Source organism: Panicum hallii, chromosome 4, assembly GCF_002211085.1.
Source record: "Panicum hallii strain FIL2 chromosome 4, PHallii_v3.1, whole genome shotgun sequence".
NCBI classification, from domain to species: domain Eukaryota; kingdom Viridiplantae; phylum Streptophyta; class Magnoliopsida; order Poales; family Poaceae; genus Panicum; species Panicum hallii.
Window position 1 is genome coordinate 45,518,647 of NC_038045.1, and position 70,461 is coordinate 45,589,107.

At 50.7% G+C, this 70,461-nt stretch overlaps 5 protein-coding genes and 2 pseudogenes across 5 annotated transcripts; 5 read left to right on the top strand and 2 right to left on the bottom strand.

The window, feature by feature from the left end:
• Nucleotides 1-4,394: 4,394 nt before the first annotated feature.
• On the top strand, nt 4,395-5,882 carry LOC112889540 (protein EXORDIUM-like 1). The gene has a single exon (XM_025956238.1). The coding sequence runs from the start codon at nt 4,580-4,582 to the stop codon at nt 5,606-5,608; it is 1,029 nt and encodes a 342-aa protein (XP_025812023.1). The 5' UTR covers nt 4,395-4,579; the 3' UTR covers nt 5,609-5,882.
• Nucleotides 5,883-10,302: 4,420 nt separating this feature from the next.
• Nucleotides 10,303-11,616, top strand: LOC112890543 (annotated as a pseudogene).
• Nucleotides 11,617-14,502: 2,886 nt separating this feature from the next.
• LOC112890848 lies at nt 14,503-15,178 on the top strand. The gene has a single exon (XM_025957714.1). The coding sequence runs from the start codon at nt 14,518-14,520 to the stop codon at nt 14,842-14,844; it is 327 nt and encodes a 108-aa protein (XP_025813499.1). The 5' UTR covers nt 14,503-14,517; the 3' UTR covers nt 14,845-15,178.
• A 3,758-nt stretch (nt 15,179-18,936) lies between these two features.
• LOC112890271 (protein EXORDIUM-like) lies at nt 18,937-20,087 on the top strand. The gene has a single exon (XM_025957175.1). It carries the CDS (start codon nt 19,005-19,007, stop codon nt 19,971-19,973), a length of 969 nt encoding a protein of 322 aa, XP_025812960.1. The 5' UTR covers nt 18,937-19,004; the 3' UTR covers nt 19,974-20,087.
• Nucleotides 20,088-25,959: 5,872 nt separating this feature from the next.
• Nucleotides 25,960-28,686, bottom strand: LOC112888532 (UDP-glycosyltransferase 85A2-like). Its single transcript, XM_025954757.1, has 2 exons — nt 27,344-28,686; nt 25,960-27,213 (listed from the first exon to the last, which is right to left on the bottom strand). The coding sequence occupies exons 1-2, from the start codon at nt 27,837-27,839 to the stop codon at nt 26,228-26,230; spliced, it is 1,482 nt and encodes a 493-aa protein (XP_025810542.1). The 5' UTR covers nt 27,840-28,686; the 3' UTR covers nt 25,960-26,227.
• Nucleotides 28,687-30,962: 2,276 nt separating this feature from the next.
• Nucleotides 30,963-35,027, bottom strand: LOC112888533 (annotated as a pseudogene).
• Nucleotides 35,028-60,893: 25,866 nt separating this feature from the next.
• On the top strand, nt 60,894-61,593 carry LOC112889818. The gene has a single exon (XM_025956591.1). It carries the CDS (start codon nt 61,057-61,059, stop codon nt 61,288-61,290), a length of 234 nt encoding a protein of 77 aa, XP_025812376.1. The 5' UTR covers nt 60,894-61,056; the 3' UTR covers nt 61,291-61,593.
• The last annotated feature ends 8,868 nt before the right edge of the window (nt 61,594-70,461 follow it).

Sequence of the window (70,461 nt, forward strand, 5' to 3'; positions counted from 1 at the left end):
GGAGCACTTTGGAGACCTGCCGCCGCCGCCGCCGCTCTAGATTAGTAGTAGGAGTACGTGTCCTCTAGCTTGGCGCTACAACTTCATGATTGATGGGCCCATCCCCTACGACAAGTCACCAATGCGAAGTGTTGTGGAAGTAGTATACTAGCACCATGCGTGCGCCGCTCCGCTCCATGAGTGACCAAACCAAACCTACTAACCAAAGGCAAAGGTTACCGGCAAAGCAAGGGTTTAGTGCCTTGTAAACTCGAGAGGCCATCAATCATCATCATCATGCAAACCCAGAACAGCTGGCGCCCATGCACCCGAACGCGCGCGGAGACGTGTCGGCGCGGGGCGCCACCTGCACCGGGAGGTGGGCAGGGCGGCAGGCGGCAGCTAGCTGCAGTGTCGGGGCGGCAATAATGGAGGCGGCGGGTACAGCAGGCCGCGCCGTGGACCTGTTCTCTGAAAGGATGCAGGGCGCCTGTGGCCACTGAATTCCTGCGCCGCATGCAGCCCGGGGTCGGGCGGGCAGTCACGCGTCGAGGTGACAGCCGGCCGCCGCCGCCGCCGCCGCCGCCGCCGCCGTGGGCACGGCGAGGAATCGGCTGGGCGGCCTGCCCGGAATGATTCCGTTCAGCGATCGGCAGTCAGCGTCGCTGACTGTTCCGTCGAGCAGTTTGTGTGCACTGTTGGATTCAGCATGCAGCAGCAGGTCTGTAGCGTCCCTGACTGTTCCGTTTAGAATCGAGTTTCATTGCTGACAGTTTTACTAAAAATTACTAATGATAATAAATAGCCGACGAAAAAAATACACAATAGCCTGAATTTTATGCCATTGTTACACAAAAAAAAATACCGTAAAAAATACTGCTATAGGAGTAGCTCGGACAGCGTAAATTAAAGTTAGGTTCACTAGCCACTGCTTATGGCACGAGTACAACAGCTAGCAGCAGGCGTCGATCTCATCGCTCCGGTGCAGAGCCCACATAGGCATCGATAGCACGGCTGCACGGACACCCATCGCACGCGGCTCGGAGGGTGAGCGGTCTATTACCAACAGCTGCCGCGGCTGTAGATGGCGACGGCCGAGGACGGGCCCGGCGGGCCGGCGCTACCTGCCGACGGCGCGCGCGCGCCGGCGACGGGGCCGTCGACGGCCGCATGGTTCACGTGTGGGTGTGGCCACGCGCAAACCGCCAGCGGCGCGTCAAAAAGGTCGCCGGCCTCCTCATCATGAGGCTGGCCGGCCGGACTCCCCGCGCCTGGGCCGCCGCCACCCGTGTCTTGCCGCCATTGATCTCGGCAGGCAGGCAGCTGCGTGCGTTCCGGCGTGTAGCGCACGCGCGCACCCGTGGGCCGTGGGCGTACGTAGCGTAGCTTCACGGCCGTTGGAGGCGGACGGCCCCGGCCGCCGTCGTTCTCAGCCTAGCAACGGGGCCACACAATCATTGGCAGAGGGCAGAGGATGGTGCCGCCATGCAGGAGGGATAAGCCGATAAGGTTGGGTGACCGACCGACCGAACGAGTGCAGCAGGGCGCCCATCCTTGGCTCTACCCGATCAGCGATCACCCTGGTCCGCGGTTAGCTCTACTGCGAGACGCTGGGTTTCGGCCAAGACGAAGCACATTGCTACCAGTACAGTTGATAGCCTGCAACACGGTCTTCGTAAAGCACTGCTGGCTCATCACTCAACAACTTCAATGAGACTGACTCACAGCTATAGAGAGAGAGAAGCGATGCAAACTACCTGGAGAAAGGCTCCCTCCAACCCCCCGAGTAAGTGCACCGCCCGCTGTCAATGCCCATACAGGAGGCACGCGCATTCGCGAGTGACCGGACTGGAGCCACCGCATCCGACGGGTACCGGACGTCACGGCGCTGCCGCCATGCCATGGAGTATGAGGACAAGCCCGGGGTCAGTGAACCTAGCTAGAAGCTGTCCGCGCCTTCCACTAATGCTCGATTTCAACGGCTTCGAGGATCACAGTGAGCCGGGACAGCTCTGCCGGAATCCACTGTTCGGATTACTATCATACCTGACGAGTGGCGACGATGTCGCCGCCTGAGATAGGATCAAGCCAACAACCAAGCGTCAGCTTTCCCTCTTTAAAACACGCCAATCATACGCGCCCTGCAACCTGCACGAGTGCCATCGCATCGCATCACGGATCCAAGATTCTCTCACGGATTAGGTCAACTTATTGTTTAATCAAGGCTGCCGTACTGCCAAGAGTTGAATCGCAGAGGAGGCAGCAGGCAGCGCCGCTGCTGGTCCGCTACAGGCAGCTGAGCAATTATTCGGGACGGTTTGGGGTAGCGCCAAAAATTCGGCCGGAAAGGAGGTGCCGTGGACAAATTATAAATTTTATCGTTACGGACGTAACGATACTGATAATCTTAAATTTCGATTCAAAATTTAAAATTTTAAAAATATTTATAAAAATCAGGGGATAAAATTCTATAAAAAAACTAGACATTCTCCACAGTCTAAAATGATATCTGTTGATGAAATTAACCACCATTTACTAAGGCAAAAAAATAATTATCAATCAAAACCCATTAGAAACCCTATAACCCGTTAACCCGTGCAGAAAGCACAGTTGAGCCTAGTGACTTTGATCCTGTTAGTAGAATGATGGACCTCTCATTCTATTATTGTCGAAATGCGATTCAAGATTGGATGGAGCATGGCAGGTCTAATGCACCTCCTGTAATGGATGAGGATTCTGATTGCAGTGACACTCCACTTCCTAGCCAGATATTTATAGTAGAGGAGGATGTAAATTTAGATCGGTGGACAACTAAGAATGTTGGTGACACACATCTTGGCAAAAGAAAGACCGAAGTCCCTCAATCTCAGGGACCACAAAAAAGGAGCAAAAAGACCATTGAACCTGAAGATGAAGACTTTTCTAGTGGCAACACAACTCCTGATCCTAGCGATGATGATGATGCTGATGATGGAGGGAGTGGTGCTCCCGATGCTGGAGGGACTGATCGTGTTGAATGTAGTGGTGTTGGCGGAAGTAGTAGTTATGTGTCTCCTATTAGATTTACTGGGGAGACAGATTTCACCCATGCAACCTAAGATCAAGATCATGGTCAACCTACTTCTCAACGGACGACGAGAAGCAACCGACATCGATCCACTCTTCAAGAAGATGATAGCTCAAGCTCAGTGTGCACAACCTTTTCGTATTATGAGGCACCTAACTTTGGATATGAAATCCCAGAGCCAATGTGCAATTTTTTTGGCCTGCCCCCATCTCCACCCCCAGGCTACACTCCAGGACCACCGGTACCATGGTGGTATGGGTATACCCCGAACCCTAACCTCCCACAGACCTTACCTATGGATCAAATGCCAGAAGGGCTAATACATTGCTCTTTTCCTTATGTGTCCGTTGGGATCCAGGTGTGTATTATTTTATAATTATTCATTAATTTTGTGTTCCTCTCTTATTTAATTTTATCTCAACATGTAGGACCTAAACTATGGGTATCATGCACATCAAGAGGAGACTGAAGAATAAAGCATTATATTTATGTGTTGAACATATTTCTGTACGGAGTTTAGTAGAATTTTATCGTTATCGGTGACCATCGATTCTTAACGTATCAACGGTAATGTAAACCTTGGCCGTGGAAGGGGTAACTAAACCGGAGGAACGCAGACTCTCTAACAAAAAGAAATCCATCAATCATCTGTTTTACGGATGCCTGGTACTCCCTCTGTTCTAAACTGTAGGTCGTTTTGTTCCAAACTGTAGGTCGTTTTGTCAAATCTTGATATATAGATTTTGCTATACACCTAGATATACATTGTTATCTAAATACATAGTAAAATTTATATATCTAAGTTTGCCAAAACGACCTACAATTTGGAGCGGATGGAGCAGCTGAGAAAAATCTGGAGAAATGTGACGATGTAGAGGTCTATGCTAAGGAATGGTGTGGACCAGGACGTCGGCCAATGGTGCAACTACTTGGAGGGAGTCCTCAAGACCCCTTTGGCGATCGAGCATCTATGAAGCGTATCAAGATGGGGGCAGCCTGGCTGAAGATCTGAAGACAGCTTAGTTGGCTTTGCTGTTTGTTCTGTTCTCTCTGTTATCTCTGGCTGTAGGCGTTTTCCTGCTCTGAATGCTTAAACGTTGTCTACACCTTGTTTTCATAATGAAAATGGGGCAGGGCTTTTTAGCCTGTTCCTCTAAAAAACAAAGGAGGTGCCGCAGATGTCTAATTGGTGGAGCGCGCGAGCGAGCGAACCGCGATGCATCGCGCTCGTTCATCCTCAGAAGAGTCGCCGCGGCCCATGCCCATCCAGCTGTCCCCAATTCCAGTTGAGCGCCTCGAACAAGTGCAGCCCGGCGGACGCGTACACGCAGCTGCTTCTGCCCATCAGGCCGATCTCATCCTGAATTCCTGAGCAGTGACCACTAAACAATGGCGGCGGCAGGCCCTATAAAAGGCCAGCTCCTCGCCATTTCAGAGCCACACCACCACCGAGCCTTCCTCCGGTCAACACTAGTAGGCTAGTGCCCTTGCTCCACTACCACTTGGTACTTTGCTCCTCTCCCAGCGGAGGCCATGGCCTCGGCAGCTTCCAGTAGCTTCCGTCGCAGAGGCCACGCTCTGCTCTCGCTCCTGGCGCTGGCGCTCTGCATGAGCTCGGCGCGGCGCTCCGTGGCCGCGGGGGCAGCCAGCCCAGCCAGCAGGAGGCTCATGGAGCTGTACAGGCCGCCGGCCGGCGACATGTTGCGGTACCACGACGGCGCCGTGCTGAGCGGCGACATCCCCGTCTCCGTCCTCTGGTACGGCCGCTTCACGCCCGCGCAGAAGGCCGTCGTCACCGACTTTCTCCTCTCCCTCTCCACCGCGCCGTCGTCGTCCCCCGCCCCGTCGGTCGCACAGTGGTGGGGCAGCATCAACCGGCTCTACCTCTCCAAGGCTGCCGCGGCGGCCGTCGGCAAGAACGGCGCCCGCGGCGGGGGCGGCGCCGGGAACGCGCGGGTGGTCCTGGCCGGGCAGGTATCCGACGAGGCGTGCTCGCTGGGGAAGAGCCTGAAGATGTCCCAGCTCCCGGCGCTCGCGGCGGCGGCGCGCCCCGCGAAGGCGGGCGGCATCGCGCTGGTGCTCACGGCGCAGGACGTGGCGGTGGAGGGCTTCTGCATGAGCCGGTGCGGGCACCACGGGTCGTACGGCGGCGGCTCCCGCGCGGCGTACGCGTGGGTGGGCAATCCCGCGGACCAGTGCCCCGGGCAGTGCGCGTGGCCGTTCCACCAGCCGGCGTACGGGCCCCAGGCGCCGCCGCTGGTGCCGCCGAGCGGGGACGCCGGCATGGACGGCGCGGTGATCAGCGTGGCCAGCATGGTGGCCGGCGCGGTGACCAACCCGTTCGGGGACGGGTTCTACCAGGGCGAGCGCGCCGCGCCGCTGGAGGCCGCCACGGCGTGCTCGGGCGTCTTCGGCAGGGGCGCCTACCCCGGGTACGCGGGGCAGCTGCTGGTGGACGCGGCGACGGGCGCCAGCTACAACGCGCACGGCGCGCGCGGGAGGAAGTACCTGCTCCCGGCGCTGTTCGACCCCGGCACGGGGGAGTGCGCCACCTTGGTGTGAGAGGAGCGCGCGCGCGGCGCCGTGGCTCGGCAGGCATCCGTCTCGGCGGATGTTACGGTGATGGCGTGCTCGTGTGCCAGGGTGTGTATACTAGTTTGCGACGGTCGAAATGATGGCGTGTTGTTAAGTACTCAAGTCTGAAAACCAACAGGATGGTAAACTGTGTAAAATGTGAAGTACTCTGTTCCAGGAAGTGCTTGTGTGTCATCGTGACGTCGTTTTTTTGGGGAATGGAAACATGCACCGTGTAGCGGAAGCAGACCAGTTTAACAAACTCTGCCGTGTCCACGCAAAAGCTACCACTCAGTTCTCATTTTCCTCTCGCTTTTTGAGAGGGCCTCGGTTCCTTCTTCATCGCATGCGGAGGAATTTTTAAAAAAAGATAAAAATTAAATTCGAAAAAGGGTGCCGTTTTGAAAATTTTCGAAAAATAGGTACCTCCCGCCCGATCAACGGGCGGGAGGCATGGGGCCGGACACCTCCCACTCATCCAACAGGCGGGAGGTGCCAAATCTTTTCCCGAATAAGAAACTTTTCTTATTCGCGAAGAAACCCCTGACGCGGGCGCGGGGGCATTGCGCCCACCCAACGGGTGGAAGGTCTGGGGCCCGTAGACTGCGGAGGGGCATTCCGCCCGTTGGGCGGGCGGGAGGTTCCGCAACCCCTGTATAAGCCCCCACCTGCCCCCAAATTGCCATTTTATTCATCAAAAATCAGTAAAAAAAAAGAAAGGGAGGAGAGGAAGTGGCGAAGCCCTGTTCACACGTCGGTTTGGAGGTATATTCTCGTTCTAGTCGTATAATTACTTGAAAATAACTATAATCTAGGAAATATTTGTTAGGGTAGTTATATTTTGAATAGTTTGTAGTATTTTCAATTGTTTTTAGAAATATTTCTTAGATTAGTTATATTTTGAATAGTTTTTAGTATTTTTAATTATTTTTAGAAATATTTCTTAGGGTAGTTATATTTTGAATAGTTTTTAGTATTTTTAATTATTTTTAGTATAATTTATGTTCTGAATAGTTTAGAATCTGGAAAATATAATCTGAGAATCGCTGAAACTTAGTGTCGTTGTGTATTAATATGTAGTATAACTAGTTTATTAATAATTGACGGATATGTGTTCCAAGAAGGGTATTTTTAGTATATATTACGGAGAAGGAAATGTGATTTATGGGCCGAATAGGGTAGATTTAAGTGAATTCAACTGTGCGGTCAAAGAGATTACCAGACCGCACGAGAGGACATTTGAATCTCTATGCAACTGGTTAATGATTTGATTAAGGATTAATCAGGAACACACACTGTAAGTATTCAGTGCGTCATAAATCGTACCACTCACGGTTTGATCTGGGAGCTGATGCCACTTGCAAGCAACGATGACTGGTTAAGTTATCTGCAAAATGCAAGTCATTGGCAATGGCCACTGGTACTCCTTATCAGTGTGTACCAGAAGCCTTTGATAAATATCGAAGCTGCTGCGGGGGATGAAAATGTTAATGAAGAAGTTGAGGAGCTAAATATTAAGGCAGGTGGCACCGCAGCACCTCAATGCGTGGCTGATGAGGGAGAGAACATACTCCGTATTGTTGAACAGCTGCGAGACGAAGATCGTGAGTTCGATGAAGCAATAAATGCGGATTCGTCTGATGATGATGAGGATGTGCCTGAAGAATGGGTGAGCAGCGACTTCAGTCATCTTGTCATAGATGAGGGACCCAGTGTGTCTTGGGAATGCAGGGAGAACGAAGTTGTCCAGAGTGCGAGGTACCAGTCAATTGATGAGGTGAAGGAAGCTGTTAAGTGTTGGTCTTTCTCTTATGCGAGAGTTCAAAACAGTCAAGTGTAAGTCTCGTAAGTACGATATAGTATGTGTGAAGGAGGGAGCCGTACTGCGTCGAGCGAGTCATGAGACAGTTCGAGCGACGACAGTACTTCCCTCTCCTACCCTGACCGTTCCAGGCCGTGCCGCGCAGCGTACACGAGTAAGTTTCTAATAACTCGTTTTCTATTAATTATATAACCGTTATCATGAAATAATATTGTCTTTCAAATGTTTGCAATAGATATTCGCGCAGAGGATATCATGCCAACGAAGTCAACTGGGTTGTCAAGCTGCAAGAGTACGTAGGAGGGTGGCTAGACGCACCTGACGATGTGCGGGATGAGCCGCAGCCACATACATAGGCGTCTTACGGCGCATACCTCCGCTGGTACCTCACTCACACGCGTCCGTACGTCACTCTTTCACATATTGATGACGCGGAGCATCAGCACCCGCCGACCATCTCAGACATGTATCCCTTATACCGTGATCAGGGGCAGCGTGGCGCGGTACGTCTTTTGCAACTTCAATTATTATTTTTTTAAAAAAAATTGATAACAATATTACTCTGCTTCCCATTACTTATGCAGATCGATCTGATCCACTGCGCGGAGGTCGAAGCTGCATCTCAGATCACGTTGTTTGACTGAGGCGTATGTGTACCGGAGGCACAGTACAAAGAGAGCTTTCGTCGGATTCATGACAACTTGACGCGAGCGTTACATGCACTGACGTGTTGCAGCATAGACGACGTGGGGACCTCCAGTTCATCTCAAGCGTCCGCCCACGTGTACACAGCTGGCCCATCGACCTCTGCAGCACCGCAAGCAGCGTCCAGCGGTACTGCCACCGGTTCGAGCTATAAGTCCTTTATAATTGCCATTTCGATCAACTTTAATTTACACGACTAATTTCGTTTGTTTTTATAGTCATGCACTCGACAGCAATGGGGCCTCCTCCTGCAAGAATGGAGCCTCAAACGTTTGGCGCCCATGCTCCAGGTACGTTTCTCCCGTCGGGTTCGACGCCAGCTGCTCCGTATTCTCAGGGCTATAGTCAGCATGTGTGGTTGATGGGAGCTCCTGCACACGGTGGTCTGTTCGGTGTGCCGGACTAGGACGGCGGCTCCGTCAGTTTGTCAGAGTTGGAGGGCGGCGGCGCCGGGCCAGACATCATTGGCCCTTCCCAGACGTATGATGCTCCACCTCCACAGTCCCAAGATGACCCGTTCACGCCGGCACCTCCTCCGCCTCGTCCTCACGTGCTCCAGATGCACTCACGTACTCGGAGGGGCACATACACCGACGGTCTAGGACCAGAGGGGAGGACCAAGAGAGCGCGAGGACCGGGACAGGCAGAGTAGATACTCCTGATTCGATGGACTATGTATATTTAAACTGTTTTTTGTATCATACTATTTTATTTTTAATGGCTTGATGTATCGTACTATCGTAATATTTGGATTCTACGTTGCAAAACATTATCGCTTAACCATCTTCATACGAGTTTTAGATACCGTAATCTTCTTCGTAAAATTGAACTAAAATTTTTTATGTATACAAAAGAGTATGGCAAATAAATCTTGTATTTCAAAAAAGTATGAATTTTAAATAGTTTATAAAATATAAATTCGAACAAACAATAACAAAAAATAAGGAGGGGGCACCTCCCGCCCGTTGGGCGGGCGGGATGCCTTAGGGGCCTCTTCGCGAATAAGAAGAGTTTCTTATTCGCGAAGAGACCCTCCCAAGGGCCTCGAGAAAAGATTTGGCACCTCCCGCCTGTTGGATGGGCGGGAGGTGTCCGGCCCCACGCCTCCCGCCTGAACGGGCGGGAGGTACCCATTTTTCAAAAATTTCCTAAATGGCACCTTTTTCCAAATTTAATTTTTTATCCTTTTTTCAAAAAAATATTCGCATGCGGAGCGTGCTATGTGGGCCTAGAATTTGTGACGTTATTGGATGGACTCGTTGCCAGCGGGCACGTACTGGTATGGGCCCTCTTGTATTGTTTGCATGCATGGTAAGGCCCAGACCAGGCCTAACTGTTACCACTTCGATGAGCCAAGCCTAGCCCAATACAACATGCTAGGTGTGAATTCAGACTCCCGCTGCACTACGGTAATGCAGGTGCCCTTGCACTGCACGTTTCAGGAAAGCCGAGACCAGCTCAGGTGAACGGCTAGCCGAAGTTTATGGAGCGACACCTTCCCGTAGTCTCAAGCACCAGGCTTCTCTTTGATTCATTCGGCACCAAACATTACAGTTGATCTGATCCTTACCCACGCTAGTGGTGCAGGGCCTAGTCGCGTCCATGGGCAAAGGCGAGGTTTTTCCTCGCGCCGCACTCGCCAGGTTCCCGGGAACGCGCGCCTTGCACTGCTCCGTCGCTTCCGTGTACGTACCTTCGACGCTGGAGCTGCGGCCGCCTAGTACTGCACGAAAGTACTGCGCTTACGTGACAAACTGACAATGCAATCTCCGTTGGTCAAAGTCCCGTGCCTACGATACTGTCACGAGCACCGAGCGCTTTAACGTGTCTCAGCTCACCAGCGCCCACGTCGTGCCTTGCATCGGCAGATACAAACTACGCTGCCGACCAGTCCACCACCGTTTGTAAGTGCAAGCACAGCACAGTTCAAATTGCAAATCTTCGATGCCTGCAGCAGGGATGCAAAACACGTAGCGTGACATGAAGCTAATTTGAACATGGGTGCGTGCCAAGATCAGATCGCAGAGCCCCCGCAATGGCCTATAAATTCCTTGTCAACGGAGCTCTCCTCGTAATCAGCAGGTGGCTGCGTTTGTCATCTCCCGGTCTCTTCCGGGTGCAAGCTCTGCGATCGCACCCAGACTACTAATTCCCAATGGCTTCTCGCAGCTTGATCTCTACGAAGGCGCTGCAGATGGCGGCAGCGCTGATCGGTCCTGAGCCTGGCGCGGCCGTCGCTGTGCCAGCAGCGCCGGGAGCTCGAGCTGGTGGACACCCCGACAGGCGACCAGCTCACGTGCCACGGCGGCGCCGTCCTCACGGGCGACATCCCCGTCTCCATCGTCTGGTACGGGAGCTTCTCGCCCGAGAAGAAGGCCATCGTCGTCGACTTCGTCGAGTCGCTCACGTCCAAGCCCGCCCTCGCGACGCCCTCGGTCGCGCAGTGGTGGAGCACCATCCACAAGGTGTACCTGTCCAACGCCAACGCGGCCGGCGGCGGCGGCGGGGACACGAGCGTCCTGCTCGCCAGCCAGGCCGCCGACGAGCAGTACTCCCTCGGCAGGTCCCTGACGCTGGGCCAGGTGTCCCAGCTCGCGGCGGGCGCGGCGCCCGGAAAGGGCGCGCTCGTGCTGGTGCTCACGGGCGCGGACGTCGTCGTCGAGGGCTTCGGCAGCGTGCGGTGCGGCCTCCACGGCGCCGACGCGGGCGCCGGCTACGCGTACGCGTGGGCGGGCGACGCCGAGCGGCAGTGCCCCGGGCAGTGCGCGTGGCAGTTCGCGAGGCCGTCCTACGGGCCGCAGGACAAGCCGCTGGCCGCGCCCAACGGCGACGTCGGCGTCGACGGCATGATGGTCACGCTCGCCAGCATGGTGGCCGGCGCGGTGACCAACCCGTTCCGCGACGCCTACTACCAGGGCGAGAAGGACGCCGCGCTGGAGGCCTGCACGGCGTGCGCCGGGGTGTACGGCAGCGGCTCGTACCCCGGGTACGCCGGCGACGTGCTCGTCGACAAGGCCACCGGAGGCAGCTACAACGCCATTGGCGCCGGCGGCCACAAGTACCTGCTCCCCGCCGTCTACGACGCGGCCAAGCCCGGGTGCTCTACTTTGGTGTAAATAATATACATAATTATTTCTTGGATTTGTTGCTCTTATTTCAACAAGCTCATGGATGTTAACGCTTCTTGGATCGTTGGAGGATCAAAAGCATCTCAAGAAATGGAGAAAACAGAAGGAAGCGAAATATGTAAGCAAGAAATTGTCTATCAGAGACCACCATAAATCAAGATCAGTTTTTCGAAAAGGAAAAGAAAAGAAATTGGGGGATTATATCCATGCTGTCTGGTGACCTTTAGGCCTCCTTCGGCAGCCGGTGGATTGGTTCCTGTCCAGAAATAGATCAGGACAAGATCTAGTGGATCCTCTTCCTCCGCTCATTCCTCCTCTCCTTCAAATCCTGTCCACTTCCATTCCGGGTCAACCTGTTTGACTGCTGGGTGGTCTGGAATGCATCCCGGGCGTATCCTCCTCGCACTGCCGCCGCGCTGTCTCTCGCTTTCGCTCGCGTCGGGCAGGAACTGATCCAGAGGGTGGGAGGTCCGGCTGCGTTCCTGACCGTGGGGGTGGGGGGGGGGGGGGGGGGGGGGAGGCAGATTTGCAAGCCAGGCCGGTTTCCATTTCGGGCCAGGCTGAACCGAACAGGCCAAATGAGTCCACCTGGCTTCGATACGCGGACGGCAGCATTCCAGGTGGAATGGGCCTGGTTCCCGGCCATTCCGGGTGCTGCCGAACGAGGCTTTACTAAATTTATATGTACCTGCTTGGTTGGTTCAATATTATAAATGAAACAGACATGCGATACCATCTCTTAAAAACCCCACGTATGACTATAGTACCTAAAGTTAGATCAACGATGACCTTTGAAATTGCACAGCTGGGTGGTGTTGATTTTTCATTGAAGATTTTACGAGGCACGAGGCATCAGAGGTTCTAAACTCCCAATCGATCACACTCTAACAACTCTTGCGTGAGTGCCCCAACGAGCACTACTACAGATCGCTAAAAGTTTCTGGTATCTTGGAGTTGCCTAAACCTTCTATTATACTCCATTTGAAATATTTTTTCCCTAACATTTCAAATGCCCACACACATTTGTAGAAATAATCTTTCAATCCGTGCTCCTACACGGGTTAGCAATTTTAAGAGTAATAAAAAAGGATATAAGCACTAGAAGTTCATGGATCAATTTGAAACCTATAACTAATCAAAATTAATTACTTTTATTCTCTTTATTAATTCATTTTTAAACAAATATCCATATAGTAATGGATTACTCTTGATTTTATATCAGTACATCACCTGCCGCTAAAAGAATAGCACCCCAATAATATCTAGAATGATTCTAGGAAAATGTAAGTACCCGATTGAGCCTAAGAATCGAACCTCAGAGGATAGATTTTACTATAAGGAATCTAACCAACTGACCTTAGTTTGCAGCTAGATAAACATCAGTAATATATGAAGAAACTAAATAAAAAATATTGAAATTAGGAAGTAAAATTTGAACCAATAAAGTTAAAACTTGACTCTAGGGGAGGAACCTCCTCCGAGGTATTGCAGTAAGAAGATATTTTCTTAAGCTGCAAATCGAGAAAAAAGCCTTGACAACTCGCTTGGTTGGCGGAAATTGATGAGAGGGAATGGAAGTTTAAGGGGAGGAGACTTAGAGTTTTTTTTTATTTCATGGGATAGAGAATTAACTTGGGATGGGGAAAGAGGCTTGATGGAATGAATTCCCACCTATCTCTTCCCATGGAATGACCTTGTTGGGGAGTTTAAAGTGCAATGACCAGAATACCCCTAGCTTAATCACATATGGCAGAAGTCTATATTCATTTTTATGAGGGGGTATTCTGGTCATTGCCCAACTCCCACCTCTAATTTCCATATCTCATCCCATCATTTACCAAACGTACCGTGAAGGCTAGCTACCCAGGACATGTGTGCAACAGATATAACTTTGAAAATATATTGATGCAAATATATATAACATTCGAGAGGGTCCATTTTTGTGAGATCCAGGTATCGAATTCTGTTTGATCACATCCACAGCTGGGTGTCAATGTACCGCAATAACAAGTAATGGCATAAGTCAGGGTAAGATTTCAACTATAACTATGTGTTAGGCACATAAAGAAGTATGTTGCAAAAGGGTAGAATCTATGATATATCGGCCGGCCTCTCGGATAGGCTCCTAGGGGTACGATGTACGCGTGTGTTTTCATAACGGCGAATGTTCATGCATATATGCGTGTACGTGTTTGTTCCATATCTCAATGATAAAATGATGTTTATGTGGTATACAAGCCACATGTCATTCATGCATAGTTTGGGTTAGTTTATCAATATATTGGCTGAAATAGGAAATTTAGAAGTATTGGTAGGAAGTACTTTGGATGTTCTTTTTGGTGGCTTGGATGATAATTTAGTTGTAAACTTAAGGGTCGGAAGGTGAAAATGTCCCTTCTTCTTATTCACTTCCCACTCAGAGTCACTTTACACATAATTACACATAAAAGTTGACCTAGAGATTTATGGAGAATCAATTTTAGTTATATAGAATCAATTCTCTCAGAATCACCGAGCAGCGGGCTGCCGCGCGGCGCGGGGTGGCCAAGCAGCGCGGGGCGGGTGGCGCCAAGTTCCAGCGGTGCGGGGCGGGTTGCACGGGTGCGAGGCCGGCGGCGACGAGATCGGGTGCACGCCAAGCTCGATGGGGAAGAATGGATGGAGGAAAAAAAAGATGACATGTGGGATCCACGGATGACTGTATTAGCGGTGTGAATATTGGCATCCACCCTATCCCTGCAAATAACCTAACAAAAAATAGAGGTGAACCTAAGTACATCCTCAAACCAAACACATGCTTAGTTGCTCCTCCGCCTTCGCTGTCTATCTGCCAAAAGGTGGCCCGTCTTTAGCTTAGCAAGTACTCCATCCGTTCTAAATTATTAGTCGTTTTGATTTTTCTACGTAAATAAATTTTGCTATACATTTAGATATAATGTATATCTAAATGTATAGTAAAAATTATATATTTAGAACTGACTAATAATTTGGTACGGTGAGCCCTTACTATTTCTGAGGCCCAATATCTTCCACCTCGGCCTGGCCCAGTACTTTCATCGGTGCTCGGCACAAACCGTCCTAGACTTGGACGCCAAGTTGCTGACTCTGACACGAACCCGTGACCGCCAAGGAACCGGCCGGCCGAGCACTTCGACTCCCCGTCTCCCGGCATATAAATCTCACAGGCAGCCCCCAATGCCGCCACACACAATCCTCCCGCAGCAACCAAGCAAACGAGCACGATGCTTCGCGAGGGCCGCCAGCACGGGTGGGTGTTCGCCGTCGACCGCAGCCTGGTCGACCCGGAGGGCAAGCTCCGCACGCGCGCCGTGCAGGTCGACGGCGCGGCGGCGGCGGCCAACGGCGGGTTCGTCAGGGCGCCGCGCAAGCCCACCAACCACTCCAAGCCCGCCGTGGGGCGCGCGTACAAGGCCCTGGTCGGCAAGGGGGAGGCCGGGTCCGGCAGGGGCAGGCGCAAGTTCAAGCACGACGAGGTCAAGATGTACTACCTCGAGGACCAGGGCGCCGAGGATGCCTTCGTCGACGCGATGGAGTTGTGCTACTACTGACGCGGGTCGCGTGGCCTCATGCATCGCCAGGAAGTGTAGGGATCGATGCAGGCTTTTGCGTCTGGAGTCTGAATCTGTGTTTCGGGATGTGAATCTTTGTTGTTTCAGTGGATAAACTAGACTCGTTGTCAGGAGGGTATGCTTGGGATCTCGATTGCGACTAGAAACATAGGCGCGGCAATCGTGGAGCTGACCAAGAGTGTATACCTTATGATCCAAATGGATTACAAACCCCGTTATGCTATTATTTGTCGTTAATAAGTAGATTCGCTATTATTGATAGTAGATTTATGTATGCAACAATAGTAGTTCTTTATTCATATTAATAATGCTAGCACACATTTCATCTTTTCCATACTTTTTATGCTACCTATTTTAGGTTTTACAGGGGAGAACAACAAGCATCTCTCTGTATCCCCTGTTTCGATTTGTCTTTGAAATCTGATAACAAACGCGAGAACTATCTAACAACCAATGTTCCCTAATAATCTTTCCTTACTATCTGCATGCTTTCCTTGGATGTGCTTTCCAATTCTAAAAATAAAAAAAAGTGAAAAGAAAATGAAGACAGTAAACGTTGGCTGAAACGTCATAGCTCCTAGGCGATGTTGCCGTGATACAATTTATGTAGCATAATACAAAATCTAAAGAAATAGCATGCCACCAAGCAGATATATAAACTTTCTAAAAATTTGAATATACTCAGACTGAGAGAACATTGAGGTGCTTTATTTATCACAAAATAGCTGATGAGTATATGGATTTGGCAAGCACATTTCACTATACAAGATCTAAAGAAGTAGCATGCCACCAAGCAGATAGATAAACTTTTCTGAAAATTTGAATCTATTCAGACTGAGAACATTAAGGTGCTTTATTTATCAGAAGATAGCTGATGAGTATATGGATTTGGCAAGCACAGTTCATTAGAGCATCTTCAAGAGTCTTTCTAAAATTTACTCTTTAAATCATCACTTAGAGAGTCATTTGAGTAAAAATCGTTTTCTATATTTTGTACTCTCCAACAGCTTTTCTATATCTTGCGTGTAGTCTAAAGAGCAATTCTCGGTCTCCATCTTTGGTTAGCGAGAAATCCGGAATAGAAGAGATCTATATTTAGATATCCAATTGAAGATGCTGTTGGAGGGTAATTTTTAACCAAAATTTTTATTTTTGAAGATATAAAGAGTCTCTTGGAGATGCTCGTCATTACAGGATCTAAAGAAGTTGGATGCCACCCAGCAGGGAAGGTAAACTTTTTTGAAAATTCTAGTGACGAGTAACATAATATTTCTGACCTATAATAAGAAAAGAAAAGTTCAGTCTCATTAATGCTAGTTTGTCTACGTATCAATCAAGCCTACTTGACAGCACAACGAAATTAAACAATCGTACAGGACATAGTCACATAGAGCTGCAGAAGAATCATTGCCTAATTTATGGTGCCAGGATGAATTGATGTAACATATATTGTGATAATGGTAATGATACTCAAATCACTCAAGCGTGGTTCTTCTTACTTTGTATTGAGCAGCTTGTGCACAGCAGTTTGCTTTCACCAACCAGAACTGAGCAAGCATGGTGAAGCTTAACTTGCATGCATACTAATAGAGGAAAAACGTGGGTAATTTTGGACTCAAGAAGAGGGCGAGGAGAGTAAGCAACAGGAGGCGATGCGAGTTCGTGCAGATTCTTCATGTGCCTGCTGTTCCAGTGGAGATTGCCGACTGGACGAACCGTGGCTCTGTTGGAATATTTGGATCCAATAGTGCAAAGGCCCACTACGTAAATCTAAATAATTCCAATAAAATCTTAAAGACCCATTAGTCCCATTTTGCTAGTGGAGGTGGAGGAAAATCCAACTTAAATAGTTGGATGCTCTCCAAGCTCTTGCAAGTGTGGGTGAGAGTAATAAGGAAAAATACGTGAGGCTTGCCTCGCCGGGCGAACGCGGCTTTCTTTTGCAGATTTGTTTTGCCATCCTTTTGCAGATTTGTTTTGCCATTTTGAATCTGTTATGGATTTCACGCGCGGAATTTTTGGGACTCGTAACCGACTTGGTTTTTAGGACGCCAAAAACTCTAGTGGTTCCTTCCTATAAATACGCACGGGTGCCGGTTAGAAACAGAACACAACAGAAGACGCACAACACGCCTCGACCCGCCTGCTGCGTCGCCGCGTACGCTACTTCATCCCGTTCGTCGGCGTGCACCGGCGATCGGGAGAGCAGGTCTCCGGAACCTCGTCCTCAGCGATCCTGCACCGGGAGAGGGCGAATAAGGTTTCTAGGAAGCGCTCTGCGAGACTGCTCGAACGCTTCCACATCGCCGTCCTCTACGTCCTCGTTGCCACGGCTCGTCTTCCTCCTCCTCAGTGGGGCACGACTCGGCGTTATCAAACGCGCGGAGGTGCTGATCGTCGCCGTCGTCTTCTTTACCCGGTTATTCCGGTCAGCCTAGATTCGTACGGTTTTCTATCCCTAACTATGTCTTTCATACCTAGTATGATCTGGTTAGGGTTGATCTTACTGCTGCAATATTTTATCTTAAATCACTTGTTCAGCATGTTTACATATGTTCGTTTTCAGTACGCAATTTTCATCATGGTCATGATTTATCTTCGGATTAATTTAAAACTAAAACTCTTATTTTTTTCATCAGAGGGTGGCCTGGTGGAGGAGGACGCGGCAGTAGTGATGGAGGAATGGGGGCGCCTGGGGGAACGCGGAGCAAGAGCCCATGGAGCTGGTTTCGTCAGGTAGAGATGGTTAATAAATATGGGGTAAATAAGATCATCGTACCTTGTTGTTAATCCGTGCAAGATAGAATGGATTTTTGTTGGACGAAGTGAGTAGTCGATATGTATGCGACTGGATGGCACACCAGTCTAATACTCTAGTGTCATAATCACCAAAACAACTGGATGCTGAGCAATATGGAAAATCAGAAATAAATCTTGTTTTTGAGGGCAAGTTGATAAAGGAGTCCGGTTGAGATTGTGTGCTACGCACTGACGAACTATTGGGCAGGTCTGTACCCAGCGGAAACGAAGGATGCCGTGAGAGAAGGTTGCAGGTGGCTAGGACGATGGCTGAAGCACGTCACGGACGACCAAGGCTAGGCCTGCTGTGCGTTGAAAAGACCCAAGAGGAGAACGTTTGCGATTGAACAAGTGGAGGAGCTACGATCCTTAAGAAAAAGAATGAGGATTTCTATATTTTGATGCGAGCTAATAAAACTTCATCTACCGGGCGCCTTTTAGTGCGCGTCTCTTCTGTTTGACAATTGATACTGTGTCATTTAAACTTCTAGTTATGCTAGAGAGCTTGTATCCACTGCTGGGAGGATCCTACATTCTGTAATGCTGCTTCTGTCCCTGAAGTTGGGTGCAGAGATATATCCTAACTACAATTTGTATTGCCGGCGGCGCGTATATTACACCTCCGGGCGGTACGCCAACGAGCTGGCGCTTCCCGTGGCGCGGCTTTCCTCACGCCAGGCGTTACACGGACACCGGCGGCCGTCGCCCGCTGGTGTGCTCCGGGCCGGGGTAGCACAGCACCGACGAACGCTGATGGTTGCGTCGCGTCTTCTTCCTCCCGTGGGAGTTTCGCGAGGCCGCGGAGGGCCCTCGCCCTCGGAACTCAAATCGGCTCGACCTCGCCGTACGTTTCGGGGGAACTGAAATAGGGACGCGAACTGCAGGCATGGATTGCCATGCCGGCATCAAGGATAGAACGAGTACGTTGACGTTGACCTCACAAGCCTCGATCTTTACGGCACGATCACGAGCCCGCGCCACCGGGATTCCACGTGCCAAGCAACGCGGAACCCCGCGTAGCAAATGCATGCAAATCCCACTTTGCTGCAGGTGCCATTGGCTTCACCTGGCAAAAAGTCTTCGTTTCATGCAGATTTTGGCTTCGCGGACAGGCAACTGGTGGACATGCGTAGCATGGTCAGATCGAGAGCTTGCTCTGCGGAGCAGGGAGCGTCACGTGCACTGTCGTCTGAATATCCTTTGCATCCCGATGGCCCTATAAATCAGGTGCTCGTCACGCAGCTGCTCACCAGTCATTTCGTGCCAGTCTCATGTCCCGTAATCTTTAGTGGCGTTGATTACTGATCACTGATCAAATCCTCTCGAGTTGCATCGATCGAATGGCTTCTCGCAACCTGTTCGACGCAATGACGCTGCTGACGGTGGCGCTGGTCCTGGCAAGCCTGTCCAGGCTCTCTCTCGCCGCGCGGCGGCTGCCGGGTCAGCTGGCGGAGACCGCCCCGCTCCGCGACGCGATGTCGTACCACGGCGGCGCCGTGCTCCGCGGCGAGATTCCGGTCTCCATCGTCTGGTACGGGCAGTTCAAGCCGGCGCAGAAGGCCGTCGTCGTCGACTTCCTCCTCTCCCTCACGTCCGTCCCCGTCAACGCGACGCCCTCGGCCGCGCAGTGGTGGGGCGCTATCGACAGGGCGTACCTGTCCAACGCCACGACGGGCGGCGGCTCTAACGCGACGGCGACGCGCGTCGTCCTCGCCGACCAGGTCGCCGACGAGCAGTACTCGCTCGGCAAGTCGCTGACGCTGGTCGAGGTCTTCCAGCTCGCGGCCGCCCTGGTCCCCGGCGACGGCGCGCTCGTGCTTGTGCTCACGGACCCGGGCGTGGTGGTCGAGGGCTTCTGCAGCGTGCGGTGCGGCCTCCACGGCTCCGACGACGCGGGCGCGCGGTACGCCTACGTCTGGGTGGGCAACGCCGAGTCTCAGTGCCCCGGGCAGTGCGCGTGGCCGTTCGCGGAGCCCGCGTACGGGCCGCGGGGCCAGCCGCCGCTCGCCCCGCCCAACGGCGACGCCGGCGTGGACGGCATGGTGGTGACGCTCGCCAGCATGGTGGCCGGCGCGGTGACCAACCCGCAGGGCGACGGCTACTACGAGGGCGCCAGGGACGCCGCGCTCGAGGCCTGCACGGCGTGCGCCGGCAAGTTCGGGAGCGGCGCGTACCCCGGGTACCCCGGGAAGGTGCTCGTCGACGAGACGACCGGCGGTAGCTACAACGCCGTCGGCGCCAACGGCCGGAAGTACCTGCTCCCGGCCGTCTTCGACCCGGCGACGTCCGCTTGCTCTACCTTGGTGTAGAACGCACGTTGAGCGGTATTTCCTGAAGGTGTACATAGCTAAATACACGGACAGGTTTGTAGTAGCAGTGAGAACCGACAGGTTCATGTTCAAAAAAAATTTCGATCTCGTAAATGCGGCACTCCAATAAGTACATTATACAATGTTTTTCGAAATTTATTTATTTATGACAATATTTATTGATCATCTTGTCGCAATCTACATGAGTTTGTTCCATTCTATCGTACAAGTTTATCTGTCTAAAATCTTTTGGAAGTTCGCTAAGTCTGAGTTATCTTTTCATAAAATACATTACCAGGGTTAAATTGATTAGAAACAGTAAAAAAGACTTTGGATACGTTACAACAAGACCAATGGTCTTTCTCAAAGGGTTTTTCTTTTTTTATTTTTTCGTAAGTAATTCATTTCAAATCCAAAATTTACGAAATGAGTATCAAAAATTTTCTAAAAATGTAACCTATCTATTGGCACTATACTTGTCAGTTATTTGGATCCAATTTTTTTATGTTCATAGTATTTGGCTGCTTATAGTTATGCCTATTATTTGTTAATAAATAAGATTCAAATAGAGCAATAATAGATAGGTTACAGTTTTAGAAAAATTTTGGTACTAGTTTCATATTTTTCTAATTTAAAATAAATTAGTTTTCAATTTTTAGATCTAATTAGAATTTTTTAATTTTTTTTTTAAAATACAAAACTACCTTCGAAACCATCCTAAGGGCCAAATTTGCCCGGTTTAGACAGTTGGATGGCCTCTCTTATCCGGTTTTGTAGTTTAAGGTTGAAAATCGGACTTTGCTATATTTCAAGAGTATAAACCGGACTTTTTCCTTCTTACTAATACACGTTGGATACGGTTTAACAAGAACAGTGCTTCTAGCAAACTCATGGGTCAGGCCCACGAGAAACTCCCCCAAAAAAGAAAAAGAAAGGTAAATCATGAAAGGATTCATTTGGAATTGCAGAGGCATAAAAAAAAAGATGTCTCTTCCTTTCTAAGAAATCTTAATCTGGAGCACAGATTTGCTTTCATTGGCCTGCAGAAAACCATGCAGGCTGATGTGGAGTATAATGTCCCGAGGAGATTTGATCCTGGTTTGAGTTACTTATGGAAATGGATACCTTCTAGAGGTAAATATGGTGGGCTACTTTGTGGCATTGATACTAATGCCTTAGATGTTGGATCCTTTAAGGAGGGGAAATATGGGACAAAATAAAAAAAAGTGAAGTGGAATTTCTTGAATGTGTATGGGGCTGCTCAGGAGGAAAATAAAAATGTATTCCTTGCTGAATTGGCTTTGTTCCGTAGTGATATGAAGGAACCTTATGTGGTGGGTGGTGACTTTAACATAGTTAGATTAGCCTCCGAGAAGAACAAAGGAGGGGGTGTGCATAGACTCACCGACCTTTTCAATTCCATTATAAATTCTCAAGATTTGGTGGAAATCCACATGAATGGGGGAGATTCACATGGTCTAATAACTAATCTGACCCAACTTTGGAGAAATTGGATAGAATCTTAATGAGCAAAGATTGGGAGGATATTTTTCCTAGAACTGTGGTATACAAATTGTCTAGAGAGGTGTCTGATCACAATTCTTGGATTCTCAACGACAACATTCCTCAATCTTTGAAGGAGTTGGAGTTCAGGTTTGAATTAACTTGGTTGAAACAACCTGAGTTCCTTCCTTTGGTGGCAAAAATATGGAAAGCTCCGGGGCATTATGAGTCTACTTTTGATAAAATTCAGAAGAAGCTGAAATACTTCAAGCAGTACTTTATGGGATGGGGTTTCAATTTGCAAGGGGAAATGAGAAAAAAAGAAAAGAGAAATGCAAAAGGAACTACTTTGTCTAGAACTGCTAGAAGAAGACAATTTCATTAACTCTAATCAGATTCACAAGAAAATAATTTTTGCAGTGTGACCTTTTAAAGATATTAGAAGAGGAGGAACTCTACTAATTTAAAAGAAGTCATAGAAAATAGCTGCTACAGGGTGACAGTAATACTGAATACTTCCATAGGCTAGTCAATAGAAGAAAAAGGACGAACACAATTGTGACTTTGTTGGATGACGAGGACTCAGTCATTGAGGGTGATGAGAATCTTTTGAAACATGCTGCCAGTTACTATAAGGATTTTTTTTGGACCTGCCCCTGGAAAGCTGATTCCTATGGATGAAAATCTTTGGGGGGCAGAGGAGAAAGTGACTAGAAGTGAAAATAAGAAGTTGACCAAATCTTTTTCTGAGCCTGAAATTAGAGAAGCCTGATTTTTAATGGAGCATAACAAGGCAGCAAAGGCTGATGGCATGCCTATTGAATTCTATCAAACTTGTTGGGACATATTAAGGATGATATTGTGGAGCTTTTTTATGATTTACATTAGGGGAAATTGGCTGTCAGCAGACTGAATTATGGAATCATCACTTTACTGTGAAAGAAAGTGGATGCTAACAGGATTCAACAGTTTCGACCGTTTTATCTGCTCAATTATCTCTACAAATGGATAACAAAGACCCTCGTACTGAGGTTAGACCTCCTGAGGGATAAATTAATTCTGAAAACCCAAACTGCTTTTATGAAGAAAAGAAACATAATGACTGGAGTAATGGCTCTCCATGAGGTTTTACATGAGACCAAAAGAAATGGTGAGACTGGAGTGGTCCTTAAGTAGGACTTTGAGAAAGCGTACGATAAGGTCAATTGAGGCTTTCTCTTTAATTGCCTTCAGATCAGGGTTTTTATTGAAAAATGGTGTGGTTTTATTAAAGGAGTGGTGACAGGAGGAACAGTTAGTGCCAAATTGAATGATAAAGTTGGACCTTATTTTGTAAGTCACAAAGGAGTTAGACAAGGTGATCCCTTGTCTCCAATTCTTTTTAATTTTGTGAGTGACTATCTTGCAAGAATGGTGAGGAAAACTCAACAGGATAACATGATTATTGGTCCGGCCTACAATCTTATTCCAAAAGGAGTGGCTATATTACAATACGCTGATGACACCATAATTTGCTTGAAAGATGAATTGGAGATCGCCAGGGATATGAAGTTGTTGCTTTACCTTTATAAGCTAATGTCTGGGCTTAAAATCAACTTTTTCAAGAGTGAGGTGATCCTGATTAATGGTGATGATGGAAAAAATCTGTTGTTGGAAAATCTTTTCAACTGTCAAATTGAAGAATTCCCAATAAAATATTTGGGGGTGCCAGTCAGTCCTTGCAGGCTACATGTTAAAGATTGGTCGCCTTGGATTGAAAAAAATGGAAAGAAGTTGGCTGTTTGGAAAGGAAACACCATGTCAATTGCTGGGAGGACTGTTTTGATTAACTCTACTCTAACTGGTTCCTTTATATGCCATATATCCATCTACATGTTCCTAAAACTATCACTGAGAGTTTGGACAAACAAAGAAGAACTTTTCTTTGGCAAGGAGGGGGGCAGAAAAGAAAATACAATTTAATCAAGTGGAAAAATATTTGCAAGAGTAAAAAGAAAGGAGGTCTGGGAATCAAAAACATTGATAAGATGAACAAGAGCTTGTTGTGTAAGTGGTGGTGGAGGTTAGATAATGAGAATGGTATTTGGCAAGACTTGGTGAGAGCCAAGTACAAGGGGAACTAATCAGTTCTGTCATCCACAAACTGAATGACTCAGCAGTGTGGGGGGATCTTTTGAAAGTAAGGCACATTTACCTTAGTGGGAGAAAATTGGAAGTGAAGAATGGAAAATCTGTTCTTTTTTGAAAGAAAACTGGCTGATGGACGGACCTTTATGCCTGGTATACCTAGTTCTTTATGATTTATGCAATGAGATAGATTTATGCAATGAGAAAGATATCTCAGTGAATTCCTTATGTGACCTTTAGAAGGTGGCTGCCTGCATACTTTTTAATTAATGGTTAGAGCTTGTGGATCGATGCCTTCTCTTTTGACAATACACGTGATAGGATATTTTGGAAATGGTCCAAAGGTGGACACTTCACTTCTAAATCAGTATGAGCACCTGACCAAAAATGATTTGGATTACAGTTACAAACATATCTAGAAAGCGAAGCTGCCAAATAAAATAAAAATCTTTCGTTGGTTGTTGGAACAGAATGCCGTGTTGATAAAAGATAACATGACTAGAAGAAAATAGGTAGGGGATCCAAAATGTTATTTTTTCACAGGATAAGTATGTGGACCATCTCTTCTTTCAATGTCCCGTTACAAAAATCGTAGGGGTGCCATTGGGATGTGTTTTGGGTCTACAAACACTCCAAATACCATTCGACAGTACAGAAAATGGATTGAGATCTGCCTCCCGGAGGACAACAGATTTATACTTTTGGGCTTGCTGCCATGTGTTGGGCAACATGGAAGTGCAGGAATAGAGCAAGTGCAGAAATAGAGCGTGCTTCGACAAAAAGCTTTTGAAAACCCTTATTTTAATTTTAACACATGCCTGCTCTTTTATGTCTTATTGGTCAGGTCTGTATGGTGCTGAACTTCAAGACAAGCTGCTGGAAGGGATCAAAGTCATGATGGGATTGCTTGCAGGATGATGTCCCAGCAGCCTGCACCAAGTATCCTTCCCCTTCCAGCTCCTGAGGACGACCAAACTGAGGTACCTGGTGAGGAAGTGGAAGACTGAACGAGTGCAGTTTGGGGGTGCTTTTCTGCTGAAGATCTCTTTTGTGTTGTTTCATTGTTCCTTTGTTCTCCTTGTGGGAGTGATGTTGTGTAGTTATCAGTCTTTTGTAGGGTTTGTGTTGCTCCTTTCGTGAACTTGTCAGCCACTGTAATACCTAGAAAGTCTGGGTATTGCTGCAGAGCGTTTTACCTTAAATCAGGGAAAGATGCTCTGTTAGGTCTCCTCTTTTCTTCTCGCTACTCTAGCCTCAGGCTGAACATCTGTATTTCCGTTTTTAAGTAATGGAAAAATGGGACATGCCTTGTGTAAAAAACAAAAGGCCCACGAGATACCTATCCATCAGCAAAGCCCGCCAGCAAACAAAATAGCACGGCCTCTTCGCTCTCGCTCAAGCCCTTCCGAACTTGCTGCCCATCCGCCGAAGCGAGTGGGCCCCACAAACCCAAAGACCCCCGCGTGGACTGGATTGACCGCCCAATACATGTTGGTCGGCTGACTTGGTGGTGGGCTGGTGGTGGTGGTGGGAGCCGCCTCGCGCTGACCAACCCGGCCTGGCACAGGCTGACGGCCGCGCGATCACACGTCGGCGGCGGTGGGCCGGGATGTCGCCGAGAACCTCGGCCGGCGCAGCGGCCCCCAGCTTCCGTCCAAATGCCACTCGCGATTCTTGGCTTGCGAGCGGCGGGCGGCAGAACCAGCCGAGGTCTTGCCGTGAGGCGGCGACGCGCGCCACTTGGACGCCGCCCCCGAGGGGCTCCTGCGCGAGGCGGCAGCGGCGGCCGACGCACCCCTGCCTTTCCGCCTCCGGCCATGACTACGCTTCGGTTAAAGAAGCACCCCGCCCGGCCGTCGCTGTCGCTACCGGCCGGCCACCGTGACGCGGCCTCGGAGCGCGACGCGTGGGGACGCGGTCGGCGGCGGGGGGAGAGTCAGAGCCCCGGAGCGTATTTTACGCGGTAGATTCGCTCCGGCGCCGATGATTGATGGTTGCCCCGGCGACCGGAACTTCGTGGTTTGGAGCGTACTCCATGATTCTTTACTCCGGGCAACACGTGTAGGGGCACTCTTCCGTGACAAGGCTTTTTCCGTTGCTTTTTCCCCGGCGAAGTACGAGCCCCTGACTAGGACGTCCGACCAGATGACCCGACCAAGCTCAGGCCGTCAGGCTCTGCTAATATGAGTTTTCGTGATGTAGCACGTGTCACACCGGCCACTAATCGGTTTCAGACTGGTTTGATCAGGCAATAATGCAAGTACCATGCTGACCAGCTGACAGGAACGAGTCGCCTGCGAACAAGCCAGCGACATACCGTACTCCCTGCGCAATGGACACATGGTTTTGGAAGAAGTGAGCGCAAGCAAAAGCATCCTGAGTTCCTGACGAATTCGTCCACTAAAAATGTTGACATCGAGACATGCAGTCATCATCTACTAGTAGGATACAAACGCTAGAGTTCTTTCTGGGTCTGAAACGAAACACTGCGTGTACGAAACCAGGTACTGCGGCTTCCGTCACCCAGAGCTGACGAGAGGCGGCGGCGTCCAAAAGCGAGGTCGTGCGCGTGCTCATCCAACGCTCACGACGGCAGCGGGGCTGGGAATGGCGTCACGACGGGGTCACCGGCCGTCCTGCGCGGCCGCCGCGGCGAGCGCGTCGTCGTCGCCCAGCCGCAGCTCCTCGACCAGCCTGCCGAGGCTCTCGTACGACGAGCCGCCGGGCGCCGTGGCGGCCTCGGCGGCGGCCTTCCACCTGGCCGCGTTGCGCCTCATCTCCCGGGCCCGGCCGGTGTCCCCCATCAGCTCCTCGACGTGCGCCGCGACCTGCTCCCGCCGCAGCGCCTCGTCCAGGCGGAGCCCGACGCCCCACTCCCCGCACGTGTACCGGGAGTTGATGTACTGGTCGGCGAACCCGGGCCAGCACACCATGGGCACGCCCGCCCAGATGCTCTCCGCCGTGGAGTTCCACCCGCTGTGCGTCAGGAAGCCGCCCACGGCGCGGTGCCGGAGCACCTGCTCCTGCGCGCACCACGCGGCGATGAAGCACCGGCCCCGGGTCGCCGCGAGGAAGCCCTCCGGCAGCGCGTCGGCGCCGCGGTCCCCCGCGACGAGGCCCGGCCGGACGACCCAGAGGAAGGGGCGGTTGCTGGCGGCGAGGCCCCACGCGAGCTCCGCGAGCTGCTCCGGCGACAGCACGGCCAGGGACCCGAAGCTGATATACAGCACGGACCCGGGCGCCTGCGCGTCCAGCCACGCCATGCACGCCGCGTCCTCCTCCCACAGGCTCAGCCCGGCCGGGCCGGCGCCTCCGTGGCCGCTCCCCTGCGCAGCGTGCATGGCGGCGGCCAGGGGCCCGATGGTGTACACCCGCGGGAACTCGCCCCGGAGCGCGTCCAGGACGTCGGGCTCCAGGTCCTCGAACGTGTTGAGGATGAGGCCCCGTGCCCTGGCGCAGCTGTTCGCCTCGTCCTCCTCCACGCGCAGCGCGAAGCATTGCGGGTCCAGCGTCCGGACGAAGCTGGAGACGTCGCCCAGCCGCACCGGCGGGATCCCGGCGATCCAGTCGATGGCCGTGTCCAGGTACCCGTTCGTCAGGTAGCTCTCGTCTGCCATTGCAACGACAAGGCGCACGCGAATCAGGATCGTGACCTCGATCACTCCAGGCAAAACAAAAAAACGACATGCATGCATCGATCATGCAATCACGCGAGCAGTAAATCATCAAGCACGACGGACCTTTGAGCGGCGTGTAGCCCCGCTGGCGGAGCTCCCGCAGCCGGAGCGTGCAGACGAAGCCGCAGGCGCTGGTGCCCCAGAGCACGAACGCCGGCACGCCGATCTCCTCCGCGGCGTCGAGCGCGAAGCTGACGAGGCCGCTGAGCACGACGCAGGTGACGGGCGGGGCGCCCTCGCGCTCCGCGAGCCGGCGCGCCAGCGCCACCAGCGGCGCGCCGCAGCTCCTCCGCAGCGACAGGTACAGCCTCACCGTCCGGTCGGGGCTCCGCCGGTCCTCCTCCGACAGCCCGTCCGGGACCGCCTCGAACCGGAACCCCTCCCGCCCCCGCAGCCCGGCAGCCGCCGCCCCCCGCCGCAGCCGCTCGTGGTTGTGCTCCGTGTTGACGAAGGTCACGTGCACCCCGCGCGCGTGCAGCAGCTCCGCCAGCTTCAGCGTCGGGTTGATGTGGCCCGAGCACGGGAACGGGAACAGCATCGCGTGCGCCCTCCTCTCCATGGCTCGGCGGCGGCGGCGCGAGCGCGCACAGCTCCTTGCTCGCTTCGCTTCGCTACCTAGCAGTGGTGGTGAGGTGAAAATGGGCGGGGTCGGAGCCTGGCCGGAGCGTCTAAATAGGCTAGCCGAGCCGAGCACCCCGTCCCGGTCCGGTGCGGTCGCCGTCGTGCGCGGCCGCCGCGGATACCGAAGCGGATATATCTGCGGCGGGATGGGCCCTAGATTTGGTCGTCGCGACCGATATATTCACACGGTCTACTAGACAAGATCGTGTCGTCCGGAATCATATCTGTTCTCTCCCTGGGCACAAAATCTTGCCCCGCCCGCCCGCCGCACGTGACCAAAATAAAGTGCGTGCCCAAGCAGCGACCTCCTCTGCTGGCTGCTCTCCCGCATGCTCTCCCTTTGCAGAAGCTAGTAGCTCCTAGTACAATGCAAGGCGAGAGCTCGTTTCATTTCACTTGGGAGTCTGTGGTCGTGGACGCACGTGATCGTCTGACCCGGGCGGGCAGCCAATCCAGGCGTGACCTCACCTGAGATCGCCGGAATAAGAAACGTTTCCCTCGCCCGTTTTTCCGCCGCCGAGATTCGCCGGATCCGGCCGCCGGCTGACCGGCCCCGCTGCGTGCGTGCGTGGGCAAACGATTTGTTTTTCCGGGCTGCCGCATCCGCCCACGGCAGACGAAGATCTCGGGGCACGCAGGCAGGGGCCGGGACGCCACCGGGTGCCGCTGCGAGCGACGACCCTCTGCGGCGGCAGGGCAGACGCTGACCGCGCTCGCCGAGGATTGGCTCCGGCCTCCGGTTCCCTTGACCCTGAGCGCCTGTCGGCTCCGGGCGGGGCGGCAGCGGACGGGACGGGTCGCCTCCCGGTTTCCTTTTTTAAGCCCCGGATCGGAGCTAGGCCGGGGTGGCCGCGATCCCGTGCGGATCTTGGCCGGATCGGAGGTCTTGGTCGCTTCTGGGGCGGCGCACGGCACCGTCTACAGCTGTGCTGCTGCTGCGCCCATCGGATCGTATCCTGTGGGGATGGATGTGGCACCGGTCGATACGCAATTGTGTACGCGTCCCTTTCCTGGTCTACAGTCTAGAGCCTGCTGCATGCTGCTGCTGCTGAAGTGTGCAGGATCAATGGAAAGATACGCCATGAAACCGTCGTCGTCGTACTGGACTGCTCGTCGACGGCATGAGGGACGGGGAGAGAGACGCCGGAGATCTCGACCGATGGAGCAGCGATAAAGCCTAGACAAGGCAGGAGTGAGAGCAAAAGCGTTCGTGGAAAAGTCACCGGTCGCCACGCGCCACTGGCCAAGTCGCCGCCCGGCTCGATCGCCTGCGCCTCGAAGGAAGCGGGTCGCGCTCGCACCGCTGCTGCTGATGCCAGTGAGGAGGATAAAGCCGCTCTCGGGTCGAGGTCAAAGGTGGGTGTGTGTGTGTGTGTGTGTGTGTGTGTGGGTCTGCCGCTCGATGGTCACACGGCCGGGAACTCGATCCGGCGAATCGTACCGCGCGCCGTCACTTGCGATCGAGATGCCCGCGGACGGCCACAGCGATACTCGGTGGCTTGTTCCTGAGCCCTTTTTGACCCTTTTTCCATCTGTGCCGTCACGAGTCGCAGCAAGCATATGCACGAGCGCATTTCGACGGCGGTGATGCCCCGTTAGTTTAGCCTCCTTTTCGACGTGGCACCGCCGCGCCGGCGCCGGAGGAGCTGACTACGTTCAGCGCGGCCGCAAAAGCGCCGGTGCTTGCTCTCCACGACACGAGGAGGCCGCCGCCGGCGAGCTTCGCGGACACGTCCAGCGCGAGGCCCGCACGAGCTCGATCGGGCGCCACGGCGCGCTCGGCCACCAGCCCACCACCCACCCTTCGGTCGTCACCGCTGCTCGGGCACAGGATGCGCTACGGTGGGCGGGCGTACGTTTTGCTAAGATGAGCCGCGAGTGCCTGCCCTTTGGAGCCAACGGAAGCCATTATGCTGGGCGGGACAAAAATGTTGGGCGTTTGATTCTATTTTTGTTTCCAGTTTTTGGACCCAACACGTCACGGAACATTCCAGCCATCCAAATAGTTGATAATTCTGCCGTGAATAGATGCGCCATCTAGCTGATGACATCTGCAGCCCGTACGTCGCGAGTAGCTGCCCTTTGAAGCTAACAGAAGCCATGATCCTAACCTCCATGCTCCCCAACCACCACTAATGACCAAAAAGTTAAGGCACAAAGGTGAAGGAAAGAAAAAAGTTATCTAGCCAGGTTTATGTTTAACAACCTTTTACATTACGGACCTGTATTAAATCTATATTTTGCTGAGCACTTAAGTTAACTCCCCTATAAATCTTCCGTCCCACTTTGTTCCCTTGAACTACTACCGGAGGGGTCACTTCGCTTGCTAACAACATTATTTTTTTCTTCTTCTTTAGAACCTTGTTTTAAGAACAATCCAACCCACGGTCATTAATTTAACTGCAGTGGTTGAGAAACGCATGCATAAAAAATCCATGTAAACAATCTCCGGAGCTTTGGTTGGGGGCGATCATTGGAGAGCAAACCCTCTTTACTTGCTCGGCTTCACTTGCCCGCTTGGCGTCAAGCTAAACGCGCCGGCGTTTTTTTCCCCCTTTTTTTGATCAATCACGCCGGCCTTTTCACTTGCTCGCCAGTTTTCACCTAATGCTCTTGTACCTGTCGCCACTAGCTACCGTTCGGAGGAGGGCCGTGTCGGCTACCGGACTACGAATCTCCTGCGTATCCGTTTTAGCATACAAAATCGGCTGGTAACTGGATCGTTTAGCCTTAGAAAAATGTGAACTTTGACCCTATTATTTCTTTTTTGAAAAGGCAGGACTCTGCCTAATCGACACATGAGTCATTAAGTAAGTTTTTTTTTTTTGGCATTGTGCCTTGCGGCCGCCGGATGGGCCCGCGGGGCTGGAGCCTTGGAGCACGTCGTCGCCGGGAGAGCGAAGCGGCCCACTCAGTAGCCGTATAAATGGGCTAGGCTGTACCGCATGGACTGGCTCGGAGACTAGTGTTGGGCTTCTCACGCCATTTGCTCTTCTTTGTGGCACTTTCCCTTGCAAACCCTAGATGAATGAAACATCTAGAAAAGAAGAGACAATAAAACTTCCGGGATCAAAATTATTATACTGGAGACCGCACCAATAACAGCGAAATAACCCGAACCTTGCCTAACCGAAATCCTGAGGTGTTGATATGAAACCCAGTTTGGCTTTACAACGGATTCACCAAGGGAGCAGCTTTGCCGAAACTCATAAAAGAATGAGGAACGATGAGGGGGAAAAAAAACGAAATGTCTGTCGTTTGTTTCTGGAGTCAACATCCTGAGCGACTGTTACAGACCATCAATAACTTCGTCCGCAGCAGATCGATGGAGATGGAGAGAGACTTGTTTTTCTTGGGCCCAAAAAAAAGTCGGTTAATTTGAAGGTTTATTGCTGAATCCAATGTTTTATCTCCAGCTGGCCTTGAGCCCTTGGTCAGGCACCCGGAGTACTGCTCGCGTTTGTCGCTCGAGCTGCAGAGGCAGGGGCCTGATCAGCTGGCTGCGATTCTGTCACATTTCAGTAAAAAAAATTCAGCTACCACTGTCTTGTAGTAAAACTTTCTAGGAAAATTGTAGTATCAAGAACGCAAGAGATGCAAACATTCGTACCTGTTGTGTTTGGAGGCATTACTGACAGAGCTTGAGGCGGCGGCAGCTGGAGCCTGAAGTTGTGCGGAAGCGAAGGAGCGGGGAAGAAAGAGCCCTGAATCTGCGGCGTCGGGTGCTGCAGCAGCGCTTGCACCGCCACCTGCTGCGCCGGCGGCGGATGCTGCACCAGCGGCTGCACGGCGACCTGCTGCGCCGGCGGCGGTGGGAGCAGCGCCCTCGGCGTCGGAGCCTGAGGCGCCATGTACCCGACGTACTGGTGGAAGGGTGACGCCGTCGGCGAGGTCATGCCGTACAGCTGGGGATAGTAGCTCTGCAGCACTTGCGGATTGGCCAAGGCCTGCTTTTTCATCAGTTAGCAAACATGTGAAATTAGCCTCGAGGTGATCAGTACAACAGAGTGAAGCGATATCAGAGTTGCGGCAGCTCCTGTTCTTCAGAAAGCAGATCGTCAACGCAAAATATGACCGGGATCAGTAACAGCGACATTTATTATATTTATATATATCACCGCACTATATGCGGGGTGGAGCGATCCCTAGCTAGTAAGGCATGTGCGCTGACAGGTGGCACCGGCAAACTTGCATGTGAGAAAAGGTAAAAACAAGGGGCACGGGGGAGCATGCTTACCTGTGGGTATTGAAAGTCAGGTGGGTACCAGTACCTGCAAAAGTTTTTGCAGCTTCTTCAGTGGCTGATTTTAGACTGGAAAAAGGAAGGGTTTGCCCACACCTGGCCCAACTTATCCGCTACCAGCACGGTACATGCAAAGGCTGTAAAGGCCAGAATCTAGATCATTGACCTACATTCCTACCCCAGAACTAGGACTATATCATGAGAAGAAAACAGCTGCTGCGGCTATGTTCCATTTCACAATTAAGGTCAGGAACGGAGCATAGAGGATGAACTCACTCAAGAGAACAAACAGGAGCATGAAGCGCTGCATTTCGAAATCCCAATCTTAAGAGACCCAAACAGAAGGGTGCTGTGTGCTCTTCTAGCATGTAATTGTGAACGAGCCGGAGTGGTGTTAATGCCGCTCATACAGGAGCCATTAAACCCCGCTGCACAGCAACAAGTGCAGAGAGTGTTGTTTTGTTGGCAGTGGAGGCAGACACCCTTGCCTGCAGTGCATGCCACATGCATACGGTGAAAGAGACCTACAGCAGTGGCGTGTGGGGGGACCGAGCTCCTTTTCTAAGGATCCAGAGTTGAATGCCTAGATGCTGCCGTGTCGCCCCCATGGACGACGACGACCGGCGGAGCTCGATCATCACCAAGGCACCAGCTGAATTTGAACGGCATTTCTAGAGCTATAATCCTTTGAGAGCTCGACTAGTAGTCAAACATCATACACCGGCAATGTACCGTCGTCATGTCATGTGTTACCTGAATCCGTACGAGTTTGAGCAGTTTGGCACTTGGCAAGCGAGGAAGTGGATGGACAGACTGACAGACAGGGCACTCACCCGAACGGAGACGGGTAGATCGCAGCCGCCGGGGCACCGCCGTGCTGGGGCATCATCTGCGGAGAGCCCGGCGCCCTGCTGGGGACGAAGTGCGGGCCCTGGGCCGCCGGCTGCGGGACCTGCTGAAAGTGGGGCCCGGCGGCGTAGGGTCCCCTCCCTGCAACAGCAATTTACCTGCCATGTTATTGGCTGCAGGCAGAGAGAGAGAGAGAGAAGCTGGGAAAGCAACAACACGAAACAAATAAATGAGCCGCGCGCGCAGGGAAATTCAGGCCGCGAGCGCGCGGAGCCGGTGGGCAAGCGAAACCGACAGCACTGTTGCTCCCACCTGCGCGTGCAGGCCGCGGCCATGTGCGCCCGCGCCGCCTCGCCGGCCGCCGCCTCGTCGTCGCCTACTGCTTTCGCGCTCGCTCCTTTTCAGTTTCCACGAGCCGGCAGGCAGGGCTCCGAGCCTACGGCGAGTCTCCAACGGCACACTCAAAGGCGCGGTGAAAACCAGGCCCACGGGGGCAGGAGCCACCGGTTCCCCCCCATCAAGATTCAAGGCACGCCGCGTGCGCGTCTTCACTTCAGGGTCGCTTTGCTCCTGCCGCCGGACGGTGCGATGATACGGACCTGCAGCGGTGCGGGGCGACGGCTGCCATGCGGCGCGGTGGTACTACGGAGGAACAGGGAATTAGTTGGTCAAGGACGGCGCCCGCAGCGAATCCAATCTTGGATGGGCGTTGTTGGCTTCGAAACCCTCCAAACCAAAAACAGTCGTCGGGGGCTCAGGCAGGCCTCCCCAAAACCGGTCCGGTCAAAGAGGATACACGCGGCCGAGTATTCTAATCCGACCTGGTTTCCTTTTTTCCTAAGGCCGGGCGTTGTTCACTAGGGATCGTTCCCGATTCCCCCCTCCACTAGACCATGGGCAGTGGCCACCGTCCCGTCCCGGCCGCCCATGGCCTTTACACCTCGTCACCGCTGGCACCCATGGGGGTGAAGTGAACTGGCCGCAACCGGCCGCGGCCTCCCCCAACACGTTCGGTCAAAGCGAGAATCCTCCGCCAAAAGAAACCGAAAAGAAATCGGGAGGGAGCTGCGGATGGGGGCGAGCCCATAACTGCCGTTCTAACTGCCAGTTGGTCGTCTGCGGCGACAGGGGGGAAAAAAGAGAAAGAATGGCGATCGATCGAACGGCCGGCCACGCGGGGTGGGGCACGAACCCAATTGAACTGACAGGCCAGCCTGGGCAAGCTCACCCATACGACTCCGGAGCGAGCTCGCTGCTGCTGCTACCGCCGTGTGCTGGCACGCCGGGCGTGGCTTTACTCGCGGCGGGCCCGCGCGTCAGCCTCGGCTGCATGCCGTCGGCTACCACCTCCCGGCTCGTGTGAGCGGAAGGGGAGGGGAAAGGCATGTCCGGTACGGTGGCAATGGCGAGGCGCTGGATTGACCAGGGAATCTGCGCGAGCTGCTGGTGGGTGGGGTAGTCGTGTTGCCGATGAGCAGGAGACGGGATGGGATGGGGGTCGAGCCGGGATCGAGGAGCGGATGAGATCAATGCGCGCGTGTGTAGATGAGGAGTTTGTTTTTCCTTGGGGTTGTCACTCACCTCGAGGCTGGGCGGGGCGCGGCGGCCCCAGCGAGGCAATGTTGCAGTTGGCGCGCCGCCCGGCGATCGTCGGGTTCGGGTCCTGCACCGCGCGCCGCGCCGCCTCCGGCTCCCGGAACGTCACCTGCGCGCGCACGCGTAGAGACACACACGGCCACCTCAGGAACACACACACGGGAAGAAAAAGAAGGGGATAGGGGAGGCGGGGGGCGGGCTTACGAATCCGTAGCCCTTGGAGCGACCGGTGAGGCGGTCGGTGATGACGACGGCCTCCAGGATGTCGCCGTACCGCTCGAAGTGCTGCCGGAGCCCCTCCGAGGGCGTCTCCCACGCCAGCCCGCCCACGAACACCTTCGTCAGCGTCGTGTCGCCGAACCGCGACCGGTACGGCCGCGGCCCGCCGCCGGCGGCCGGCGACGCGGACGCGGACGAAGACGGCGCGGCGGCGGCCATCACGCGCGCGCGGGGGATGCCGCGGCTCGCGGCGCGGCCGAGGGCTCGGCGGTGGTCTCGCAGGCAGCGGAGAGCGGGAGCTAGCAGGCACGCGGCGGGAGGGGCTGGGCCGGGCTACTGCGCCTCGCGTTGCTGTTGCGCCGCGGCTCGCCGCCGTGCGCTCCCTCTCTGTGCGCGGCTCGTTTTGGAAGCGGACGAGTCGGCTTCCATATAAAACCTCGCTGTGATCGAGGTGGCTTAATGATCGTTGGAGAGGGGGAATCTGATGATCAGGTGGGTTGGGGTTGGGGGAGGGGAGAGAGACAGACAGGCAGGTTGCAAGGGGTTTTGCGCTGGAGGGGACGGTTTTGCAAGGAGGTGACAGCTATGCTGAGCCTTTTATACCGTTTCTTTTCTTCCTTTTTTCTTCTTTTCTTTCCATTGTGTTTCCTCTTGTGTTTTGGTAGTAGTTTGTGAGAATCTGATGTGACATTCAGGCAATATTGTAAAGATTTTTTTATATTTTCACAAATTCTTGATGTTTTCTTGTGTTTCTTATGTCTATTTTGTTGAGAATTGATATAGCTTCTTGGCATGTTTTTGAATTGGTTTTCATATTTTTCACTATCATTTGAGATATTTTGTCCAGAAAAAGAAGACGAAAGTTTTTGGCGTTTTGCTTGCCTTTTCCCCTTTCATTTTGAAAACCACATATTTTTATTGGAAACAGCTAATAAACAAGTATTGTGATTTACTCTGCCAGTTGGTAGGCCTATTAGCCGTTGAATTTTGCTTATGAGTGTGATGCAAGTAGTATTTTCGAAATGTCATTTGTGAGAAAATAAACTATCCATCCTAATATGAGAAATCTTCCTAATACTAGTACCCCTCATGGCACATTCTCAACTATTTTGGCACCCCAAGCACCAATCCTTATCTTTCTTTTGCTTATTAACTTCTCCTCCTTCTCCGATGTTCATTCCCTAATTATGCTTGCCACATTTTACCGTGCTACATTTTATCAGCGCAACCATCTCTATGATGTTTCATTTTATCAGCCATGCATCTCCATGAGCCTCACAAGCAGGGGCGGATCTAGCGGTGGGTTTGGAGGGGCTCCAGCCCCCCTACATTTTTTTGCCATGGATGCACTGCGAGGAGAGGCTTAAGTTGTCTAGAGGTGGAAGAAAGCCTCCCTAACAATCATCCTGGATCCGCCACTGTTCAAGCAGACACAACCATTACATACACCTAACGCTAGCTGTTGAGCATATATCAATGACTTATCATGGTGGTTGCCAAGCATTTTGTTTGTTCAATTTAACATAACAGGTGCTTTCACTGGAAACAGCTATTAAGATGATATCAGCGACTTACTCTGGCAACTGCCTGGATTTTTGGCAATTGAATGTCACGTATGGGAGTTAAAATATTACACAACAAAATGAGCTCTACGTTCTAATTTAAATACCAATTTGGTGCACTCATATTCCATTGGAATCCATCGTGATCAGTATTGGCAATGGCACCCTAACCATTAACCTAACTTTCTCTACTATGTTTTCCCTCTATTTCTTCTATGAAGTTCATCTCCAATCCACCCATCCATATTTTGTCATTCTCTCTTGTTGGCCACTCTCTTATACAATATTTTTCTAGAGTTATATTCATTGAGATAATATTAGTGACTTACTTTGGCAGTTGGTAGGAGTTTCGTATTTCAGATTTTGCAAAACATATAATTTCATTGGAAACAACTAATAGCTAATATGATCAACTTCTATTGGTAGTTGGTACGATTGTAGGCCACTGGATTCCAAACATAAATGTGATGAGGATCTTGAATTTTAGACGAGGAAACTAAATTTTCTTTCTAGATTTGAAACACCAAACTGGAGCCCCTCATCTTCCATCCTCAACTGCATGGGCACCCCGAAGCTCCAACCTATCTTTCATGACTAATCATATTTTCTCTCGTCTACAATTTTCTTCTCTAAAGTTCATCCCCAGTCTCTTTCATATTTTTACTTCCTGGTCCACGTAGTCTACAATTTCTCTAAAGGATGAGTAATTCACGTGATTTTTCATATCACCCAAGCATAAGTAGTGTGTTTGCATGGATATTTCATATAGTGCAGAAGTATTTATCCGCTGGACAAAAACATACATTGGAAACAAGTTTATTTTGCTGATTATTACTCCCTCCGTCCTAGGAAAAGTACAATTCTAGTTATTTTTAGTCAAATTAGTGGTCGCGTGAAAAGTCTCCAATGCCCTCATTTGTTTGCTACATGTGGTTAGTTTTAGCATGTAAATTAAATCTGAGCACTTAATTAGGTAGGTAGTTGAGATCCAATCTTTAGAATTGCACTGGAAACTTTTCAAAAGCGGGATTGCAATTTTTATGGGCCGGAGGGAGATGCAATATATATGGGGGCAACGACAAAAAAGGAAGAAAAGTAGTCAAGGTTGTAATAAACCTGTCTAGAAATAGTTTGGCGATAGGACAACTAGTAATTAATAATCGTTTACTTCGGGAACAAGGTAAACAGGACGGTGAACTCCATGGAAGATACCGGAGGAAGCAGATTAGCTTTGAGCATAGAAAAACACCACGGTCTTATCGTTAATTTCGTTAATTCTATTGGTGGTGAATCTTAGCTGGCAACTGCTACGAAAGAATAACGAACCTTACGATAACTTAGGGACTGTTCAGATCAGTTTGCGTTTTTGCAAAATTTTACTGTTGCAAAGGAATCTTACCAATTTGAAGTACTAAATGAAGTCTATTTGCAAAACTTTTTGCATGGATGGGTTGTAAATCACGAGATGAATCTAATGATGCTAATTAATCCATGATTAAGAAATAATTAGCGGATGGTTACTGTAGCATCACTGTTGCAAAACATGGATTAAGTAGGCTCATTAGATTCGTCTCGCGATTTACAACCCATCCATGCAAAAAGTTCTGCAAATAGATTTCATTTAGTATTTCAAATTAGCAAGATTTCTTTGGCATCTTTACGTTTACAGCTTTTTTGCGTTTTTGCAAACTGAACTAAACAGGCCCTTAGTTCAGAAGCCTAGCTACCATTTGGATTTTGCGTAACCGCCACATCCTTAAATTCAGTGCAACTCTGTCAACTCATGAAACAAAAAATATGTGTATATACAGTGCTACTGCAATCCTCACCGGCACGGAATTGACTCGTTGAAACCAGTGACGTCCAACTCGTTAGCCTTGTACGTACGTATCTAGGGAGGAACATGTAGATATGTACGCATGGCCTCTCACGTTATGATGGCCGGTCCCACCTGTCAAGGAGATGTGTATGGTAAACTTCTAAGAAGCCTGCTCTTGACATGTCTACATCATCCCACCTGTTAATGACATAAACATATTCGTCCCGTCTGTCAATGACTAACTGTGCATATCTGAGGCAAGGGACCCCCTCCCCACCGCCCCCCCCCGGTCCTCCTTGGCGACTCGGGTGGCGACGCCACACCCCACCCACCCTCTCCCCTAGGCGAGCCGAAGCCAGCACGATTTGCCTCCTCCCTCCTTCAATCCTCTCTTTCCCCCAGCCTCCAAACCTAGACGTCGTCTTACCTCTTCGCCGCCAGTTGCTGGGGTCGAGATCCAGCCATCCATTCGCCGGATCTGGGCGCCCCCTGGCAGGATCCGGGCGCGGCGCCGGGGGCCGCCTCTCCTAGCTCCCCGTTTCCCTCTGGCACCCATGAAACACCCTTCGTAGTGGCTGCCACCCTCGCCGCGGTGGCCGTCGTCCTCGCTGCGGTGGCTGGGGGTCGCAGTCGCCCTTGGTGGCTGCGCGTCTTGTGTTCACAGGCGTCGCCCTCCTCTGCGGGGCGCGTCTTGCGTTTGAGGGCGGGCCGGCCTCCGCTGCATCGTGCGCGCGCCAGCAGCCACCTTCCACCAGGGGGCGCGCTGGTTTCCGGCCTCGCCGCTGCGCCCCCGCCGTTGGCGGGGTGCCTGGCTGTGGTGCCTTGCCATGGGTCATTGCTGGCCGTGGTTCCTGGCTCGAGCCACCCGCCGGCCGATATTTCCGGTGCATTCTGTCTGTCGCTGGTGGCGCCGCCCTGTCGGGGCCCATGGCCTATGGCCGGCCGGCGGTCTCGGTCTATGTTGTGGCGGCGCTTGTCGCCTGCATGACGATGCTCTGGCGGTTCCGTTGGCTCTGGAGAGGGAGCGGGGTGTAGGTGAAAGCCTAGGGCCTGCCTACGTGCCAGTGATGGCGATGCTTTTGGACGCTGTTTACCTTCTTGAAGGCGTCATTTTATCCCCTCATTCTTCTCTTCGGTGTGCTTTCCGGGTGAAAACCTTGACCACGTTGGTTGCACGATGACGGCGCCTTTGGCATCGCTCCCTTTGAGGCGTCGTTTTGGAAGCTTCACTAGTCGTCGACAGGATTGTGGCCGGTCGACGCCCTCTTTCACCTAGTCCTGGCGGTGGTCGTCGGCTCTTCTCCGGGTGTTCCTGCTTTTGCGCCTGCCTTCGCTTTATTTTATCCACCTCGTCTAGGTTGCATTGGTCATTGTCTGGTGGATGCTTTGCCGCCGTTTCTTTGCTTGCTCTGGCGGATGCTTGGCCGTCGCCCTCGCATTCGTTGGTAATCGCTTTGGGTGGATGCTTGACCGTCTTGGTTGGGTGGATGCTTTGCCACCTTTCATGAGTTACAGTCCTTTTGCACTCTCGAGGTTGGTGATGGCTTTGTCGTGCTACGCACAGGGAGGGTAATAGATCATGGTCCTAATGCTCTCTTCATAATCCAACTTAGTCGTTAATATTTCTAGCTTAAAATTATATAAAATGAGAGTCCGACCCTTTTAGAACCCGACTCTTAGATTATCTGGATTAAAATTTGAGATACTTTACCATCCAAGCTCGGTACCCTCTGCCCCAGCTTCGTACCCTCTGACCTCTGATCATTTGCGTGCGCACCTTTTCTTTTCCAGACGCCAATCTGGACGTCCTATAATGAAATGCACTTGGCCGTAATTTTCTTGGGGGATAACCTTATAAGCTGGTGAACCTCCGACAGAAACCGTTCTAGGGTGATTCTATCGTCGTGGCTGTCTATTTTTTCTATGTGATGATGAAGTTTCTGTCAGCTAGGTCCGGACAGATGCGACTTGAGTGCAAAATTGATCGTCAACCGGCGCTGCTACCGTGCTGTGTTCCGGCGACCGGCGGCTAGCTGCTGCGAGCACTAGCATGTACAGAGAACAAAGCGATAATTGGTAAATAAGCCCTCGCATGTTCCCCTGTCCTGTACGATAAATAAAACAGTATTTGATTAACTGGCTACATGTCCATGCCTTGTAATATTTGTGTTCGAAACTCTGATCTCTCGCAGAGAAAAGGTTCGTGTACGTCCCATCTTAAAATGGGTTTCCTTCTGCTGTTAGCAAATAAAACGCTTGGCTGGCCCTATGGGCCCAAAGCCCCAGACATTGCAGAACGGTACAGAGCTTTGGGCCCAAAACTTGACTAGCCCATGACCTTTGTTCTTCTGTTAAATGTGTGTGGCCTTTTCCTTTCTGAAAACATTCCCGAGCTTGTCAACCACCCTTACCACCACAGTACGTTTCGGTACGCTAAATTGCTCTAGAGTTCTTCAAGGCCTAGGGAATTTAATCCCAATCCCTCGTCCCAATAAACCGACTCGAAATTACCATTCTGTGACACAAATAACGCAGATCCTGCATCGCGATAGCCCTTGAATTCGAAGAGGATGACTGCAGTAATGCTCATGCTGAGTCTTCAATTTCTTATTCAATGCTAAGGTCCGTCAGGTGATGCTAACCTCCGGTTTACCAAGACGATAAGGAGAGGCCGGGCCGGGCCCCACCAAGATTAACTGGCCCAAAAGGAGTGTCGTGCCGTGCATGTGCAGTGGGCTCGCTCCTCGGCCTGCCCGGCCGCCGCGCGCGTGCGGGCGGCCCCACGGTAGCGCGGAGCTAAGTTCTGTCCCCTTCGGCTGCACGCCTGCATCCGGGCGCGCTACCGCATCATGCCTGCACGAGGTGCCACTGTGGGAATTATGCTTTTTTCTTAAATTAATCTTTTAGAAGTAAACTTAGTTGAATAAGTTTCTAGAATTTATTTCAACAACTTTTCTTCGCTACCTATCTCTAAATAGCGGACCATTTCTTCCATAGTTTAACTTTTGATCTTGATGGGTGGATGTCACACCCGATTTATAAAGAACATAAATCGAGCAATCATGCGCCAGGATCAAGTCACGCATATATACAACAGATTATCAAGATATCACAACACATGTCACGAATAAAAGCGCATAAATTCTAAAATGAATATTTTTATTACAACCGAATCAAGAATTGGTTCAAAGAATGCGGAAGCGTAAAATAAATACATGAAGAGCTGGGCGCCACAGGGACGTCGACTGGGAGACAAAAGCCTAGAAGTCGTCGAAGCCGCTGACGTAGTCCTCAACGTTGCCGGGCACTGAGCAGCAGTCGAAGATATCCGAAATAGAACAGAAGAGTAGAGAGGCAAGTGTGAGTACAAACTAGTACTCAACAAGTATAACACAAACTATGAGGCTCTAGGCTAGCTGACTCAACTGCATTAGCTTTTAGTCTTGGCAAATTTTTATTAAAACTATTTACTAATAGTGGATGAATTACCATAAACCCAAATTGCATAACGAATTAATCAATATTAATTTAAGAACTACTGAGAACCATCCAACCAAAACCACCAGGGGAATCTCTCTAATCAAAGGTTGATAACCCCACTAATCAAAAGGAGGATCTGGGCCGCTCGTGACTGTGAGCACAGCTGATATATCAGTTTTACACTTTCGAGAGGTTGCACAACTTTACCCACAAGTCGTGAGCTACGCTAGTTGTTCATCACACTTCCTTAGGTGAGATGGCTAGCAAGCACACTACGTGACTGTTACAAAGGATCACGTTGGTAAGGTGTAACCGCTAAGAATTCTGGATCGGCAACGATGGGGCCCACCTCCGGGGGTACAAGACACACAGCACAGACCAAGCCGGAGGAGCAGGGACCATTGAAGCTTACCACCCCTCTTGCCCACGCGGGTAAGTTACTCCCGAACCAACACGACCTAATTAGTAAGTCAAGACCGTCCCATTCCAGTCTTGTGGTTGCGCGGTTGTCCCAGGTTGTCGCTCTATGAACCGGTCCTTAGGGAGAGTGGCCAACTAAGCACTAAGCACCGTGCTGGCCCCCTAAACCATGTTTCTACAAAAACATATTTTTAAGGAGACGTGAGCCGCTCAAGCACACAGCACAGAGGGTCACTCTCAGGATTAAGTTGCATAAGGCCATTGATCAATTTAATTAAAAAGGACCAGGTGTGTTATAGCGCAGCAACCTAGCACAACTAACCAAAATGCAACCCAAAGGATTTATATAAAGGATATAAAGTGGCTAGGAAAGTCCTTATAGGCATACAGTATTAAAATACAGTATGAAATTGTATTTAAAAGTGATAGGAGGTTCATGTTATACTTGCCTTCCTCGAAACTCTCCTGCTGCTGCTCAAACTGCTCGGAAGATGGCTGCTCCCGGTACTGCTCCGGTGGCTCGACGTCTACTCACGATCGTATCAGCAATACGTGGGCCACACATGCACACACATGCAAACAATAGCAAAACATAAGAAACAGTACACCAATACACTAGAACAGCACACAAACTGGCCTAGAACTATTCTACGCGTTGCAACGATCGCGTGGATATAAAGAACACCTAAAATGGAGCTAAAACGCGAAAACTACGCTTAAACAAGATCCAGGGACCTATTTGCGAGAAAAACAGAACTTCCAGGGGTTCTGTGCGCAAACTGAGGACCTAAACGTAATTAAAGCATAGACTCAGGGGCTAGCTGGTTAAAAACCTTAGGACTGGACTGCGGGCATGAAAACTGGAAAGCTCAGGGGGTCAAAGGGAAAGAAAAGGACCTGATCGTAATTATTTTTGAACTAAATAGGACCGCAGGTTGATTTCTCCAAAAGGCAGGGGCTCTTTAGCAAAATGGCTGGCCAAAGGGGTATGCTTTAATCTGGGCCGTTGGATCTAAAGCAGGCGGCTGAGATTAGATCTATTATCCGAAGGGGTACGCGTGGATTCCGTCCGCTGGATCATGATCCAGTGGCTCCAATCTAAACCCACCGCGATCTAATCCTGGCCACTAACTGCGGATCGGACGGCTGGAGAGGTTTGGGGACACAGGTGGCGGCGCTACCTCTCCGGTGACCAATCCTGCGGCGGCGCTTCGCCGGCGCAGGCCAAATCCGATTCTCCGGAAGTCTATTCGAGCGGGGCTTGAGCTGGGGAGGACCAGAGGGACATGACGAGCACGCCTGGGTACTCAGGACGGCCGGTCTGGGCTCAACCGCATTCTGCCACGGCGAGGGGCGGCTCTGCGTGACGGGTCTCGCCGGGACGGCGTTCCGACCTCGGAAACATGCCACAAACCACGCTAGCTGGATTATCACCGAGAGGGGGTGGTGTTGTTCCTCACCGTGGGCTCGAGACGGGCGAGGATGCGGCGGAGGAGTGCCCTCGGCGGCAAGCAGGCGGCGGAGGCGGTCGGTGGTCGTGGGGAGGCCGCTGCAGAGGTGCTCCGGGCCTCTGGGTTGCGGGAACCGATCCGTGGAGCCCCTGTGGAGGTGACTAGGGGGGTTAGGAAGGCCCGAAGTGCACCGGTGGCGGGGAACCAAAACGCGGCAGGCACTTACCGACGGTGGTCAACGACGGTGGTGCCTTCCAATCCGGGCAGTGGCGTACGGTGCAGGACTCAGGGCGCGCTTAGGATGGCCGCTGCAACTTGGGGGGGAACCCGAGAGGTGCCGGGAATAAGAGGAGGGCTGAGCAGTCTCGGCGTGCGGGTCGCCGAGCCAACGGATGCCGCGCATCCCGCGGGCGGTTGCAGCACGACCCCATCCGAGCTCGGGTAGCCTCCAGAGGGTTCTAGGCGGGGTACGGTGCGGTGGAATGGGCCCAGGGAGGCAGTGAAGCGGGGCCACGGGCAGCGGCAGGGCGGCCGGCCGGCGGGGAGAAACAGGGGAGGGGGAAAAGAAAGAGAGGGGAGGAGCTAACGCCCGGTGGGAGGAGGGCGCCGACAGGCGGGCCCGGGGTGACAGCGAGAGAAAGGGGAAGAAAGGAAGCACGCGGGGTGGCCGATGGGCTGAGCCGGCCGATGGGCTGAGCCGGCCGATGGGCTGGTGGGGAAAAGAGTGGGCCGACGTGGCCCATGCAGGGAAGGGGAGAGGAGAGAGGAGGAAGGAGAGGGAGAGAAATGGGCTGGGCCAAGGCTGCTGGGCTGCTGTTCTCTTCTCCTCTTCTTCTTCTTTTCTTTTTCTTTCCTACACTCAAGCTATTCAAACAAATCCATTTGAATTCAATTGAATTTGAATTCAAACTCTATAAACTCAACACAAATAAAACAATGCTGCAGCATTGTAACACCCTAAGGTAATTTCCTCAAATTTTAATTAATTTATTTGGGCTCGAATAAACTTTCCAGGGTTTTCTCTAGTTTATCTCGTATTTAAAGTAATTTTATAACGCAAGGAAATAAAATTTACCATAGGATTAAAGTGTTTGTGCATTCATGCCGCAGCATTGTTTTAATTGTGTGGAATCTATGGATTTGAATTCAAATTGTAGTTTGAATTCAAATAGTTTCTTTGAGTTAGTGGAGTGTAGAAAAAAAAAAGAAAAAGGAAAAGAAAGGGCAGCCATTTCCTCTCCTTGGCCCAGCTTCCCTCTCCCCTCTCCCTCCCGCATGGGCCACGGCGGCCCAGCCCTTCTTTCCCCGCGGGCCCTCTCTCCCTCTCTTCTTTTCCCCAGCCGCGCCTCTCTTCTCTCTTTGGGCCGCAGCGTTTCCCCGAGGCCCAGCTCCTCCCTCTCCCTCTTTCCCTCCCCCGCTTGGGCCCCCGCGTCCTCCTCAGCCCGAGAGCGCTCGCCCTCCACCGCTCGCCCCCTCTCTCTCTGGCAAGCTGGACCCACGCGTCAGCTCCTTTCCCCCTCCGTTCTCTTCCCTTCCTCTGTTTTTTCCCCGGCGCCCAACGGCCTCCGATTCCGCCGGCGATCTCCTCCTCTGGGCCCGCACGCCGAGGTCTCGGCTCCCGCCCTTAAGTGGCCCTGCGACCCCCACCTACCCGTGCCCTAATCCCGCCGCCGCCTCCAACCCTACGCCACTCCACCGACCCCGAATTGGAGCCGCCGCCGCCCGAGCCTCTGCGCCACCGCGGCACCACCCCGACGCCTCGATCCCCGGCCCCCCCACTGCCGCTGCAGTACCCCGGAGAGGTAAGAAGCGCGCCGTGCTCTTGTCCCTCCCTTTTCCCCTCTGTGCGTGCGCGCCCCACTTGTCGCCGTTACCCCGAGCCGCACGCCGCCGTCGCCCGGCCGCCACGGCCACCTCCTCCGCCCCCTTTGCCTCCAATCGGCTTCCCCGTGCCCTTCTCCCGCTCCCCGACCGGATTCCGTCATTCCTTGGCCACGGAAACGCCCGTTCGCACAACGCCGGTGAGCCTCCGCCGCGGCCTCCTTCCCTCCGGCGAGAAATCGCCGCCCCGGAGTCCCCGTTCCCTCTGGCCGTCCGATCTGGCGTTCACGGATAGGATTAGATCGTGAAGCCCTTCGATCTGAGCCGTGCGATTCAGATCCGAGGAACCCGAGCAGCGCGTACCGGTTCGCCGGAATCTTTAAATCTCAGCCGTCCATTTCACATCCGGTGGATAGCGCGAGTAGTAAACCTAGATCCAATCCCGACCGTCCGATCTCGATCCAAAGGCTGAGATCATCCCGTACCCCTTCGCGTATGGATTCTAATCTGGGCCGCACAGATCTGATCCGAGGGCCCAGATTACATCATACCGTTTCAGCCTATAGGATTTGCTAAAGAACCCCTGCCTTTTGGGGAAATCAACCCGCAGTCCACCCGGGAGTCAAAAATAATTACAAGTAGGTCCTTTTCTTCTTGTTTAACACCCCGAGCTCTCTAGAAATTGTTTCTTAGCCCTAGTTTTGGAGTTTTCACGTGCTAGCCCCTGAGTCTATGCTTTAATTACGTTTTAGTCCTCGGTTTTTGTCCAGAAGCCCTTGGAAGTCCTGTTTTTCTTACAATTAGGTCCCTGGATCCTGTTTTAAGCATAGTTTTCACGTTTTAGCTCCGTTTTAGGTGTTCTTTATATCCATGCGATCGTTGTAACGCGTAGATTAGTTCTAGGCTAGTTTCATGTGCTGTTCTATTGTATTGGTGTACTGTTTTCTTATAGTTGTTCTTGCTATGCATGTGTGTATGTATGGGCTATGTTTGATGATCGTGAGTAGACGCGGAGCCTTTGGAGCAGTACCAGGAGCAGCCGTCTTCCGAGCACTTCGAGCAGCAGCCGGGAGAGTACGAGGAAGGCAAGTATAACATGAACCTCCTATCACTTTTAAATACAACTTCATACTGCATTTAATTCTGTATACCTATAAGGATTTCCTAGCCACTTTTATATCCTTATATATATCCTATGGGTTGCATTCTTGGTTAGTTGTGCTAGGTTGCTGCGCTATAACACATCTTGATCCTTTTTTTTTAATTAATTTGATTAATGGTCTTATGCAACTTAATTCTGAAGCCGACCCTCTGTGCTGTGTGCTTGAGTGGTTTGTGCGTCCTTAAAAGATGTTTTTGTTAGAAACATGGTTTAGGGGGCCAGCACGGTGCTTAGTGCTTGGTTGGCCACTCTCCCTAAGGACCGGCTCATAGAGCGACAACCTGGGACAACCGCGCAACCACAAGACTGGAATGGGACGGTCTTGACTTACTAATTAGGTCATTTTGGTTCGGGAGTAACTTACCTGCGTGGGCAAGAGGGGTGGTAAGCTTCAATGGTCCCTGCTCCTCTGGCTTGGTCTGTGCTGTGTGTCTTGTACCCCCGGAGGTGGGCCCCATCGTCGCTGATCCAGAATCCTTAGCGGTTACACCTTACCAACGTGGTCCTTTGTAACGGTCTCGTAGTGTGCTTGCTAGCCATCTCACCTAAGGAAGTGTGATGAACAACTAGCGTAGCTCACGACTTGTGGGTAAAGTTGTGCAACCTCTCGAGAGTGTAAAACTGATATATCAGCTGTGCTCACAGTCATGAGCGGCCCAGATCCTCCGTCTGATTAGTGGGGTTATCAACCTTTGACGAGGGCGATTCCCCGGGTGGTTTTGGTTGGATGGTTCTCAGTAGTTTTTAATTAATATTGATTAATTTATTATGCAATTGGGTTTATGGTAATTCATCCACTTGTAGTAATTAGCCTTAATAAAATTTACCAAGACTAAAAGCTAATGCAGTTGAGTCAGCTAACCTTAGAGCCTCATGCTCGTGTTATACTTGTTGAGTACGAGTTGTACTCACACTTGCCTCTCTACTCTTCTGTTCTATTTCGGATATCTTCGACTGCTGCTCAGTGCCCGGCAACGTGGAGGACTACGTCAGCGGCTTCGACGACTTCTAGGCGTTTGTCTCCCAGTCGACGTCCCTGTGGCGCCCAGCTCTTCATGTATCTCTTTTACGCTTCCGCAACTCTTGAACCGATTCTTGATTCGGTTGTAATAAAATAATTCATTTATGATTCGTTTACGATTTATATTAATGTTATTCGTGACATGTGTTGTGATATCTTGATGATCTGTTGTATATATGCGTGACTTGATCCTGGCGCATATATGATTGCTCGATTTATGTTCTTATAAATCGGGTGTGACAAGCATGAATGCACAAACAATTTGATCCTATGATAAATTTTAATTACTTGCGTTATAATATTACTTTAAATGCCACAAAAATTAAAGAAAAGCCTAGAAAATTTATTTAAGCTCAAATAAATTCATTAAAATTAGGGAAAAATACATTAGGGTGTTACAGTGGACCTAAGACTAACTCCAGCGGTATGCTCTAAAAGGGTCTGTTCCCTATTATAGAGCATACTGTAGCTCCTCTACCGTTCCAACGGTACCCTCTATACTATGCGGTAAAATGGGGGACGCGCTCTGCGTCCCGCACAGAGGCGGGCACGACTGGCGTCCTCCATCCCGAGCAGCGCACGACAAGCGGGGCGCGGGAGGGGCGGCGGCGCCGCTGCGGGGCGCGGCAGAGGCGCTGCCGGCGGGGCGGCGGGGCGCGGCCGGGCGGAGGGGCGGAGGCGGCGAGGGGCGCGGGAGGAGGGGCGGCGGGCGAGGGGCGCGGGAGGTGGCAGAGGCGCGGGCGGAGGCGCGGGCGGGGGCGGCGGGCAGAGGAGGCGGGCGGAGGAGGGCGGCGGGCGGAGGCGCGGGCGGAGGGCGGCGGGCCGGAGGCGCGGGCGGAGGCGCGGAGGCGGCAGAGGGGCGCGGGAGGAGGGCGGCGGGCGGAGGCGCGGGAGGAGGGCGGCGGGGGCGGGGGCGGGCGGAGGCGGCAGAGAGGCGCGGGAGGAGGGCGGCGGGCGGAGGCGCGGGCGGAGGGCGGCGGGCCGGAGGCGGCAGAGGGGCGCGGGAGGAGGGCGGGGGAAACGGAGGTTGGAAGAAAGGGTGGAAAAGTAAGATTGTGGGGTATAGAAGATGGAAATAGAGGATGTTGTTGGAGTTAAGTTTGGTATAGAGAATGAGGTTGATATGGAGGAAAAAGATAGAGGATGGGATTTGGAGGATATCGCTGGAGATAGCCTAAGAGGCACGGATTAGGTAAAAGCAAATAAAATTTGCAGGTTGTGATTTTGAACTGCCAACCTTGCGTTTGGGAAGGAAGAAATCCGGCAACCATACCATGAACAAGTTGGTGAGAAGGGTATAGAATTCATCCTATTTGGAATAAAAAATAAAATAGCGGTCTAATAAGTATACAGTTACCATGCTACATTCGGTAGAAAAATCCCCCATTTCATTAATCAACCTGTAGTCGTCTAATTTATAGTTTAAAAGCTCATATCTTTCATGTTTAAACCCTCAAAACTTAGATTTTATCTATATGTAAACCCCTTCGACCTTTAAAAGCTGAAAACTTTCACGCTAGCCACTGCTTTTAGCAATCTTTATGGTGGCGAACCAAACCATTACTCTTTTAATTATAATAAAAAATACTAGGAGAAGATACATATATTCAATAATATACCACATTTTTGAAAAATACTTTTAACATTATAGTGTGCTAATTAATATATTTATATAGCTTTGTTAGTAGCAACACACGGACGTATTTGTCCTAAGAGCGGACCATCTCTTCCATCTTTTGACTTTTAGTCTATCATGTGTTGATAGGTGAACCCTATATTGAAGGGTGCAAGAACCAGATATGAAGGTTTGAAACCATGTAAAATTAGCACATAACGAGTAAAACAGATATCCTTAGCCACACGTACTACGTACTGGTCATTACTCTTCAATTGTAACAAAAAATCATGTACAATATATTAATTAATATATTTGTACAGTTTTGCTTGTAACAAAACACGAGCATATTTGCTAATTTTCCTAATATCCAAATACAAGGTACGCCAGACTTAAGTTTGAGGTTCTTTCGTGGAACTTATTGGAAGAATGATCCAAAAACGAAACCTATTGGAAGAAATTACCATGCAAAAAGTTATGTCGATAATCGTCCAAATAGTTTTGGAAACTAAAAGTTCACATACAAATTTTGGTTTAATGAAAATCGAAAGAAAGGTGGGGGCGGACCATAGGAAGCTTCCTGTTGCGCGCCACCTAGCAAGTTCCATACGTGCCGATCGTGATGGTTGGTAGTCCGATTCATATCGTGGCTCAACGGTGAAGGCTCTCGAAGTCTCGATCCATGGATCATCCATTGTGTACTGATCTGGATATGACGTACTCCTACAGTCGTTTTAGTTTTTCTAAATACTACGTATCTATAGATATAACGTGTATGTAAATATATAGCAAAAGCTACGTATTAAAATGTTAATCAACGTATAAATTGGAACAAGAGAGTACTATATATATTTTCATGTATATCGCACAGCTATGTCATCCTTTTTGTTAAAAGAAAAAAAAAACTGTCGCGTCGAGCGTCAAACATGCACGGAGACAAAAGTGTCCGGTATCGGTATTCGGTACACCGGCACGTTCGCTTTCGCGAGAATCGTGTCCTTCGTGTAGCAAGCTAGCCTGCTGTCCGAACAGAAGCTGCCACGGCCGTCCCATCCCGCCGGAGCCCCGACCGCGACGCCGCAACCATACCCGAGGCGCCCGGGCAGGCGCGGCGCGCTCCCCGTCGCACGCACGCCACGCACCCCGCCGCGGTGCGGCGCGAGGGATCCAATTGGCATCCGCGTATAAAAGCGACGCCACGGCGCGGCGAGTTCCTCGTGGCGAATTATCCTTCCAAGCTCGCACACACAACGAACGCGCCCCCCCTCTCGCCTCTGACATAAAAAGACGGCGGCCGCGGCGCTGGGGAGCCCATCAGGACACGGTGATCTCAGTCGCATTCCGCTGGTCTTGTTCTCGCGGCTGGCCTTCGCGTAGTCAAGCTGCTCGGCGTCGGGGGCGGAGCTAGCGCGCGCGGGGGCGGGGATCGGGTCGTTGGTCGATGGCTCTGGAAGCGGAGGCGGCGCTGCGGCGGCCGTTCCGGGCGGCGGGCGGCGGCGACGGGGAGGTCGCGGGCGGGCCGGCGCCGGTGCTCCTCGCCGCGGAGACGGGCCGGCCGGTGGACCCGGTGATCTGGGGCGACGAGGAGCGGATGAAGCGGGAGCTCGTGGCGTGGGCCAAGGCCGTGGCGGCGTCCATGGCGGCCGGCAAGAGCACCACCACCTCCTCCTCGTCCTCAACGCCGTCGTCGCCGTGGCCGTCCATGAGACGCAGGGGATCGTAGTGTACGTGCTGTTCCCTGATGGATCGGTTTGTAGATAGATCCTGTCGTGGACTCGTGGTTGTTGTCTATATGCTGGTTTTCAGAGGAGAGGAGTCCCTGGTATGTACTGTACTGTATTGAACTTGTATATATAGGATGATAGAGGGACATGCATGTAGAATATAATATTTCTCTAAGCAGTTGTATACTGTTAGTTGGAACTATTGAGTAAGAAACACGCATCGAAACTTAACATTGGGTAATTGGTGGCTTTTCGTACTTCCATGATTTGCGCACAATGTTTTGAAAGTACAAAATGCAAGACAAAATAGTATGGTCCGGTTATAGTATCTTCCAACTTCTACCCAAGCATTTGCCTTCTATGCCGTAAGGGTTATTTTGGATGGTTAGAGTTTCTTTAGGAACTTTCAAAGGATACCTATACTAATGCGATATATTCAAGTTATTTTGGATGGTTAGAGTTTCTTTAGGAACTTTTATAGGATAGCTATACGATGCAATATATTCAAAATAGAACCTTTGGTACAAGATTGTATCCTAGGGCTGTTTTCGATTGTTGGAATTTCTTTAGAAACTTTGAGGTCCTAGGGATATTAATCCCTAATTCCTATATTCAAATATAGGCACTAAATTTACAATTATAGCATATCCTACCTTCCTCGCTGTTGATATTTCTTTCTTTTTGAACGAACAAGCACAAACTGTGCGTATTTCTATTAACAAAGAAAGGATTACAAACGGGAGGGCACGGAAGGCTCCCTAAAAGACACGAAAGCAAGAAAAACCGCGGTAAAAAAAAATTGTACAAAGGGTGGCCAGTGGCCCACCACTAGACTCCGGTGAGATCCGCCAGGTGTCGAGCTCCCACAATTCCCCATGCCTGCGCCTCCTCCTTGATTTTGCTTAAAGAGCATTATTGTCGAAGTCTTCCATTGGTTGAAAGTTCTTACATTTCTTTCCTTCCAAATCTCACAGTAGACCAGGAGGAGGAAGGATTTAAGCGGCCTTGATGGCATGCCCCTAAAGTTCCCTATCATGTGCCACCACTCTTTGACCGAGTGCGTGATACCCCAATGGCTTGGAAGCAGCTGGTGGTAATGGACCCACCCAGCGATAAGGCTCCACACTCGCCTTGTAAAATGACATGTCACTAGTAGGTGGTGTGCTGATTCCGGTTCCACCCGACAGAAGGGGCAAACATCGTTCCTTGGCCAGCCCCTGGTTGCCAAACGGTCAGACGTCCATACTCTATTCTTGATGATGAGCCACGCGAAGAATTTGCATTTTTGTGTAGCCCATGGCTTCCAAATCAGTGGTTGTAGTTTCGTTGCGATGGAGCTGAGGAATTGTGCCCGGTAAGCTGAAGCTGCAGAGTATTCTCCGTTGGCCGTCTATTTTCATCTGATCAAGTCCGCAATCTCCGGGTTAAGGCGGACCTCCCGCACGATGACCCATAGGTCTATGAATTGCTGCAGGTGGTGCTTAGTGATGTTTGGGCGTAGCATGATATCACGGATCCACTGGTTATCGTTATCTGACAAGGCTTCATGTAGTTTCCTATTCTTTCTTCTGGACAAGGCGTAAATATCTGGTGCAATATCCTTTGGCCGGCGGCCTGCCGTCCAGACCGAGTGCCAGAAGGAGATTTTCTTTCCACCTCCAATCTGAATTTCCGTGGAAGCCGCGAGTAACAATTTATCCGTCTTGTTACAAGGTGTGCCCATGCCAACCTAAGGTTTTTCCGGCGTTGTCCACTCCTCTTAAACGAAAAGCTCTTGCGAATCTCCCGAGGTCTAGGAGGCCTGCCCACCCCCCCCCCCCCCCAAATAATTCCGTTGGCCTAGCGACCGTTGGCCAGTTAACCTTGCACTTCTCCCGTGAGGTTTTCGTCCCCCGCCTAAAGAAACTTCTTTCTAGATCTGTCGATGGAATCCAGAACCTCGGTGCTTAAGGTAGTTAGGAGGTAAACAGGTTGAGAGGAAAAGACCGATTTAGTGAGGGTCACTCGGCCTGTCTATGTAATGTTGCGACTGCCAACCTTACAATCTTGACGCGGCTTCGTCGACCAGGGGTTGGAAGTCTACTTTTCGCAGGAGACTCCTGGTACAAAGCGGTAGGCCAAGGTATTTAATCGGGAAAGATGCCCGTACTGCCGGGAGGTCAGCCAGGACGTCGTCTAGGTCGATGCCATCGCAGCAGATCGGAGCGATCGAGGACTTCTGGACATGCGTTTGAAGCCCTGTAGCCTGCCCGAACAAGTTCAAGAGGTGACTCAAGGCTTGCACCTCCTATTTTTCTGGCTGCAGGAAGATGACAACGTCGTCCGCGTACAAAGAGACACGCAGTCTGGCACGATCCCTTGCGACTCTAGTAAGAATCCCTGCCTCCGTGGCTAGGCTGAGAAGGCGCTGCAGGGGATCTATCGCGAGAATGAACAGGAGGGGCGAAAGGGGGTCTCCTTGTCGCAGTCCTCGACCGTGAGGGATCGGTGGCCCCGGGATGCCATTGAGTAAGATCTGCGACGAAGCTGTTGAGAAGATCACTGCGAGCCAGTTCCTCCATCTTGTCAGGAAGCCCATATGCTGCAAGAGGGAGAGGATGTAGTCCCAGCGGATTGAATCAAAAGCCTTTGAAATGTCCAGCTTTACAGGCAGCATTGGGGTTTTATTTCTGTGGAAGCGCCTCGCCATATTATGTACGTATAGAAAATTGTTATGGATGCTGCGACCCCAGATGAAGGCACTTTGGCTCTTGGAGATGATCTGTTGCATTGCCGGTGCTAGACGTAGTGCTAAGACCTTGGCCAGGAGTTTCGCGACGCTGTGAATGAGGCTAACTGGCCGATAATCCCCAATCTTCTCGGCCCCCTCCTTTTTGGGCAGAAGGACGATGTTTGCTGTGTTGAGGAGGTCAAAGTTCAAACAGCAGAGGTCATGAAAGGTGTCAAGTGCTGTTACGAGATCGCCACTAATAATTTCCCAGCAGGATTTGAAAAAGTTTGCGGTGAACAAATGCTGTTGACATTTCACATCACCTACTAAACGATAGCACCGTTTAGTATTGAAATAAATCTAGAAAAAACAAGCATATGTGTTGAACCAATGTTTTAAACTTGGATATTCAAATTTCACCACAAATAACCTAGCTCAGTCCGTCAAGCTAATTAGTTTATTGTTACACTAAATATATTAGCCTGTCCTAAATGGAGCTAGAATCATCTAGGCCCATTTAACAATAGCGCGGACCTTTCATTGCAATAACTCTTGGATTCTTCTGGCCTACGAATTGATCAGGTTGATCGTAACACTTCAGGGAGTGCAACATAAATTCCTCTATGTCGTCATTTTCCAAAAATTAAGAAAAAAAACTTTAATTGGCAAAACATCTGTCAGGACAGGTGACCGTATTTGCTTGGTGCTTGCAACCACATGAAGAGGTGGCTACATAAAGAAGAAAAGAAAAGGAAAAAGTGAGCACCATGACCCAAATTACAAAGCGTGCCATTACATAGTTAATCGCGCCGCCGTTAGCGGCCCAATTCACTTGCCATGGAGTGAGTGGTCGCCGCCGCAACGCGAGTCCTAAGATTGCGCTACAACTGCACCGCAGATCCCTCCATACCTCCGGTACGTCCTCCACCCGCACCATATGATCGGTGACTCAACCTGTCGGCGTCGCCGCCGGCGTTGTCACGGCACAAGTGGCAGCACCGACACCCGAAATCTCAGTTGATAAACCGACGCCAGTCGAGCGATTCTACCGCCGGTCTCTTGCAGTTCTTCGGCATCAAGGACGTCGCTGTGGTTTTGTTGTCGTGAAGGCGAGCTTCTTCTCGATCAAACGCCACAGAGATATTTGCTCATATGAATGTGTACTACTCCTTCAGTTCCAAACTGTAGGTTTCTAGAATTATAGTGTCTGCTATTTATCTAGATATAATTGATGTGTAGGTGCATATCCAAATCTATGAATAAAAAAGTTAAAATAACCTACGTTTTAATCAGAATGGATGTAGCTACAAAATACAGAATGGGAGTACTAATCTGCCAGCCTAGGGTTCTTCAAATGTAGCCTACAGTAATTCTTTAGAATTATAGGTTCCAAGTCGCCAGTGGTGTCGGATGCCTCGAATATACGGATCTGTTGCTTAGACCCGTCGTCCTTGGCCGTGTTGATCAATGCCGAGGTTAACTGATGCTAACCTGCGATGACACTAGTGGTTTAGGAAAAGGATAACGAAAGGACGGGCCCCAGGATTAGCTGGCCCGAAGAAGAGCCTACGGTGAGCAGAAGAGGCGGTGAACAAATTGATATCCTGCAGATCCTCAGTGGGTGTATCTTGTGGTGTAGGAGAGAAAGAAAACGATACCGTGACATGAAATGAATAATCGAAATCATAAACATTCACGTTCTACGGCAGACACCTTGCTTAGCAGTTAGTTGCATCGCTCTCTAGCGCTTCTTGATACTCTCATCAGAGACACTGCCGTTCAGGGTCAACAAGCAACACATGGAGGTGCCGTGCGTCGCCTCCAAAGAAGCTAACAATATGCTACTATATATGCACATGTTGCGCCAAAAAAAAGAAAAAAAAGAAGAAGCAACAATTCCGTCACCCCTAGATACTGCACTTTGATCCCCATCTCAGGTCCTTTTTATTTTAGAGAAAAATCCGATTTACACCATTCAACTATTGCAAAAGTACGATTTTCAACCTTCAACTGCAAAACCGGATAACAGATGCCATCCAACTATCAAAACCGCGCAAATTCGACCCTTGTATGGTTTTGAAGGTGGTTTTCCAGTTTGTGAAAATTTAAAATATTTAAATTTAAACTAAAAAATTATAAGTAATTTATTTTAAATAAAAAAATACGAAATGAGTACCAAAAGTTTTCTAAAAATATAACCTATCTACTGGTACAATACTTGTCAGTTATTCGGATCCAATTTTTTCATATTCATAGTATTTGATTGCTTGTAGTTATGCCTATTAATTTTTAATAAATAAGATTCAAATAGAGCAATAATAAATAGTTTACATTTTTAGAAAAATTTTGGTACTAGTTTCATATTTTTCTAATTTAAAATAAATTAGTTTTGATTTTTTAGATCTAATTAGATTTTTTTATTTTTTTAAAAAATACAAAACCACATTCAAAACCACTCTAAGGATCAAATTTGCCCGATTTTGACAGTTGGATGGCCTCTGTTATCCGATTTTATAGTTGAAGGATGAAAATCGAACTTTTGCGATAGTTCGATAGTGTATACCGAATTTTTTCTTTTATTTTAAGCAGCGTCGTCGTGTGATGACCCTAACCACTAACAGTGCCGGACCAGCACCAACCTACCTCTTTCACGGCTTAATCCATCCATCACCCTCACGACAGCAGGAACCACGCTGAAAATGAAGACCCCGTGCAGGTCCACATACCACAAGCGCACAAGACCATGCTCCTGTGTGGTGCTCCTCGGCCTCTGCCGGTCTGGTCACCAGCGCGCGCGGCATGTGGTTCATTCCGTGGTATATATCCTGCGCGCGCGAGGTTGTTGGGCAACGCACGTTGCGTGCACCGCGCACGCACGACAACCCCACGAAGACGATGACGATGTCAGCGTAGCGGCAGCTGCGGCATGCAGCTCGCAGGAGATACAGGCACGTCCTGTACAGCGCACGCACACGTCGCTCGCCATGATACTGATCCGTCGCTCCACTAGCTAAGATCCGTGATCCGACAAGAACGGATGGAAATCTACGGATTTTCCGTGACCCGTGTCCCGGCACGTTTGCTTCTCGATCGTGCCTCGCCGAGGATCGTATCGGAAACGTGTGCGTAGCACGGTAGGCGTAGCCGCTCGAACGGGCGAGGCCATGCCATGGTGCCCGTCCCATTCCGCGGGGGTCAGACGCCGGACCGCGACGTCCCAACCAGATCAACCAAGCGCCCGGCGGGCAGACGCGGCCGGCTCCGCGTCACACGATACCCCGGCGCGAGGAATCTGCGCGCGCGCCGGATATTACGCGAGCCGGCGGCGGGCGCCCGCGTATAAAAACGACGGGAGGGCGCGGCGGTTTACTCGTGCCAGACATCCTCCCTCCTCATACAAGCTCGCCACCACACCCAGCCTTAGCCTCCCCAGTCTCCACTGACAGATACGCCGATAGCGTCGCTACGCTCTCCCAAGCGCCGAACGTTGCTGTTGCTCTGCCATGGATTTGGGGGCTGAGATGGCAAGGTCGTTCCCGGCAGCGGGCGGCGACGGCGAGGTGTCGGCATGGGGGGCTGCGGCGGTGTTCCTCGCCGCGGAGACGAACCGGGCGCGGACGGTGGACCCGGTGATCTGGGGCGACGAGAAGCGGATGAAGCGGGAGCTCGTGGCGTGGGCCAAGGCCGTGGCGTCCATGGCGGCGGCCGGCAAGAACGCCTCCCCCTCCACCTCGCCGTCGTCGCCGTGGCCGTCCACGAGACGCAGGGAATAGTGCGTCCACGAGAAGTTCCTTGATGGATTGGCTTCCAGTAACCGTAATCGATCGAGCTTGTACATAGATCGACCAACGAGCTGAGCCTTCCCCTAATTAGTTGCCTGGCCATCGGAATCTTCAGTTTACTAGATATATCAGGGAGCTTAAAGAGCACGCAGAGCAGGAAGAGTGCCGATTCTGGTGACCAACAAGGGTCCAAGAAAGAAGGACACCATTTGTCCACTGACCAGTGGGACAGCAGCTTCCCTCGATTGTTCTTCCCCTTCAATTCATTTCAAAACATTATTTCTTCTCACAGTTGCTGTCCATGTGCTGACTCTTGGAGGACAGGAGTTCTTGATGTACTGTATGTACAGGATGATCGTGGCAAATGTACAATGCAATTTTTCTCCCAAGCAATTGCATATGCACTGCTACAACTGTTGAAGAAACATACATGAAAGCCAACGTTTTGCAATCTATTGGCACATCATCAGCATGGGGTAATTGCTCGATCAGATCGAATCTATATATGGTCTGGTTACAGTTATGTATAAGTTTCTGTCGAGCTTGAACCGGGTAATCCTGGAGATAGATGCAACAAACCTTGATCTTGCAATTCGAAGTAGGCAATTTGATTGGAGCGAGAGGGGGTCGTTCTTTAAGGAGTTTATAGAGGCTTAATAAGTAAGGATTTTTTAAGCTTATTACTACTTCTGAGGTCTCTACATGTTATAGAAAGTGTAATAGTACTTGTTGCGGATTGTTTAGCTGCAAATGGCATTTGCATGGAGGATTCAAGGGTGTCCTGTATAGTTTATATTCAAAACTACTCTCTTCGTCCCATTCTATGAAGAGCGCAACCCTGATATTTGAAAAAGAAATCCCATAAAAGAGAGCAATCCTAAAAATTTGATGCCAAAATTATCTTCTGTCTATGATTTCTGAAAGTCTGGTTAGTTGCATGCAGTGAAAAAAATAAGAGCACGAAGGTTATTTCACATCACCACTAATCTGTCTGAAAAAAAAACTAGAATTGCACTCTTCTTCATAAGATGGAGGGAGTATGTATTAATTTTGGTCACTAGCTGGCGAAGTGCCGGTTGCTGATGCTTAACAGAATGATGAATTCTAAAAGAAAAAAAAAGAAAAGAAAACATTGGCCGTATGTGCTACAATGATTTAAGGAGTATTACATAGATCCTTTGTTCCGTCCTTTTCCAAAATAAAGAAAAAAAAATCTTTAAGCTGCAAGACATCTCTCGTGACAAGCGACACACTATTTGCTAGCAACCACATCAAGAGGTGGCTACACATAAAGCTAAAAAAAAACAAAAAGAAAAGAGAAAAGGCAATAAGATAACAATAACCCCATATAAGATAGTTTGTACGGAATGCATGCCACTACGTGATGCACGCCGCCGTTAGCAGCCCAATTCGCTTGCCATCATGATGGCATTGCCGCCCGGCGCTGTCATGGAGCAAGTTGCAACACCGAGACGGCTGAAATGTAATTGGTCGACGCCATTCAGACGGTTCTTTTGCAATTTTTGCGCATCACATCATCAAGGACGTCAATGTAGTTTTGCTGTCCTGAAGGCGAGCTTTCAGATCGAACACAACGGAGATATTAGCTCATATGTATACATACAACAAATCACAGAATGGGAGTATTAATCGGATGGCTAATATAGTTACATTTAGGTTAGTCTTATGTTCAACGGTTTTTTATCTTCAACGGACAGCAATATCACTAAAAATATTTATTTCAGATAGGAAAAAATTACATGGTATGATAGTTGTTTTTTCAATAAGGAAAAGGTTCAAATTACTCACTTCAAGTATGTCCAAAGTCCGAATAACCCCTTAACTATCTTTTGGTTCATTTTGACCCCTAAACTATATCATTTGGTCCAATTTACCTTCCAATACAATTTATTTTTTTATTTCTCCATATAAAAGTGGAATATTAATTTAAGATTTTGCAGGGTTGTAGTGAGCATCACACTATATGTCAAAAAAATATATTATGAATTTTTCATCATCATTTTTTTCATAATTCTGTATCATATGGGTTAATTTATTATTAAATATTATATCCTATCAGAATAATGATGAAAAACTCTTGACATATTTTTCTAAAATGCGTTATGATGTCTGCTATCGTCCAGCAAAATTTTACCACAAGACTTTGCTTATGCATGGATAAATAAATTGGACCAAACTATATAGTTTAGGGGGTAAATTGAACTAGGAAATAGCTTAAGGGGTTGGTTATCCGAACTTCGATGATATTTGAGGGGAGTAGTTTGGACTTTTTCCTTTTAATAAATCTACTAACATCATTATTTTTCTATTTGTAGTCAAAGTTAAAAAGTTTGGCTATGACAAATCTAAACTTCTAAGACTAAAGAAGCAGGCCTTAATTTGTAGATGTCACACGTCGCCGCCAGTGGTATCGAATCCGTCGAATATACGGATCAGTTGCTTAGAGCCGTCCTTGGTCATGTTGAATGCCGAGATTACTTGCTTGCTAACCTGCGATGATGATACTCGTGGTTTAGGAGAGAAGGATAACGAAAGGTTGGGCCCCAATATTAGCTGGATCGAAGGAGAGCTTACGGTGAGCAGAAGAGGCGATGAACCAATTGATATCTGCTTGCAGATCCTCAGGGGCTGTGTATCTGTCTGGTGGTGTAGGAATGAAAGAAAACGATAGCGTGACATGAAACGATCGAATCGATCGAAATCACAGCCGTAAACATTCACGTCTGCCTAGTTAATTTGATTGTTCAGACCTTAGCACACTGTCATGCGATGACCCTAGCTATGCTAGCCCCTAACAGTAACAGCGCTGGACCAGCACCAAAAAACCTACCCCTTTCACGCCTTAATCCATCCATCACCCTCACGACAGCGCGCAGGTCCACACCAACAAGTCCACAGGACCACATGCTCCTGTCCTGTGGAGCTCCTCGGCCTGCCGGTCCGGTCACCGGCGCGCGCGGCACATGTGGTCCCGCGGCATCGTCGCCGTCGTCGTCGAGCAGGATTGTTCCGTTCCGTTCCGTTCCGCTGCGCGCGCGTGGTCACTAGGCAACGGACGTTGCCTGCACACCGCGACAACTCCGCGAAGACGACGAGGATGTCAGCGTAGCGCGCAGCAGCAGGCAGGTACTGCTGCACAGTGAACGCGCACGTCGCTCACCACCCCCCGTGTTCCGACAAGAACCGATGGATACCTACGGATCACCCGTGATCCGTGTCCCGGCACGTTTGCTTTCCGGTCGTGCCTCGCCGAGGATCGTATCCGAAACGTGTACCAGCTCGAACGGGTGAGGAACGACACCATGCCATGGTGCTGGTGCACGTCCAGAGAACCGGACCGCGACGCCCCCGGCCGGATCGATCCAAGCGCCCGGCCCGCTCCGCGTCACACGATCCCCCGGCCCAGCGCGGAGGAATATGCTATGCGCGCCAGATATTACGCGAGCCGCCGGCGCTTGCGGCGCGCGCCCGAGTATAAAGACGCCGGGAGGGCGCGCCGAGTTCTTCGTTCCTCGTGCCACGGTGCCAGCCACCCTCCCTCCCTCCTCACAAGCTCACCACCCAGCCAAGCGCGGAACGACGACAAGACGGACGGGGGAGGCAGCCCGACCGGCGACCAGTCGGGGGGAGTGGTGCGCGCTCGCGCGCGGACCGTTCCACATGGCTCTGGGAGCGGAGATGGCGCGGCCGTTCCTGGCCGCGTGCGGCGACGGGGAGGTCTCGGCCAGGGCGGCGGCGGTGGCGTTCCTCGCCGCGGAGACGGGGCGGCCGCTGGACCCGGTGGTCTGGGGCGACGAGAAGCGGATGAAGCGGGAGCTCGTGGCGTGGGCCAAGGCCGTGGCGTCCATGGCGGCAGCCGGCAAGAACGCCCCTCGCCGCCGCCGCCGCCCATGAGCCGCAGGCGTAGATAGCGTACAGTTTCCAAGCTCGCAGTCACAGGTTGCTGCACACACGCTGCAATCTGAATTGCGAGATGCACGTGCTATGCAGCTTGTTTGGCGACCTTATGCTTGCTGTACTTGCTTTCTTGGGGGTGGGGAAGGCTGATCCATTTCTTCTTGTTATATTGTGTAATTTTCGTAGTGGGGAGGCGAGGCTAAAATAGATGCCCCATCTTTCTATTTTGTAACATATTATTTTCTCTGTACATATATATGATCGAGATATATACTATATTGTACAACAATTTTAACTGTCCATTTTATTTTTACAACTGTACAATTGTTGTACAATAACTGTCCATACCTATGTAAGAGAGATCAAGTTAAATTTGGACGATGGAGCAAGATATGCTACTGCTTGGCTTCAAAACCGTTTGCATCTGTGTCAGTTGGGAGGGCTGAGCACAGATCAAAAGAGCTCAGCTTAACGACTACTAAATTAGCTACATGAAGGACACCATGTATGACAACTAGGGCAGTTTTCCCTATCCACCAAGGATCAAAACCTTTTGTTTGACGAGATGAGCATTGCGTTGAAGGCAAAATCCTCCATTTTGTCTTCCAGAGCTGAGGACTGTTATGGACAGTTACAATTGTTGTACAAACTTTCAGGGCCCAGGATATTAATCCCAGTTCCTGAATATGACTATTTACCGATATTATGTTTCATTATATTGCAATTTAACAAAGCTATTTCCAGTAAATTATATCATGCATATTAAATGAATGATACATCTATATTTTGTGCCATGGTATAGAGTTAAGGAAGAAAGCGAAGAAACCTGAAAATTTTCATGAATATACAACTTTGACTTGATATCCAAGACTAGAAAACTGTATATATGCTTTGGAGCTATTACGTAGATATAAAATAAGCAACAATTAATTGACGTGGGATTTCGAACAAATTAAAAATTAAGATGTTGTGCATTGGCTGTGTTGTAACCTACTAGTATTTCTACGATATGACAACTTTAGAAAGAGTGACATGATGCACTGCATTGGGAGTTTGAGACTAGTCCAACTCTAGAATTCTTCCATGCTATGAAGTGAATAGAGGATAACTGTAATACTTCATGGTGAAAACAGAGAAAAAAACACTATCTTGTTTAACTTTTCCAAATAAATTAAAAAATAATAATATCTAATTAGCAAAACATCTGTCATGACAAGTAACAATATTTACTAGCCACCACATCAGAAGTGGCTACATCAAGCCAAATAAAAGAACTGACCATGGTAACCCTTTCACAGAAAAATGAGGAAAAGCACGGCTGCAAGTAACAGCCTCGGCCCGCACCTAATCCACGTCGATCAAGATCTTGCGCCCACCGCCGTCTAAGGATCAACGACGTGAATGCGCTGAACAGCCACCATTAGCCACTCAAAATTTGCTCACAATTGGGTGATCGCCGCCAACCTCCGATCCCTAAACTGCGCTGGAACACAAGTCCCTCCACACCTCTACGTCATAACTCAGTCGACATCGGCGTCCTGTCACGAAGCAATGCAAGTTGCAGAGCGGCTGCCAGCCTTGTTCATGGACGTCTTGCCGGTATAGCTCTTGGTCATGATGCATGGATGGAAGGCGAGTGTAAGCTTGAGCGCGACAGAGATATTTTGCTACTCTTTCGGAATACAAAGGTCGTAGCAGTACTATTCTGGTACGTATATAATACAGTAGTTCGTTAGAACAAATGTTCCTCTTCCTCTAATATACTGATCTGGTACTTAAATTAGGGCCATCTCATGATACACTACACAATGAAGAGATTAATAAGTTTTTATATATGCTAATATGTAATGATGGTCATATGGTGTGCAGAAGAGGCAGTAAACAAACTGTTATCTTGCAGAACGGGTATACCTTGTTCTGAAAATGATGGATACCTTGACAATGAATTGGGCGTCAGCTTAGCTGGTTATAGGTTTAAACTTGCTCGGCCGAATTTAAGTTACAGACTCAGTAAGTGTGTTTGCATTTTTCTAAATTCTATTTAAGAACGGATGACACAGGTTGATCCCATGGTCATAGTGAAATAATACACACTTAAACATTTACCTTTTAACTTTGAACTTTCAGTAGGACCGCGTACCATCTACACTTCCGGTATTTCAACCAATGGGAATGAGGTCAAGCTTCATCTTGAAAATATTACCGTCTACGTGCCTGATAGTTTGTTCGATCAATATGACACCGTACCGCCGCGTAAATCTCAGCAAGCAAAAACTTTTAGGGTGCACCAACTCTTAGTGTTGTTAGTCTTAAACGTGTGCAAACATGTAAAAGAATGGTATGCGCGTAGTTTGTGGCCCACCAAATTAATCTGATAAGAAAAAAAGGTGTTTAAAAGGTGAAACTCTTAGGCTCTGTTTGGTTCCCAGTGATAAAGCAAACTGACCAAAGTAAGTTTAGGGACTAAAGTTCCAAACAAAATGACTAAAAGTGATTAAAAATGCTTTAGTCCTATTAGCTCCCAAAGAGTAGCTAAAAGGAGGAGTTGAGAAGGTTTGCCCTTTATTTTAGTCATTTTATTTGGAACTTGAGTCACTTTATTTGGAACTTTAGTCACTTTTAGTCCCTTGACCCAAACAGAGGGTGACTAAAATTTAGTCACTGCTTTTAGTTGCTTTTAGTCACTTGATCCAAACAAACTCTTAGTATTCGTCAACTCTTAGTATTTGTTCTAAATGTGTGCAAACATGTAAAAGAAGGGTACGCTTGTAGTTTGGAGCCTACGTACCAAATTGTACTCGGTAAAAAAAAGGTGAAACTAAACACGATTATACGCGTAAATATGTACTAGCAAATATGCTTGTACGTTGCTATGGAAGCTATATAAATATATTGATTAGTATATAAAGTATATATATTTACACAATATGTATTTAATAATAATATAGTATGTGTTGGCTGAGGACTCCAGTTTTTTCTATTTTACTCGTCAAGTGCTAATTCTAAATGGTTTCGAATCCTTAACTTAACATACGGTCACTCGGATTCCGATTGATGTACCAAGAAATCATTGATTGCTTTAGTAATAATAGAGATAGAGATTTAGTCAATCACCTCGGTGACAAGGAACCTGTCCGGGCTGGAGAACTGGGTGCGGGCGGGTGAAAATTTAGATGACCATCTCATTATGTGTCATGTGATCGAGAACTTAGCGTCTAATGTCATGTGTAATGACATGCACGTACTCATGTGTGTCATGTGAACTGTATGTTCATTATCTATGTATCTATCTACCTATCCCAACGATCGAATCCGGCGAGCCACAGCATTTCCGGACCATCGAGAAGCCTCAATCTTTTGGCCGGAAGCTGTCGCGTCGTGTGTGCCTGATTAGCACGTGCAGACAAACTGGCCAGCAGCGGCATACCGGCACGCTCGCTTTCGCGCCTCGGCGAGAACAATCGCGCGTCGTGCCGTCGTGCGTGTAGAAGCTACCGGCCGGTGTCCGAACAGTACCGGCCATGTCCCGTCCCGTTCCGCGGCGGCGACCGCCCGGACCGCGACGGCCCAACCAGATCCAAGCGCCCGGGCGCCAGCCACACGCGGCGCGCTCCGCCACTCGCCGCCGCCCCGGCGCGGGGAATCGAATCAATGCCCGCCAGATTTTACGCGGCGGCAGCGCATGTGGGGCGCGCCCGCGCATAGAAACGACGACGCTCGCCGCCGCGAGTTCCTCGTGCCAATTATCCCCACGCACAGGCACAGCCACTCTCGCCATTCGGGCCGCGCCTCATCTGGATACGTAGATATATACAGCGACGGCGGTCGCGTCGCGGTGTTGCGTGAGCCGGTGGCCGGTGGGCACTGTGAGCGGCACGAGCCGGAGGCAGCTCGAATCGAACTCGCTCGAGGGTGTGCGGTGCGGTGTGTGAGCGCGGACGGCGGATCGCTGATGGCTCTGGAGGCGGAGACGGTGTTGCGGCGGGCGTTCCCGGGCGCGAGCGGCGACGAATGGGAGGTCTCGGTGGGGCGGCGGCCGGCGCTGCTGTTCCTCGCCGCGGAGAGGGAGCGGCCCGTGGACCCGGTGATATGGGGCGACGAGGAGCGGCTAAGGCGGGAGCTCGTGGCGTGGGCCAAGGCCGTCGTCGAGTTCATGGTGGCGGCCGGCAAGAACACCTCGTCCTCGCCGCCGTCGCCATCCATGAGACGCCGCAGGGTATAGTGTACCTACGTGCAGTTTCTTAATGGATCGGCTATGGAAGCGAACTTTGCTCATAGTGGCATTTCCAACCCTTCTTATAGGATGGTATATATGACTGTGGCACTATAATAAACGAAGACAATAGAAAGAAAAAAAATGAATCTCGTGCAAGATTCGATTTCAACGTGAAACTATACACTGTACACTAATAAAGTTTGTACTGGGAGTAAGACTGGACACCAAACTCATAGCTCGTTAGCTCGCTCAGGTCAGCTCGTCAGTGACTCGGCTCACCTCGGGTTGTTGAGAAATAGTACCGAGCCAAGCTAACTACGCGAGCTGCTTGCGAGCCAAAACGAGCCGAGGCTCAAGCTCAACTTCCTAGTCCAAATAAGATTCAGCCCATCTAAATATCAGTCCAATTCACTCGTCATATAAAATACGGCTTAAACCCTAGCTCTCTCCATCTCTCCTGGCTTCCCAGCCCCCTTCTCTCCCTCCCCCGACTGCCCCCTGCCGCTGCACATCCGCACAGGCCGTACGGGCGCACGGCCCTCCACTCGCCGCGCGGCCACCTGGCTGCCCGCCCGCCTGCACCAGGCCACTCGCACGCCGCGCAGGCCGCCTGGCCACCCGCCCGCTCGCACACCACGCAGGCCGCCTAGTAGCCCGCTCCCCGCGCGCCGGCCGCATGGCTACCCGCCCGCTCGCACGCCGTGCTTGGCTGCCTGCCACCCAACCTCCCCGCTTTCGCCTCCGGCTCTCCCGGCCGGCAAGCCAGGCGGCCACGCGCGAGCCGCACGATGCGCACCATGCCGGCTTGCCGTGGCCCCACGCGCCGCAGCTTGACCACGACGGTCTACGGCACCCCCGCTCCGAGCTGTCCGGTGGCTGAAACATTTTGGAGCTGGCTCACGAGCTAAACGAGCCAGATCGAGCTGGCGAACGAGCCGAGCCGAGCCTGACTTCTAGCTCACTAAAATACTAAAATAATGAGTCGAGCCGAGCCAGCTCATCATCTTAACGAGCCAGTTCGAGGTGAGCCGAGACGAGCCGGGTTGGCTCGATATCCAGCCTTAATTATTGGGAGAGGGTAATATCTTCATTACAGATGGAGAATAAATATGATATGTGAAGAGAAGAGAGTGAATATATTAGAGACCCACACTAGAAAAACTATAGTTTGTGAAGTTAGTTTATAGAGAAGTTGTCTTGCTGATATGGCAGTATAGACACTATAAATACTATGAGTTGGAACTCACCTAATACTGCTAACTGAGTAGCTGATAACGCAATGGATCATTCCACCGGCTGTGGCTCGAAATTGGAGGCAGCCCTGCTGCCTCTGTGAACATACCCAACAGTTAACGCTTGCACATTGCACTATCCGCCAGTAGTCATCAGATCAACGCTCCCAACACGCGCGCAATGCGGTTGCTCCTCCTTGACTCCTCTACTGACGTCGCGCCCTGAAAGCCGACGCTGAAGGTTGGAGGAGCGTGTGGGCCTACGGATGTGGCGACAACCGCGTATGTGTGTGTGTGGGGGGGGGGGGGGGGCATGTCCCTATGGTCGCGACTCCGGCGGTCTCGCGTTAGCCTACTAGCGAGTTGGTTGCTTCCGGCACCATATGAGGAGGGCCAAGGCACCGCATGCCACCCCTCCTCGAGAGAGGTTGACGATAGCGCCGGTACTCCAGCCTTCCCTGTTGTCTCTATGGCCACGCGGCGGCGGGGTTGGAGACATGATATAAAGACTATCCAAACATGATGGGTTAATGGCTAGCTCACTACTCACGGTACCGAACAACGACCGGTACTGGACACTGAAGCTGACACAATCGAGCTCCATTACCTGGAGACCGTGTCCCTGGAACAAAGCGGCCCATAAACTCGTCTGTCATCACCCTTGCGCCGCCTTGTCTCCAGCGGCTCCTGCCGCATCATCCCCCTGCCACCGTCCTCCTCGACTTCGGCGACTCCCGCCACTGAATCCGCCGCCACCGGCTCCGTCAAGAAACTCACCGTATTCCCCTATCGTATTAAAATACTTTAAAGTCTTTCCTTTATTTTGTTAACGCAAATTTCAGTGAAAAAATTGACAAGATTTTAATCCATTAGAAACCTAACACGTGTAAACATTCAGTCCCACTCTAATTTGGACTAACGAAAATAAGGCAAGCTGGTTCGGTCATCCAATGTTTTCTGAGAAATGAATCTATCTCGGTGATTGGATTACGGGAAGTGATGCTACACGGGATGACTCGCCGACGTACCAATGCGTCCGGCAAACCAGACAGGCAGAGACGCTGTAACGACAGGAACCAAGCACACGCTGAGAGCCTGGGAGTGAAAACCCCGTGCGCGCAGACAAGACAAGCTGGCCTGGCCAATACCCAATAGTGCCGTGCGCGTAGAAGCGGCACGGCGTCCGAACAGAGAAGCGGTCATGCCCGTCCCGTTCCGCGGCGGGGACACGCCGGATCGCGACGGCCCAGCCAGACAGAACGATCCTCCAAGCAGAGCCAGGGAGGGAGGACGCGGCGCGCTCCGCGTCACTCGCCTCGCCGCTCCACGGCGCGAGGAATCAATCAGGAAAGCAGTGCCCTCCCAGACAGTGCGCGCGAGCCGCGCGGCGCGGCAGCGCATGTGCGCGCCCGGCCGTGTATGGAACCGACGGAAGCGGCGAGTTCCTCGTGCCAATTACCCTCGCACGCGCGACGCTCTCGACCACCATTCGGCCTGGGCCTCCAGCTAGTCAACAAGCGGCAGCACGACTGCACCAGTGAAACATTAGTGAAGACGATGATGTAGAATGGGTACTTGAAAAATCGAAGAACTTCACTACGAAAAGCCTTTACAGGTTTATCACACACAGGGGAGTAGTGTGTGTAAAAGAAGCTGAGAACATTTGGAGAAGAAAATTGCCAATGAAAATCAAGGTCTTCCTGTGGCAGCTAGCTCTCACATTATAAATTGCAGTCAGCTGTAGCTTTGAAGAAAAGGGGCTGGAAAGAAGTGCAGTGTGCTGCCTGTGCGGCGGTCAGGAAACTGTAGAATTTTTTCCCCCTGCTCGTTGGCAAAGTTTGCTTTGGGGTCAGGCGCCACGACTATACTTCGCTTGTGCTACAAATCAAAGAACCATCGCCTAAAGAGAAACAGTGCCTCAATGCGGCTCAATGCCGCCCAGCAGCTCCTCCTTCTTCCTCACGCTCGCAAGCTGCTCCTCCTTCTTCCTTGCGCTCACTGCCGCTGCTCATGCTCTGCTCGCCGCTGCCGATTAGGTTTAGGGGATTCGGGTTGGGGGTTTCGGGGTTAGAGGTTTCGGGGTGGTAGCTGGCGAGGTCCCGGCTGTAGAGGGAGGTCCTTGGGCAGAAGGTAGCTGGCAGTGCTAATGGGTTGTGGGCAGGGTGGCAAGGCGGCAGGACGCCGCCGGCTGTGGGTGGTGGGAGACAACCGGTGGGCGGCAGTGGAGGCTAAGGCGTGTCGTAACGACCTCCGAAAGCTACGACGGCGCGTGGTGGTTCAATTCGGCAACTCCGGTTTCGGAGATGGTGGAGAAAGGGGCTTGGGAGGAAGGGAGAAGCGTAGGAGCTCGGCGGCGGCGGGCAGCGGTGGCGGCTCTGGCGGCGGGAGCCGCCGGAGCAGAAGGACGGTGGCGCGGGGGTGAGGAGGAGGACTCTCATTGGTGGGCCGGTGGAGATTTTCTTGGGGTGATGAACTGAGATTTTATCGCCTCCAGTGATATCTAATTGCGCTCACGGGGGCGTTTGGATGGAACGCTATTCCTAAATCTTGGGATGAGCTGCAAGGGGCCAAGGGGGGCGGCTCTCGCAATTGTCCAGAACCTGAGGCTGAGTCTCTTTCTTTTTGCATGTTTTGCCTGGTCTGGAGAGCCTATAATAAGATAGCAATAGAAAAGATCTTTCCTAATAATCCCATTGATGCCATCTATACTGGTGTATTTTTTGTGCAAAAATGGCTTTTACTAGAACATGCTCCAAATAAACTTAAACAAATTATACAAATGTGCAACTAAGGTATAAAAGAATTTTGTAACATGGGGCCAAATATAGTAAGAATTATTTGAAAGTAAAAGGACGTAAATTGCAAATAAGAAATGCGGAAAAGTAAAGAGGTAAATGAGAGGAATGCAAACTCGGTACAGTGCTTAGTGAGTTATTAGTACAAAACTTGGGAGATCCTCTTGCGCCAATCCATTGTGCCCTACCAGCCTATTCGGGGGCCTTGTTTGATGATGCAATCGCAAACGCGGTATGGCAGTAATAAACCAATTGAAACGAAGGCCCTGTTTGGAAGAGGAGAGTTATTCTAGGAATTTGCAGGGCTTAGTTCAAGTTCGTACTAATCCAAGGGATTTGGACCGAAAACACCATTTCCAAACAAGTCCTTGTTGATTTTTGTGTGCATTCAGTGTGTGTTACACACGTACACACCCATGATTAATTGTTAGCATAAGCAACAACATCACCGAAGATACTCTGACGGATTAACCATCTTTGACTTCGTTACTGGTAAAAATATACTTGCATTGCTCCTAACTTTATTTTGCCTACCACGACAAGCTAGCTTTCGCTTTCCGATATATTTATTCGTCAAAATGGTACTCAGTAGACAAAATATGTAAAAATGAAATTAGGAGGTGAACATGAGCTTTTCTTTTAGCACCAACATAAAGGTTAATGTTCCTATTAAAAAAGCTTTTAGCTAGGTCAGTTTCCAATGTGCTAAAGAGAGTAGGTTCAACTGTCTACAAGTTTTTCTTGTCACTGTCCAGTAGCAAGTAGTAGTTGCAGGAGAGGATTAATTCTGTTAGCAAGTAGATGACACAGGGACAGCGTGGATAATGAGTAGATCACTGAAGCTAGCAAGGCACGATCATTTGTTTCTGCATGGTTTGGTGTGACGGTTGGGAAGAACCAGCGGCAAGAAACTTCTGCGAAATGT

Excerpts from the sequence above, each read along its gene's own strand:
- LOC112888532 (XM_025954757.1), bottom strand. The coding sequence starts at position 27,839 with ATGGAGAGGAGGGCGCACGCGATGCTGTTCCCGTTCCCGTGCTCGGGC. Across the intron at positions 27,214-27,343 it reads GGGCTACACGCCGCTCAAAG|ACGAGAGCTACCTGACGAAC; the intron begins GTCCGTCGTGCT and ends TTGCAATGGCAG.
- LOC112890271 (XM_025957175.1), top strand. The coding sequence starts at position 19,005 with ATGGCTTCTCGCAACCTGTTCGACGCAATGACGCTGCTGACGGTGGCG.
- LOC112890848 (XM_025957714.1), top strand. The coding sequence starts at position 14,518 with ATGCTTCGCGAGGGCCGCCAGCACGGGTGGGTGTTCGCCGTCGACCGC.
- LOC112889540 (XM_025956238.1), top strand. The coding sequence starts at position 4,580 with ATGGCCTCGGCAGCTTCCAGTAGCTTCCGTCGCAGAGGCCACGCTCTG.
- LOC112889818 (XM_025956591.1), top strand. The coding sequence starts at position 61,057 with ATGGCTCTGGGAGCGGAGATGGCGCGGCCGTTCCTGGCCGCGTGCGGC.